General features: G+C 47.0%; 1 protein-coding gene across 1 annotated transcript; it reads left to right on the top strand.

Annotated features, from left to right (window-relative positions):
* The first annotated feature begins 32,902 nt into the window (after positions 1 to 32,902).
* On the top strand, positions 32,903 to 66,573 carry LOC100274261 (uncharacterized). The gene is made up of 2 exons (NM_001148625.2): positions 32,903 to 35,706; positions 65,425 to 66,573. Exons 1-2 carry the CDS (start codon positions 32,953 to 32,955, stop codon positions 66,292 to 66,294), a joined length of 3,624 nt encoding a protein of 1,207 aa, NP_001142097.2. The 5' UTR covers positions 32,903 to 32,952; the 3' UTR covers positions 66,295 to 66,573.
* The last annotated feature ends 5,516 nt before the right edge of the window (positions 66,574 to 72,089 follow it).

The raw sequence follows: 72,089 nt of genomic DNA, 5'->3' as shown, positions 1-72,089 counted from the left end.
GCAAAATTATCCCACTCATGACCTTGAGTTAGCAGCAGTGGTTCATGCATTGAAGATGTGGAGGCACTATCTGATGGGAACCCACTGCAACATCTTCACTGATCATAAGAGCCTTAAGTACATTTTTACTCAGGCTGATCTCAACATGAGGCAGAGAAGATGGCTAGAGCTGATCAAGGATTATGACCTGGAGGTACATTATCACCCAGGGAAAGCTAATGTGGTAGCTGATGCCTTGAGTCGGAAGTTGCAATGCAACTGTATTCTGATGGATTCTCATGATAACACCTTGTGTGATGAGTTGAGCAAGATGCAGATTGAAGTGATTCCTTCTGGTTCTTTGTCTCACATTTCTGTTGAGCCAGCTTTGCAAGACCAGATCATCATGGCCCAGCTCAGTGACAAGGGAGTGCAGATTATCAAGAAGAATCTCCATCAGAAGGTTGAGAAGTATAATTGTTTCCGCCAGGATGAGAAGGGTGTGTTATGGTTCAAAAGCAGATTGGTAATTCCTAAGGACCAGGATCTCAAGAAGAAAATTTTGGATGAGGCCCATCTCTCCAAATTCTCTATGCATCCGGGAAGCACCAAGATGTACCATGATTTGAAGCTTTTATACTGGTGGACCAGAATGAAGAGGGAAATAGCCCAGTATGTATCAGAATGTGACACCTGTCAGAGGGTTAAGGCAAGCCACTTGAAGTCCGCTGGAGCTTTGCAACCACTGTCCGTACCTTCGTGGAAGTGGGATGACATCAGCATGGATTTCATTGTGGGTCTGCCCAACACCTCTCGTCATCATGATTCAATTTGGGTTATTGTGGACCGATTGACGAAAGTGGCACATTTTCTTCCTGTGCACACCACTGATAAGGCTCAAAGGTATGCAGAATTGTATATCGACCGGATCGTGTGTTTGCATGGATTACCTCGGACCATTGTTTCTGACCGAGGAGCCCAATTTGTTGCCAGATTTTGGGAACAATTGCAAGAGTCTTTGGGAACCAAGCTAATCAGGAGTTCAGCTTACCACCCACAGACTGATGGTCAGACGGAAAGGGTAAACCAGATTCTGGAGGATATGCTGAGAGCTTGTGCGATCGATTGTGGCAAGAACTGGGATAAGCACCTCTCCTTGGCAGAGTTTGCTTATAACAATAGTTATCAGTCCAGCCTAAAGATGGCACCTTTTGAAGCTCTCTACGGAAGAAGGTGCAGGACACCACTCAATTGGTCTCAGCCTGGTGAAAGAGAAGTTTTTGGACCTGATTTGGTGACTGAAGCCGAAAGGAAGGTCAAGCTGATCAGGAAAAATCTAGAAGCTGCTCAGGCCAGGCAGAAGAGCTATCATGACAGAAGAAGGAAACCTCTCCAGTTCGAGGTGGGAAGTTTTGTATACCTCAAGGTATCACCCACCAAGGGAGTGCAGAGGTTTGGAATCAAAGGCAAGCTAGCCCCTCGTTACATTGGACCTTATGAGATCATTGAAGCATGTGGACCCGTGGCATACAAGCTGAAGTTACCTTCAAAGATGTCTGCCATCCACAGCGTATTCCATGTATCTCAGCTAAAGAAGTGTGTTCGATTGCCGACTGAGATTCTAGCAGAGCCAGAATTGGAGATAGAGCCAGATCTCTCGTACCAAGAGTACCCCTCCAAGATTCTGGATTGCAAGGAAAGATCAACTCGGGCTAAATCAATCAAGATGTTCAAGGTCCAGTGGAGTAATCACTCAGAGGAGGAAGCTACTTGGGAAACCGAGGAATTCTTAAGATCCAACTTCCCCGATTGCCTACCTAAGGAAGCTGGTATGTAATCACCCCCAACCCCTCCTCCTGCCTTTCGAATCTAATTTCCAAAAATATGATCTTAATTCAGAATGGAGTAACTATAAAGTAAAACTTAAAAGGACTTCCTTCTGAAGTTGCAAAGAGAATGACATTCGAAGAGCAGTTTTGCCCTGATAATAATAATCATCACCCCTTTTTCCTGTAAGTCTCACCCTTCGCTTCACCCCGGGAGGACTCTGGCCCGAATCTCGGGACGAGATTCCTTTAAGGGGGGAAGGCTGTGACACCCCAGTGTCACTCAGGGTTTTTCTCAAATGCCAAACCAAGAACCATCATTTTATGTGAACCAAAGTAAGCATAAACCACAAAACAATTTAAGTGAGAAAGAATTCACCAAGTATATACTTAAAAGTGTCATGATCAAAACAATTGAGACTTTTGAAAAATAAGAATGTGCAACCCTAATTCAAAACCCTAAGTAAGCCCCATGAACAAAATTCAAAGAAGATATGAAAAGAGGATGAAAAGTTCAAAATTTTGAGTTGAGCCAATTATAAAATTTAAAGTATGTTTATTAAGCAACAAGAAAGATTAAGAAGGCTTAGCCAAAATAACTCAAATAAATCCCCAAATCAGCCCTTGATCAATGAACCCTTAGAGAAATTCAGATTTCTGAATTTCTGAATTTCAGACCTCTTCTCAAAAACCATCTGTGTTCTCTGTTTTTCAAAACTCAAAGCCAGAAGATCCAAATATCAAAGTCGTGCCAAATTACCTTGCACACATTCTGGGAAAGTTTGAACTCAAACCAAATTTATTTGACATAGTTTTGGCGCAGTTTTACCTCGGGACTCACCTTGTGACACTGCCACCTTTGTGACACGACAACTCTCTGTACACTGCCCCAAACCGCTCGACTTCCACACACAAACGACAAAGCTCTGTCGGGGGAGAAGATCTTGTGCAGCGATCATGGCCAAATTCGCGAAGATCTTCAACCTATGGGCGCTTGAACTCGGGCAGAAGCAAAAGGCCACGTGTTCGATCGCTTGCCTGACCGGCCGAGCGCGGACTGGCCGCGGCAGCGCGCGCCCCGCGCGTGGTCGCCTCGCCCCGCGCCCCCGTGCCGTGCCCTCGCCTATAAATGTGTCCAAAAGGCCTCAGCCGTTGGAACCGCACACCCCGAGCCCCGCCCAAGCCAAAGATCACCGGAGTTCGCCGTGAGAAGCGAGCACCACCGCCCGCCATCCCTGCCCAGGCTCGGCCATCGTGGCCACCCCCTGTCTGTTGAATTCTAGCCTCGCCCAAGCCCCTGGATCGCTCCCCAGTGAAGCCGTGAAGCTTCTCCAAGCTTGCGCCGAGGCATTGCCTCACCGGAGAAGCGATTTCACCCTCACCGGACTTCGGTCTTCCGCCGCCGCGCGTGGACCGGACTAACCAGTGAGTCTCCGACCAATTCCTTGCGCTCATAGCTTCTCTGGCATCCCGTGGACCTCCCTGACCTATTTGATTGAACTATCTCGCCGTGACCAGGCCGGTCTCCTCGCCGCCGACGAGCATCCCCGCCTGCGCACGTGGACCGACCGACTCCGGCCATCTCCGTCGACGTTCCGCACACCGTTGTGATCCCCGCGACCTCCCCTTCACCCTCGACCACTTCACCGGAACAGTCTCGCCGCCGGTAAGCCCCTCCGCCCTTTTCTTCGCCGCGGCTACTGTTTAAGGTAGAAGAAGGACCTCGGGTTAGGTTTTGTAGAACCTGAGGGGTTTTCTGTAATGTCAGCGACCCATGTGAATAGTAACCTGAGGACTGATTCGCGAAGGAAAACTTAGAAAAACCGCCAGGGACCCCAGTGCAAAGTGGTTTTCCATTTAATCAATTCTGTTATTCTTTTAAAATAACCAGAGAACTTAGAAAATCCATAACTTGATGAAATCTTAATGAAAAGTTGTCAAACCAATTTTGCTAGCTCTGGAATATTATGATCTATCATTTAAAAATAGTGAACCATATGCTTTCTGTTCTAAATTTTAGAGTTTAAAATTAAAAACAGAAACCCCCTAAACCTTGTTTAATTAAGGAAAATTAGTTTTTCTTCTGTACTGAGCTTAAGAAAATTTGTAGATGCCTATACCCTAATTAGACATTGTTTAAAAATAGTAGGACCCCCAGCATTAGAGATTATGATGTAGTTATTCATTTAAAGCCATTTTGTCCACAACTTAGAGAAAATCAGAAAAGCATTAGGAATTATTGAACAGTGATTAAGATTATTTTTCCTAGTTTACTTATGTAACAGAGAACCTAGGAAAAATACAGAGACCATTAATTTGGACCAGTTTTAAATTAAAATGATTTGTTTAGCCTTATATGGACTGAAAACCAATTATTAGAGTTGCAAAACTATAACCAAAGTGGTTAACAAAAATCCAGTGAACTTATAACCACCAGAGCCCCACTACAAAAATACAAAACACCCCAGCCTAACTTTTTAAGTAGGGAAAATAAATACAGAAGGATAATAAGGCATTTTTCCAATAAATCATAAGCAACCCCTTTTTATGAGATAATGGGCAACCAAAAATTTGCTAAGTCCATGATGAGATAAACCACCAGAGAAAAATGCAAACCCATGAAAAAGAAGTGAACCCATACCTTTTGCTAGTAATTTGAGAGAAAGGCCATTTAATTCAAATAATGCAAACCACCCCTTCCCTTAAGCAAAAAGAAACCAAACTCCAGAATGATTGCTCTTGCACAAAACACTAGCTAAGAAAAATAAGAACTCTGTTGTTTGATGTTTTTCAAATATAGTGGTAGTAGAAAGCACCTATTTGGCTAGAAACTTGAGAAAACCATAAGAAAATAATTAAAAAGTATTAATGACTAGAAATTTGTATCAAGTCATGTTATAACACCTAAAAGCCAGCAAAAATAAGTTTTAAAGAATTACCCACTGTTAAATAATAGTTGTAGTTCAAAGTACCCCTTCTGCCCTAAAATTTGGTAATTTTGTCCAGAGAAAACCATTTACTTTCTGAACCCCAAATTTTGAGACAGAGAATCATACACCAGTAGCAAGCCACTGTAATTTTTGCAGAATTTTTGGAATTTTATAAAAGCAACTTGTAGTTCAAACCTACTCCAAAACATTAAAGAGAATAAAAGAAAAGAGAAGAAGGAATAAACCTCATCCCATTAAAACTAACCCAATTTACCAAGTATGCCACTAAAAGGTTTTACATAAATAAGGTTAACCTGTTTAAATTCAAAAAGACCATACATCTTCAAAGTTGTAAATTCGAAAGCACATATCCTATCATGCATATATCTTACGCATTGCATTCATTAGATTGTAATCTTGCCGACGGAGAGTACGTGCTCATTCCCGAGCAAGGATCTGTCCAAGAGGAGGACCAGGAGCAGGCTTCAGAGGCTGCTATTGAGGATCTCCCCGCAGCCCCAGCAATTGAAGGCAAGCCCCGGTTTTATGCATAACCATGTTATTATATGCTACTTTACTACACTTAATGCTTGTAGGACTGTAATGTGCACTTAAGTGTAGGAGTTGCTTGAAACCTCTAGTTGCATGAACTTAGGACTCCTTTTTGAGATGAATACTAGTATGCTAGGTCGAGTAGCTGCTTGCTAATCAGGATCTCGGTAGAAGTCGAGTGATTTTTCTAGCACTCGCGCGAGGTCAGGAATTGATTGTATTCATCTTGATAATGGGATATATGTTGGTCTATGGACTTGGATCCAGGGAGGATGCCTTGTCCATGAGACGGGAAAAATGAATTAAGGATTAATGTGTGGATACCTGAGTCAAGCTTTTGAACGTACTAAGCACATGCCGGGAAAAATGGTAACCGGTAAACCTAGTACCTGATTGAAGCCGGGCGCGGACTTTATCCCTCATGCGACCTGAGACAGGGTCTCCCATGCTAGCTATGGTGGGTACAAGTGCGGTCACTACACGGCGGCAGCCGGGGTCAGTGGAGCATTGTATGCCAAGGCGGTGAGGCCTGGACGCGAACGGGGAATCGATGGGGACGGTTGTCTTGTGTGGGGTCGGAGTACCCTGACTTGACGTGTGTTTAGGTTTACCTTGCAAGGTTAAAACTCGATTCGAATCGTCTGCTTCTCGCAGCTAATGAGACTGCTTGATTCCTTGTACTGCATCGAGTAAGAAGTGAAATGTGGATTATGAGATAACTTGTTGGTTGAACTAATTGATTGTTACCATGTATGCTTAGAAGGAGCAAATTTAGCTAAGTCAATGATGGTAGAATTTGAAAAGCTAAAAGTTGATTTTAGAAACAGCTAGTGCTTTTGGCAAACCAAACCCCTCAGCCAAACAGCCGCATAGTCTAGAGGTAGAGGAGTAGACTCCTCACACCGGTTAAGTCTAGCTGAGTATTAGTATACTCAGCCTTGCTTGTGGCACCATTTTTGCAGGTACCATGCAGGATGTAGTTGATGGTGTGACTTGGCCTACCACCCTGCCACCGGGTTGGACGGTCGAGTGGGATGTTGCTCCGGCAGGAGAGGAGCATGAGGAGTAGTGGGCTAGGCCTTGCCCATTTCCTTGTTACCGACGACATCGATTATCCGCTGCACTTTAATTTGTGAACTTTATTTGCTACTCCAAAAACTCCGATTTATGTAATAACTCCGTACTTAATTTGAGGTTTCCTGTTTTATTGTAATTCTTCTGTGACTCACCTTCGAGTGAGATTGTGGAATTTGATCCTGGTTAAGTGGCTCTATCAGACTAGATCTGAGGGACTGACGGGTTATTCCGATTTAAGTGTGTTACGGCCCTGAGGCGTGACTTAGGCACTTAAGCTGGAATAATTCGGGTGGTTCTGCCACAGGGCAGGCGAGCGGGCGAGCGGTTTCAAAAATTAGGGTTTTCCGGCGCACGCAAGGGTGAGAGTCAGCCCGCGCCGCGCCGCCCCTTTTTATACACACGGCGCGACGCTTCGGGAAACCCGCAGTCCAACAGTGCCACGTCCCCTCAACGGTCACCTCAAAAACCCCCGTGGGACCACTTCGAGCGAGGGCAGCGTCTCCACCATCTAGCGACGTCTTCGACACCAGATGACTGAGTCGAACTGGTCCCTCGGAGGGCAAATGTTGGGGCAAAGGTGAAGACGCTACCCTTCGCTCGAAGCCTTCGCTGCGTCGCTACGTCAACGAACGCGGGACGACTGGCGCAGTTGCCCTTCGTCCTCTACATTGCAAGACAAAGGCTAGACCCCGACGAAGTTTGCTGGTCCCGCACCCCTCATCTCGCTCGGAGGCCCAAGTGGAATTCGGCCCACTGCATCGGTCCCCGCGTGGATAGGCAGGTTACAGGCCTCATCTGTAATAGCTTTTCTGTAATGACGGTCTGTAACCCCCCTTTATGAGAATATTCTGGGGATAATCTGGGTACCTGATGTAACACCCCAAGTGTTACTTAGGGTTTTCACTCAAGACTACACTATTGAACCCATCATCACATGTGGTTTAGTTTGAGCAAAAGACACCAAACTTGGGGATCAAAATCCTAAGTAGGTGTAACCCATCTTAGAAGTCATGCCTTAGCCTTATCATGCACTAAAGAGAAGGGAATGACCCAAACCCTAATTCAAATCCCTTATAGGCAAATGGAGCCCTAGAGGGGATTATGGCAAAAAGTCTATGTAAATCACATTGTCATGACTTGGACTAATTATAAAAGTTGTAGTACACTTAATACCCTACAAAACATAGAAGAGAGTGACCCCAAAAAGGATTTAGAAAAAACCCAAAAAAGCCACCAAAGAGAAAGACATAAAAGAAAAATCAGGTTTTTCTCAAGTTCAAAACCGACCCTCTTTCAAAGATCAAACATGTTCACCTTGTTCCCAAACTCAAAATCTTATAGCTCAATTGACAAAATGGCGCCCAAAGACCCCTAGAACACCCTGGAAAAGTTTGAACCCAACTTTAAGCCATTTGACATGACTTGGTATGGCTTTTGTCTCGGTGTGGATAGCTCGGACAGAGCCAACTTCTCACCCCCATATCTCTCTACCCCGATCATATCTTTGCTTGGAACTCACATCGAAAAGGTAGGATTTGGTGCAGAGAAGAGACCGTACACGGGGGTTTTGCTAAGATCTGCATGCTAAGTCGACCAAATCGGCTGTTGAACCCTGGCAGAAGTAAACCCCCACGTGTTCGACGTGGGCTGACACTCGAGGGCGCGCCCAGAGCACGCCCACACGCGAACCCCCACGCGCCCTCGGCCGCCCCGTGCCCACACTCGCGCCACGGCTATAAAGCCCACCCTAGTACACGACCATCGTCCCTGTTGCCTCCTCTATACCACGCCTAACCCTCTTGAGCTCGCCCGCAGCTTCAGCGACCTCCCCGCGACCCGCCAGAGCCGCCCGAGGGCAACCACCGTGGCCAAACCCTTTCCCGCCCACCTCCGCTCGATCCAAGCCCTCGGATAGCTTCCCCAGAAGGCCGTGGAGCTTGCCCGAGCTTGAGCCGATAACCAGCCCCACCGGAATAGTGTAATCGCGCTCGCTGGAGTTCGTGAACCCGCCGGAGCACGTGGACCGGGTAACCCTGTGCACCATTTCTCAATTCGTTGTGCGCATGGCCTCTACATCACCCCGTGGAGCTCCTCGTGCACTTTAATTGAACCCTACCGTCGTGGTTTGGCCGGAGCAGGAGCCGCCGACGACCTCTGCCGCCTGCGCTCGTGGCCAGGGCAGCTTCGACCACCTCTGACGCCGACCCGCACACCGAAGTGACCGCCGTGACCTCCCCGGCACCACTAACCACCCCGCCGGAGCTCTACTGCTGCCGGTAAGCCTCGCCGCCCTGATCTTTGCCACGATTACTGTTTCAGCCAGCCAGGGATCGCGGGTTAGGTTTAGGTTAAGTCTAGGGGTTTTGTGCAAGGTCAGTGACTCATGCAAATAGTAGACCGAGGGCTGTTTTGTGAGAGAAAAGGGGGAGAAAACCCAGGGACTTCAGCGCAAATCTGTATTTCTTTTCCATTTCAAATTTACTTTTCTTTTAAATATTATAGAGAACTTAATAAATGCATAACTTGAAAAATAATCATCCAAAATTAGTCAAACTAATTTTGCCAGACTTTGTGAAATATAAACTATTAGGCAAAAATGATAAACCCCATAGTTTTTGTAATATTTTCTAGAGTTTTGAATTAAATAAGAAAACTGCCCAAAACTTAATATTAGACGGAAAAATAGAAATATTGTTAGACCAGGGTTAAGAAAAATAGTGGAGGCACTAACCTAGTAGTTACACTGTTTAAAATTAATAAACACTCCAGTATACAAGGTTAAGGAAGGTTTATTCACTGAAACTTGTTTATGCTCAAACTTAGAAAAATTAAAAAAGGGGATTAAAAAGGGAAACCACAGGGCAACCATATTTTTCCTAGCATGCCTAAGTTATGTAGTTCACAAGAAAAATCTATTGGACCATAGTCCAGTGAAAGGAAATTGCACTCACAATTCTTCATGAAAAACAGAGAAAATTTTGAAAAGTCATAAGAAAATAATCCTAAGGAGAAAACACCCCTACCTTAGGAATGACTATTCTTGTGCTAAGAAGAACATAGGAAAAATACAAGTTCTGTTGTTTGATATTTTTCAAATAGCAAGTTAGTTATAAGTGTCTTTTTGGCATTAAAATTTAGAAAATCATAACTGAATAATCACTAAGTAACCCTTTATGATTTTTTGCACAGAAACATGTTATTACCCATAGATTCCAGCAAAAATAACTCTTAGTACAGAACCCACACCTAGATCAGAGTTGTAGTGCAAAGTGACCCCTCTGCCCCAACTTTTGTTATTTTTGTCCAGGGCATGTTCTGTTTAATGTTTACCTCAAATTTATAGGACAGACTTCAGAGACCAATATTGACCCACTGTAATTTTTACAGAATTTTCGGAAAATTTGAAACCACTGTTGTAGTTCAAACCCCCTTAAGAGCATAAAAAGACAATAAAAAGAGAAATTAGTAGTGGAGATTAATGTTGCCATAACCAAAACAACAAAACCTTTGAATACCTAATAGAACCTTTAAAGGCCAATCCAAATCTTAATCCACTATGTTTACCTCTAAGCAAAACCTCAGACCTAAATTGATAAGCATAAACCACTAAGAGCTTCTGATAACAAGGAAACCCTAAGTTATCAACTAACTTAGATTTTCTTCACTAAGCATAATGGTTACTAAATCCTGCATATCATAGCATACATATTTCTTATTCATTTCATTCGATAGATTGCAACCTCGTTGACGGAGAGTATATCCTCGTGCCGGAGCAAGGAGTTGCTCAGGAGGTAGCCCAGGATCGAGCACCAGAACCTGCCATCGAGGATCTGCCTGCCCCAGCTTTGGAAGGCAAGCCCCGGTTTTATGCATGACCAGTTCTATATATTATTTTACTGCACTTAATGGTTGTAGGCTTATACTGTGCACTTAAGTGTAGGAGTGGATTGAAACCCTAGTTGCATGATCTCAGGAATCCTTTTGAGATGGATACTAGTATGCTAGGTCGAGTAGCTGCTTTATTAATTAGGGATCTCGGTAGAAGTCGAGTGATTTTCTAGCACTCGCGCGAGGTTAGGAAATTGGTTGTATCCACTTTCATATCATACTGATGTCGGTCTGTGGACACGGATCCATGGGGATGCGTGGTCTACGAGATGAAATTGGAATAAGGATTAACGTGCGGATACCTGTGTCAAGTGTTTGAACGTACTAAGCACATGCTGAGAAATATGGTAAATCGGTAAGCCTAGTACCTGATTGAACCTGGCAGTAGACTTTGCCCCTCACGCGACCTGAGACGTGATCTCCCATTCCGGTTATGGTGGGTACAAGTGCGGTCACTGCACGACGGCAGTCGGGGTCAGTGAGGCATTGTACGCCAAGGCGGTGAGCCCTGATCTGCTGACGGGGAATCGATGGGGACGATTGATGTGTGTGGGGATGGAGTTCCTTGCCACGTCGTGTGTTTAGGTTTACCTTGCAAGGATAAAAACTCGGTTCGAATCGTCTGCTTCTCGCAGCTAATGAGACTGCTTGATCCATTGTACTGCATTGAGTAACAAGTGGAAATATGATGCTATGGCAAAAGTTGTTGATTGCTAAATGTTTGATACCATGTATGATTAGATAGGTACACATTTAGTCTTAAGAGAGTCACACTAAAACTTGAAAAAGCTAAAACTTGATTTTTAGACTCAGCTAGTGCTTTTGGCAAGCAAACCCCCATCCAAACAGTTGCATGTCTAGAGGTAGAGGAGTAGACTCCTCACACCGGGTAAGTCTAGTTGAGTATTAGTATACTCAGCCTTACTTGTGGCATAATTTTACAGGTTCTCTGGAGGACATGGTTGCTGGAGTGACTTGGCCGTCCATCTTGCCATCAGGTTGGACAGTCGAGTGGGACCCTACCTCGGCTGAGGAGGAGCATGAGGAGTGATGGGACAGGCTTCCCCATCCCTCCATTTATCGTTAGTTTATTTCCGCTGTATTCCGAACAATGATTACTACTTTTGCTAAAACTCCGATGATGATGTAATAAATTTAATACTCCTTAATGTATGGTTTTATGCTTTATTGTATTTGCTCTGTGTCTCAGCATCGAGTGAGTACGTGATACTTGATCCTGTTAGTGGCCTTGTCGGACTAGATCCGAGGGACTGACGTGTTATTCCCATTTAAGTGTGGCCTAGCCTCTAAGGCGGGACTTAGGCACTTAAGTTGGAATAATTCGGGCGGTTCCGCCACAGCTGGTATCGGAGCTCGTACCACCATAGAGGAATCAATAAACTATAAATACCATCCTTTTCAAAGTAAAAACTTGATAGAAACAAATGTTGGGTAGATCGTAGGACGATCAGGATAGACCTAGGACGTGAAGCCTTAGGATGATAGACGGGTAGCTAGGTGGCTATTTGAGTAAGCCCTACAGGCTACTATAAGGGATGGGAGTTCTTTCCTATCCCCCTAAGTTGAAATGAAGTCGTTTAGGACGAGCAGGCATGCATCCTTACTTAAACTATTAATAATTAAGTGAGAACTTCTAATACCTGATGATGACAGATTAAGTACACTCTGTAACATTGTTGTAGCCAGAGAGAGGCCGAGTTTTGATCCCCTTTTTATTTTATACTTCTTTTTTCTTTTTCACTTACACTTAACCCTACACAAATGACTTCTCAAGGATCCTCAGACGAAGGGAACGCACAGTCCCACACGGACGGACTTGCACGAGAGGGTTTTCCCCGTATCTTATGGGAGGTGCTTCAGGGAGCCGGTTACACGACGCCTCCCCAGTACGCGGTGCAGCTATTTGAGAAGCACCGAGTGCCCCGCTGTAGGGTGAGGATGACCCTAGAGCCTCATCCCTTACAGCCAGGCTGGCGTTCGTTGGACTCCGAGTCTTTCAGATACCGGGCTGAGGATACTATCGAGGTGATTGCTCTCCACGGGCTGACCACCTTCTGTGGTTTTCACCCCTTGGAGCTATCTACTCATCCCATTGGCTTATTCCCTGCTGAAAAGGAGGACGACCCAATGTGGAAGGACCAAGTGGAGCATGCCAAGGACATATGGGCTCTTTACCCAGGGCAGACTGCGCACTTGACGGTGCGATGCATGGATGCTCTGTATCGTCTGTAGGTGAGGCGAGGAGAGGCAATGTCTCATCTGATGGCATTATTGGAGGCTACCAAGATTACCTTGGATAACAGAGAGGAACTTGTGGTACACCTGTCCACTGAGATGGTGGAAAAGGACCTACAAGTGGAACAGATGTCCAATGAGATTCAGGAGCTTGAGGAACTAGTGGGAACCAGGGAGAATACCATTGAGGTTCTCGAGGATCAGCTCATCAACACTCAGCAACAACTTGCGGAAGCTAACCAACATTTGGATATGCACCACCAGGAGATCCAGGATATGGAGGCCAACGAGGATGTCGACATCGAGGGAGGAGAGGAGCCGGAGCCTGCCTCCAGCTTGGACACTGCTGGCTCAGGGAGACCACCTTCCCCCGAGTCGAGCATTGCCTCGTTCGCTCACTAGGTCACCAGGATAGAGTTAGAAGTGTGTGGCGGTAGAACTCCTCGAAGCTAGCTTAGCTTTTGCACCCTTGGGGTACTAGGCTAGACAGAGTTGAGTCCTTTTGGTCACTGATGTAATCTTAGCAAACTCTTTTGGGAGTATGGATGATGAATGATGTCAGTTTTAATTTATGAAGGAAAGTTTTATGCCATGTGGAATCTTTTTATGATCTATGCAAAAAATGTGGTTTTACCCTTGCAAATCTTTCACCGCGTATGAACCTTGACATCGGAAATGTGACATTGAGAGCATTCTTGGTTTTTCAGATGGCAGGAAGAGCGCGTCGTGGATAGAATGAACGCATTCCTCCGCCACCGCCTCCTACCCTGCAAGAACTGATGGCTCAGTAGAATGAGATTCTGTGACAGTTGGCTCAGCGCCAGCCGCCACCCCAGCATTATGGTGGTGGTGATCATCAGCGTCACCCAGCGGCAGCCACTTATCAGGAGTTCCTCAGTACCCAGCCACCGTTGTTCACTCGGGTAGAGGATCCGTTGGATGCTGACGTATGGCTTAGGGTAGTGGAATCCAAATTCCCACTACTCAACGGAGTTTGTTCAGATGTAACCAAGGTCAGGTTCGCCACCCAGCAACTTCGCGGATCCGTGCGGACATGGTGGGACCACTTCCTTGCTATGCAGCCAGTTGACCATGAGGTGGAGTGGAGAGAGTTCAAGGCAGCTTTCAGGGGGTATCATATACCAGCAAACATTATGGACCGCAAGCTCAATGAGTTTTTGGCACTTACTCAGGGGAATCGGACAGTGTTACAATATGCTCAGGCCTTCAATGACCTATGCCAGTATGCCGGATATCACGCAGACACCGATGAGAAGAAAAGGGACCGGTTTAGGAGGGGGCTCAGCACTAAGCTCCGCAACCGTCTCAACACCGTCAAGGCCAACAGTTATAATGAATTGGTCAACATGGCCATTTCTCAGGAGGACTGCATCACAGCCTGTCAGGCAGAAAAGAAGAGGAAGACCCCCGTGGCAGGATCATCAGCTCAGCCACAGCGCTTCAGGATTGTATCTGCCACTCAGAACAGGGAACTGCAGTAGCAGCAAGGACGTTGGGTGATCCAACCACAGCAGCAGCAGCAGGCACCCAACCGCTCTCAGCCCCCAGTTCAGAGGAACACTCAGCCACAGCAGCAGCAGTACCGTCAGAGCAATGACAACAGGTGTTTCACTTGTGGTAACACTAGACACTATGCCAAGAATTGCCCTAGGCACCAGCAGAGGCAGGGGCAGAATTCCAACCAGAATCAAGGCAAGAGGCAAAAGGTGCAAGTGAGGCAAGGCAGGCTGAACTTCACCACCATGGCTGATATTCTAGAGGGAGCACCCGTCTTGACTGGTATCTTTTCAGTTTTAAATTATCCTGCAATTATTATTTTTGATTCTGGTGCATCACACAGTTTTATCAGTACCAAATTTAGTGCCAAGTGTCAGTTACCTTTTCACCACACCAATGGGGGTATTACAATTTCTACACCCGGAGGCAGGGTTGCCACCTATCAGATCAATAGACATGTACCGATAAGGTTTGGTAGCTTCATATTTAAAACCACTCTCCTGATCATGGGATTGGATAGTGTGGATAACATCCTAGGGACTGATTGGTTATCGCGACACCATGCGGTAATTGATGTCGCAGCCAGAGCCATAGAGATTCACTCCCCACTGGATGGCGAGATCACCTTGTACTTACCCGACCAGGGATGTACCCGTTCCTGTGCCTTCACTATGACAGAGTCGCCTGTTGAGAAAATCCCAGTGGTCTGTGACTACCCAGATGTTTTTCCGGATGAATTACCAGGAATGCCACCCGACAGGGACATAGAGTTCGCGATTGAATTACAACCCGAGACTGCACCTATATCTAAAAGACCCTATAGAATGCCTCCAGCAGAGTTGGCAGAATTGAAAAAGCAGTTGCAAGATTTGTTAGACAAGGGGTTCATTCGCCCAAGTACTTCACCATGGGGATGTCCAGCCTTATTTGTGAAGAAGAAGGATGAGAGTCTGAGATTGTGTATCGATTACCGCCCTCTCAATGCGGTGACCATCAAGAACAAGTACCCATTGCCTCGCATTGATGTATTGTTTGATCAGTTGGTGGGAGCCAAAGTATTCTCCAAGATAGACCTTCGCTCGGGCTACCATCAAATCAAGATCAGGGCTAGTGATATTCCGAAGACGGCTTTCTCTACCAGACATGGGCTGTATGAGTACCTGGTGATGTCCTTCGGGCTAACCAATGCCCCGGCTTATTTCATGTATTTGATGAACTCGGTATTCATGCCAGAGCTGGACAAATTTGTGGTGGTTTTTATTGATGATATTCTGGTCTATTCCAAGAATGAAGACGAGCATACTGAGCATCTACACATCGCACTTCAGCGACTGCGCGATCATCGTCTATATGCTAAGTTGTCCAAATGTGATTTCTGGCTGAGGGAAATCAAGTTTTTGGGTCACACCATTTCTCAGGATGGGGTATCAGTTGATCCTGAAAAAGTACAAGAAGTGATGAATTGGAAACCTCCTACCACAGTATGGCAGATCCGTAGTTTTCTGGGATTTGGCAGGGTATTATCGACGATTTATTCCAGATTTCTCCAGGATTGCCAAGCCAATGACTGAATTGTTGAAGAAAGGAGTCAAGTATGAATGGAGCCAGAAGTGTGAGGATGCCTTTCATGCATTAAGGCAGCATTTGACAACAGCACCCGTGTTAGCTCAGCCTGACAACACCAAACCCTTTGAGGTTTATTGCGATGCTTCCGGTACTGGATTGGGATGTGTCTTGATGCAAGACAACAGAGTCATTGCTTATGCCTCACGAGCACTCAGACCCCATGAGCAGAACTACCCCACGCATGATCTGGAGTTAGCAGTCGTGGTTCACGCCCTCAAGATTTGGAGACATTACTTAATGGGAGCTCACTGTAATATTTACACTGATCATAAGAGCCTCAAATATATCTTTACCCAGGCTGATCTTAATATGAGGCAGAGAAGATGGTTAGAATTAATCAAGGACTATGATTTGGAGGTGCATTACCATCCTGGCAAAGCCAATGTTGTGGCAGATGCCTTAAGCAGGAAAGCCAGTGCAATTGTATGAATATGGATGCAAGAATCACCACCCTATGTGATGAGTTGTGCAAGCTGAACCTAGAAGTCGTTTCCTCCGGTGCTTTAAGTTATATTTCAGTGGAGCCCACCTTACAGGAGCAAATAGTCATGGCACAGATTGGTGACAAGGGTGTTCAAGTTATTAAGGAAATGATCGAACAGAAGGCGGAAAAATACAAATGCTTCCGTCAGGACAACAAAGGGATTCTATGGTTTGGAGACCGATTGGTTGTTCCCAAGAACCCCGAGCTCAGAAAGAAAATATTGGATGAAGCTCACCTTTCAAAATTCTCCATGCACCCCAACAGTAACAAGATGTATCATGACCTCAGATCTTTGTACTGGTGGACCAGAATGAAGAGGGAAATTGCTAAGTATATATCTGAATGTGACACTTGCCAGAGAGTCAAGGCCAGCCATTTGAAAGTAGCAGGCACCTTACAGCCCCTTCCCATACCATCTTGGAAATGGGAGGATATTTGCATGGATTTCATCGTGGGATTGCCCAATACCTCCCGACGCCATGATTCTATTTGGGTCATCGTGGATAGGTTGACCAAGACAGCTCATTTCTTGCCAGTACATACCACCCACAAGACAGAGAAGTATGCAGAAATCTATATTGATCAAATAGTGCGTTTGCATGGAATTCCGAAGACCATTGTGTCTGACAGAGGAGCACTATTTGTGGCACGCTTTTGGGAGCAGCTCCAAGAGTCACTTGGGACCCGTGCAATAAGAAGCTCAACATACCATCCACAAACAGATGGTCAGACAGAAAGAGTGAATCAAATCCTCGAAGACATGTTGCGAGCCTGTGTGCTACACTATGGTAAAAATTGGGACAAGTGTCTTTCCTTGGCGGAGTTTTCATATAACAATAGCTACCAGTCCAGTCTAAAGATGGCACCTTTCGAGGTCTTGTATGGGAGAAGGTGTAGGACACCGCTAAATTGGTCTCAAGCGGGAGAGAGGGAAATATTTGGACATGACTTGGTACTTGAAGCGGAAGAGAAGGTCAGAGTGATTAAGAAGAACCTAGAAGCTGCTCAGGCCAGGCAAAAGAGCTACCATGACAAGAGGAGGAAGCCTCTACAGTTTGAAGTGGGAGATCATGTTTATCTTAAGGTGTCACCCACCAAAGGTGTTCAGAGGTTTGGAATCAAGGGCAAGTTAGCTCCTCGCTACATTGGTCCCTATGAGATCAAAGCAAATTATGGACCCGTAGCATATCAATTGGAGTTGCCACCCCACATGTCAGCAGTTCATGATGTGTTCCACGTATCTCAGCTACGGAAGTGTGTCCGCTTACCCACGGAAGTACTACCTGAACCAGAATTGGAGATAGAACCAGACTTGTCTTATCAGGAGCACCCCGTCAAGGTATTGGATCAAAAGGAGAGATCAACGCGGGCAAGGTCGATCAAAATGTATAAGGTTCAGTGGAGTCACCATTCAGTAGAAGAGGCTACGTGGGAGACTGAGGATTTTCTACGATCTCGCTTCCCCGACTTTCTACCCAAAGGAATCGGTACGTAACCCCAAAAACCCCACCCCCACCTGCCCTTTGAAACTAAATATAAGAAAAACTTAGATGTTAAAGGTATTGTAAACTTGGAAAATGGTTTAAAAAGGGCTTCCTTCTGAAGTTGCAAAGAGAATGACATTCGAAGAGCAGTAACTAGAGAAACTTGGATAGATGAAAATGCAACACCCTAGCACACCTTTTTGGTACCCCCTCTGAAGGGCCCTACAAAAAAATCTCGGGACGAGATTCCTTTAAGGGGGGAAGGCTGTAACACCCCAGGTGTTACGTAGGGTTTTCACTCAAGACTACACTATTGAACCCATCATCACATGTGGTTTAGTTTGAGCAAAAGACACCAAACTTGGGGATCAAAATCCTAAGTAGGTGTAACCCATCTTAGAAGTCATGCCTTGGCCTTATCATGCACTAAAGAGAAGGGAATGACCCAAACCCTAATTCAAATCCCTTATAGGCAAATGGAGCCCTAGAGGGGAATATGGCAAAAAGTATATGTAAATCACATTCTCATGACTTGGACTAATTATAAAAGTTGTAGTACACTTAATACCCTACAAAACATAGAAAGAGAGTGACCCCAAAAAGGATACAGAAAAACCCCAAAAAGGTCACCAAAGAGAAAGACATAAAAGAAAAATCAAGTTTTTCTCAAGTTCAAAACCGACCCTCTTTCCAAGATCAAACATGTTCACCTTGTTCCCAAACTCAAAACCTTATGGCCCAATTGACAAAATGGCGCCCAAAGACCCCTAGAACACCCTGGAAAAGTTTGAACCCAACCCTAAGCCATTTGACACGACTTGGCATGGCTTTTGTCTCGGTGTGGACAGCTCGGACAGAGCCAACTACTCACATCGAAAAGGTAGGATTTGGTGCAAAGAAGAGACCGTACACGGGGGTTTTCCTAAGATCTGCACACTAAGTCGACCAAATCGACCGTTGAAACCTGGCAGAAGTAAACCCCCACGTGTTCGACGTGGGCTGACACTCGGGGCGCGCCCAGAGCACGCCCGCACGCGAACCCCCACGCGCCCTCGGCCGCCCCGTGCCCACACCCGCGCCACGGCTATAAAGCCCACTCTAGTGCACGACCATCGTCCCTGTTGCCTCCTTTGTACCACGCCTAACCCTCCCGAGCTCGCCCCCAGCTCCGGCGACCTCCCAGCGACCCGCTAGAGCCGCCCGAGGGCAACCACCGTGGCCAAACCCTTTCCCGCCCACCTCCACTCGATCCAAGCCCTCGGATAGCTTCCCCAGAAGGCCGTGAAGCTTGCCCAAGCTTGAGCCAAGGACCAACCCCATCGGAATAGTGTAATCGCGCTCGCCGGAGTTCGTGAACCCGCCGGAGCACGTGGACCGGGTAACCCTCTGCACCATTTCTCAATTTGTTGCGAGCATGGCCTCTACATCACCCCGTGGAGCTCCTCGTGCACTTTAATTGAACCCTACCGCCGTGGTTTGGCCGGAGCAAGAGCCACCGACGACCTCCGCCGCCTGCGCTCGTGGCCAGGGCAGCTCCGACCACCTCTGACGCCGACCCGCACACCGACGTGACCGCCATGACCTCCCCGACACCACTGACCACCCCGCGCGGAACTCTACTGTCGCCGGTAAGCCTCGCCGCCGTGATCTTTGCCACAATTACTGTTTCAGCCAGCCAGGGATCGCGGGTTAGGTTTAGGTTAAGTCCAGGGGTTTTGTGCAAGGTCAGTGACTCATGCAAATAGTAGATCGAGGGCTGTTTTGTGAGAGAAAAGGGGGAGAAAACCCAAGGACTTCAGCACAAATCTGTATTTCTTTTCCATTTCGAATTTACTTTTCTTTTAAATATTACAAAGAACTTAATAAATGCATAACTTGAAAAATAATCATCCAAAATTAGTCAAACCAATTTTGCTAGACTTTGTGAAATATAAACTATCAGGCAAAAATGATAAACCCCATAGTTTCTGTAATATTTTCTAGAGTTTTGAATTAAATAAGAAAACTGCCCAAAACTTAATATTAGAAGGAAAAATAGAAATATTGTTAGACCAGGGTTAAGAAAAATAGTGGAGACACTAACCTAGTAGTCACACTATTTAAAATTAATAAACACCCCAGTATACAAGGTTAAGGAAGGTTTATTCACTGAAACTTGTTTATGCTCAAACTTAGAAAAAATAAAAAGGGGGATTAAAAAGGGAAACCAGGGGCAACCATATTTTTCCTAGCATGCCTAAGTTATGTAGTTCACAAAAAAAAATCTATTGAACCATAGTCCACTGAAAGAAAATTGCACTCACAATTCTTCATGAAAAATAGAGAAAACTTTGAAAATTCATAAGAAAATAATCCTAAGGAGAAAACACCCCTACCTTAGGAATGACTATTCTTGTGCTATGAAAAACCTAGGAGAAATACAAGTTCTGTTGTTTGAAATTTTTCAAATAGCAAGTTAGTTATAAGTGTCTTTTTGGCATTAAACTTTAGAAAATCATAACTGAATAATCACTAAGTAACCCTTTATGATTTTTTGCATAGAAACATGTTATTACCCATATATGCCAGCAAAAAAAACTCTTAGTACAGAACCCACACCTAGATCAGAGTTGTAGTGCAAAGTGACCCCTCTGCCCCAACTTTTGTTATTTTTGTCCAGGACATGTTCTGTTTATTTTTGACCTCAAATTTATAGGACAGACTTCAGAGACCAATATTCACCCACTGTAATGTTTACAAAATTTTTGGAAATTTTGAAATCACTGTTGTAGTTCAAACCCCCTTAAGAGCATAAAAAGACAATAAAAAGAGAAATTAGTAGGGGAGATTAATGTTGCCCTAACCAAAACAACAAAACCTTTGAATACCTAATAGAACCTTTAAAGGGCAATCCAAATCTTAATCCACTATGTTTACCTCTAAGCAAAACCTCAAACCTAAATTGATAAGCATAAACCACTAAGAGCTTCTGATAACAAGGAAACCCTAAGTTATCAACTAACTTAGATTTTCTTCACTAAGCATAATGGTTACTAAATCCTGCATATCATAGCATACATATTTCTTATCCATTGCATTCGATAGATTGCAACCTCGCTGACGGAGAGTACATCCTCGTGCCGGAGCAAAGATTTGCTCAGGAGGTAGCCCAGGATCCAGCACCAGAACCTGCCATCGAGGATCTGCCTGCCCCAGCTTTAGAAGGCAAGCCTCGGTTTTATGCATGACTAGTTCTATATATTTTTTTACTGCACTTAATGGTTGTAGGCTTGTACTGTGCACTTAAGTGTAGGAGTTGATTGAAACCCTAGTTGCATGATCTCATGAATCCTTTTGAGATGGATACTAGTATGCTAGGTCGAGTAGCTTCTTTATTAATTAGGGATCTCGGTAGAAGTCGAGTGATTTTCTAGCACTCACGCGAGGTTAGGAAATTGGTTGTATCCACTTTCATATCATACTGATGTCGGTCTGTGGACACGGATCCATGGGGATGCGTGGTCTACGAGATGAAATTGGAATAGGGATTAACGTGTGAATACCTGTGTCAAGCGTTTGAACGTACTAAGCACATGCCGAGAAATATGGTAAATCAGTAAGCCTAGTACCTGATTGAACCTGGCAGTAGACTTTGCCCCTCATGCGACCTGAGATGTGGTCTCCCATTCCAGTTATGGTGGGTACAAGTGCGGTCACTGCACGACGACAGTCAGGGGTCAGTGAGGCATTGTACGCCAAGGCAGTGAGCCCTGATCTGCTGACGGGGAATCGATGGGGACAGTTGATGTGTGTGGGGACGGAGTGCCTTGCCACGTCGTGTGTTTAGGTTTACCTTGCAAGGATAAAAACTCGGTTCGAATCGTCTGCTTCTCGCAGCTAATGAGACTGCTTGATCCATTGTACTGCATTGAGTAACAAGTGGAAATGTGATGCTATGGCAAAAGTTGTTGATTGCTAAATGTTTGATACCATGTATGATTAGATAGGTACACATTTAGTATTAAGAGAGTCACACTAAAACTTGAAAAAGCTAAAACTTGATTTTTAGACTCAGCTAGTGCTTTTGGCAAGCAAACCCCCAGCCAAACAACTGCATGTCTAGAGGTAGAGGAGTAGACTCCTCACACCGGGTAAGTCTAGCTGAGTATTAGTATACTCAGCCTTACTTGTGGCATAATTTTACAGGTTCTCTGGAGGACATGGTTGCTGGAGTGACTTGGCCGTCCATCTTGCCACCGGGTTGGACAGTCGAGTGGGACCCTACCTCGGCTGAGGAGGAGCATGAGGAGTGATGGGACAGGCTTCCCCATCCCTCCATTTATCGTTAGTTTATTTCCGCTGCATTCCGATCAATGATTACTACTTTTGCTAAAACTCCGATGATGATGTAATAAATTTAATACTCCTTAATGTATGGTTTTATGCTTTATTGTATTTGCTCTGTGCCTCACCATCGAGTGAGTACGTGGTACTTGATCCTGTTAGTGGTCTCGTCGGACTAGATCGGAGTGACTGACGTGTTATTCCCATTTAAGTGTGGCCTAGCCTCTAAGGCGGGACTTAGACACTTAAGTTGGAATAATTCGGGCGGTTCCGCCACACCCGAGGACATAACCGTCCTTGTCTTGGGACGCTCGACACTCGGGTACCTATAAATACCCCCGTACAGTGCCCTTGAGAGGCCAGATTAACAGAGCAATTGCCATCTCGCGTTAAACTTTGCTTGCACCCTTTCCACTTCCTCGTTTGATCAACTTGCCCAGGAGAGCAAGTTCCAACATTCGCTATTTTAGCGAAGGGAAGATATTTTTCGGACCTTCGGCATAAGGCCTTTATTTGTTTCTGAAAGGGAATTAGGCTTACACCTAGTTTCTAAATAATTTTGGTGGTTGAATTGCACAACACAAATAATTGGACTAACTAGTTTGCTCTAGATTATATGTTCTACAGGTGCCAAAGGTTCATCTATAACTATACTAAATCAACTGTCCGGAATACCGTAGATTATTCCGGACAGGAGAAGCTTTTTGGAAAAACAGGCCAAGCGCGGACCGTCCGGGCCCTTGCGGCGGACCGTCCGCGACACAAGGATGACCCTCGGACAGAACCAATGCAAAAACACAAGTTTCCACTACAGACTGTCCGGAGGAAAAGCAAAGACCGTCCGAGCCCTCGCGCGGACCGTCCGGCCTCAGGCGCGGACCGTCCGGTCGGTAAGAAACCGAAAAACCCGAAGGTGACGGGTTCGGAGAAATGAATTTTAGCGGCCTCGCGGACCGTCCGGGCCAGGCGGGCGGACCGTCCGCGACTGGCTCTGTCTGACATCTGACGTCGCATTAAATGCAATATAGCCGTTGATATAGCCGTTACTGCTGACCGTTGCATCTTCAGCCGTTGATCTACAGGGGCGGACCGTCCGCACCAGGAGGGCGGACCGTCCGCGCTCAGCAGAAAGGCCCAACGGCTAGGAAGTGGTTGGTGGCTATAAATACAACCCCAACCACCTCCATTCACTACATCCAAGCATTCCAACCTTCAACATTCAATACAAGAGCTAGCAATCCATTCCAAGACACATTCAAAGCCTCCATCTCTCCAAGTTTCACAATTGAGAAAAGAGATCATTAGTGATTAGTGACTTGAGAGAGAAAGTGATCCGTGTGTTATTTGTCGCTCTTGTCGCTTGGCTTTTTTCAATCGTGCTTTCTTGATTCTTTCATTGCAATCAAACTCACTTGTAATTGAGGCAAGAGACACCAAACTTGTGGTGGTCCTTGTGGGAACTTTGTGTTCCAAGTGATTGAGAAGAGAAAGCTCACTCGATCCGTGGATCGTTTGAGAGAGGGAAGGGTTGAAAGAGACCCGGCCTTTGTGGCCTCCTCAACGGGGAGTAGGTTTGAGAGAACCGAACCTCGGTAAAACAAATCTCCGTGTCTCACTTGCTTATTTGCTTGGGATTTGTTTTTCACCCTCTCTCGCGGACTCGTTTCTATATTACTAACGCTAACCCGGCTTGAAGTTGTGTTTATATTTGTGAATTTCAGTTTCGCCCTATTCACCCCCCCCCTCTAGGCGACTTTCAATTGGTATCAGAGCCACGGTGCTTCATTAGAGCCTAACCGCTCGAAGTGATGTCGGGAGATCACGCCAAGAAGGAGATGGAGACCGGCGAAAAGCCCACTACAAGCTACGGGAGCACCTCATCGGAAGAGTCCCGCACCAAAAGGAGGGAGAAGAAGAAGAGCTCCTCCAACAAAGGGAAGGAGAAGAAATCTTCTTCTCACCACAAAGAGAAGAAGGAAAAATCTTCTTCCCACAAGCCGCATCGGAAAGGCGACAAGCACAAGAGGATGAGGAAGGTGGTCTACTACGAGACCGACACTTCATCAACATCGACCTCCGACTCCGATGCGCCCTCCGTCACTTCTAAGCGCCAAGAGCGCAAGAAGTATAGTAAGATCCCTCTACGCTATCCTCGTGTTCCTAAACATACACCTCTACTTTCCGTCCCATTAGGTAAACCACCAACTTTTAATGGTGAAGATTATGCTATGTGGAGTAATTTAATGCGATTTCATCTAACCTCTCTCCACAAGAGTATATGGGATGTTGTTGAGTATGGTGTACAGGTACCATCTATAGGGGATGAGGACTATGACACAGACGAAGTGGCCCAAATCGAGCACTTCAACTCCCAAGCCGCAACCATCCTCCTTGCCTCCCTAAGCAAGGAGGAATACAACAAAGTACAAGGGTTGAAGAACGCCAAAGAGATTTGGGATCTTCTCAAGACGGCGCACGAAGGTGATGAACTCACCAAGATCACCAAGCGGGAAACGATCGAGGGGGAGCTCGGTCGCTTCCGTCTTCGCCAAGGGGAGGAGCCACAAGACATGTACAACCGGCTCAAGACCTTGGTGAACCAAGTGCGCAACCTCGGGAGTACAAAGTGGGATGACCACGAAGTGGTTAAGGTTATTCTAAGAGCTCTTATTTTCCTTAACCCCACACAAGTTCAATTAATTCGTGGTAATCCAAGATATCCACTAATGACCCCCGAGGAAGTTATCGGGAATTTTGTGAGTTTTGAATGCATGATTAAGGGCTCCAAAAAGATCAACGAGCTTGACGAGCCTTCCACCTCCGAGGCGCAACCGGTGGCCTTCAAGGCAACGGAGGAGAAGAAGGAGGAGTCTACACCAAGTAGACAACCAATTGACGCCTCCAAGCTCGACAACGAGGAGATGGCCCTAATCATCAAAAGCTTTCGGCAAATTCTCAAGCAACGGAAGGGGAAGGACTACAAACCCCGTTCCAAGAAGGTTTGCTACAAGTGTGGTAAGCCCGGTCACTTTATTGCAAAATGTCCTATGTCTAGTGACAGTGACAGGGGCGACGACAAGAAGGGAAGAAGAAAGGAGAAGAAGAAGTATTACAAGAAGAAGGGCGGCGATGCCCATGTTTGTCGGGAGTGGGACTCCGACGAAAGCTCAAGCGACTCCTCCTCCGACGAGGACGCCGCCAACATCGCCGTCACCAAGGGCCTTCTCTTCCCCAACGTCGGCCACAAGTGTCTCATGGCCAAGGACGGCAAAAAGAAGGTAAAATCAAGGTCCTCCACTAAATATGAAACATCTAGTGATGAGGATGATGATAAAAATGAGGAGGATAACTTACGTATTCTTTTTGCTAACCTTAACATGGAACAAAAGGAAAAATTAAATGAACTAATTAGTGCCATCCATGAAAAGGATGATCTCTTGGACTCCCAAGAGGACTTCCTAATTAAAGAGAACAAGAAACATGTTAAGGTTAAAAATGCTTATGCTCTAGAAGTAGAAAAATGTAACAAATTATCTAGTGAAGTAAGCATGTGCCATGACACTATTGCCAACCTTAGAAATGAAAATGCTAAATTAATTGCTAAGGTAGATTCTCATGTTTGCATTGATCCTAGAAATGATAATGTTGATTTGCTTGCTAGGATTGATGAGTTAAACGTTTCCATTGCTAGCCTTAGAAATGAGAATGAGAAACTAATTGCTAAGGCTAAGGATTTTGATGTTTGCAATGCTACTATTTCCGACCTTAGAACTAAAAATGATATGTTGCATGCTAAGGTTGTTGAACTAAAATCTTGCAAACCCTCTACATCTAATGTTGAGCATATTTCCATTTGTACTAGATGTAGAGATATTAATGTTGATGCTATCCATGATCACCTAGCCTTAATTAAAAAACAAAATGATCACATAGCTCAACTAAATGCTAAGATTAGAGAGCATGACTTAGAAAATGAAAAATTTAAATTGGCTAGAAGCATGCTCTACAATGGGAGACGCCCTGGCATCAAGGATGGCATTGGCTTCCAAAGGGGAGACAATGTCAAACTTAATGCCCCACCTAAAAATTTGTCTAACTTTGTTAAGGGCAAGGCTCCCATGCCTCAGGATAACGAAGGTTACATTTTGTACCCTGCCGGTTATCCCGAGAGCAAAATTAGGAGAATTCACTCTAGGAAGTCTCACTCTGGCCCTAACCATGCTTTTATGTATAAGGGTGAGACATCTAGCTCTAGGCAACCAACCCGTGCCAAGTTGCCTAGAAAGAAAACTCCTGATGCATCAAATGATCATGCCATTTCATTTAAAACTTGTGATGCATCTTATGTGCTTACTAGCAAATCCGGCAAGGTAGTTGCCAAATTTGTTGGGGGCAAACACAAGGGTTCCAAGACTTGTGTTTGGGTACCCAAAGTTCTTGTTTCTAATGCCAAAGGACCCAAAACCGTTTGGGTACCTAAAGTCAAGAACTAAAATTGTTTTGTAGGTTTATGCATCCGGGGGCTCAAGTTGGATACTCGATAGCGGGTGCACAAACCACATGACCGGGGAGAAAAGAATGTTCTCCTCATATGAGAAAAACAAAGATCCCCAACGAGCTATCACATTCGGGGATGGAAATCAAGGGTTGGTCAAAGGTTTGGGTAAAATTGCTATTTCACCTGACCATTCCATTTCCAATGTTTTTCTTGTTGATTCATTAGATTACAACTTGCTTTCTGTTTCCCAATTATGTCAAATGGGCTACAACTGTCTTTTTACTGATATAGGTGTCACTGTCTTTAGAAGAAGTGATGATTCAATAGCATTTAAGGGAGTGTTGGAGGGTCAGCTATACCTGGTAGATTTTGATAGAGCTGAACTCGACACTTGCTTAATTGCTAAGACTAACATGGGTTGGCTCTGGCACCGCCGACTAGCCCATGTTGGGATGAAGAATCTTCACAAGCTTCTAAAGGGAGAGCACATTTTAGGATTAACAAATGTTCATTTTGAGAAAGACAGGATTTGCAGCGCATGCCAGGCGGGGAAGCAAGTTGGAGTCCATCATCCACACAAGAACATCATGACGACCGACAGGCCGCTTGAGCTACTCCACATGGATCTATTCGGCCCGATTGCTTACATAAGCATCGGCGGGAGTAAGTATTGTCTTGTAATAGTGGATGATTATTCTCGCTTCACTTGGGTACTCTTTTTGCAGGAAAAATCTCAAACCCAAGAGACCTTAAAGGGATTCTTGAGACGGGCTCAAAATGAGTTCGGCTTGAGGATCAAGAAAATTAGAAGCGACAACGGGACGGAGTTCAAGAACTCTCAAATTGAAGGCTTCCTTGAGGAGGAGGGCATCAAGCATGAGTTCTCCTCTCCCTACACGCCACAACAAAATGGTGTAGTGGAGAGGAAGAATCGAACTCTATTGGACATGGCAAGAACCATGCTTGATGAGTACAAGACACCGGACCGGTTTTGGGCCGAAGCGGTCAACACCGCCTGCTACGCCATCAACCGGTTATATCTTCACCGAATCCTCAAGAAGACATCATATGAACTCCTAACCGGTAAAAAGCCCAACATTTCATATTTTAGAGTTTTTGGTAGCAAATGCTTCATTCTTATTAAAAGAGGTAGAAAATCTAAATTTGCTCCTAAAACTGTAGAAGGCTTTTTACTTGGTTATGACTCAAACACAAGGGCATATAGGGTCTTTAACAAGTCCACTGGACTAGTTGAAGTCTCTTGTGACGTTGTGTTTGATGAAACTAACGGCTCTCAAGTAGAGCAAGTTGATCTTGATGAGATAGGTGAAGAACAGGCTCCATGCATCGCGCTAAGGAACATGTCCATCGGGGATGTGTGTCCTAAGGAATCCGAAGAGCCTCCAAGTACACAAGATCAACCATCCTCCTCCACGCAAGCATCTCCACCAACTCAAAATGAGGATGAGGCTCAAAATGATGAAGAGCAAAATCAAGAAGACGAGCCACCTCAAGATGATAGCAATGATCAAGGGGGAGATACAAATGATCAAGAAAAGGAGGATAAGGCAGAACCAAGACCGCCACACCCAAGAGTCCACCAAGCAATCCAACGAGATCACCCCGTCGACACCATCCTCGGCGACATTCATAAGGGGGTAACTACTCGATCTCGGGTTGCACATTTTTGTGAACATTACTCGTTTGTTTCCTCTATTGAGCCACACAGGGTAGAGGAAGCTCTCCAAGATTCGGATTGGGTGGTGGCGATGCAAGAGGAGCTCAACAATTTCACGAGGAACGAGGTATGGCATTTAGTTCCACGTCCTAACCAAAATGTTGTAGGAACCAAATGGGTCTTCCGCAACAAGCAAGATGAGCATGGTGTGGTGACAAGGAACAAAGCTCGACTCGTGGCCAAAGGGTATTCACAAGTCGAAGGTTTGGATTTTGGTGAAACCTATGCACCCGTAGCTAGGCTTGAGTCAATTCGCATATTATTAGCCTATGCTACTTACCATGGCTTCAAGCTTTATCAAATGGACGTGAAGAGTGCCTTCCTCAATGGACCAATCAAGGAAGAGGTCTATGTTGAGCAACCTCCCGGCTTTGAAGACAGTGAGTATCCTAACCATGTTTATAGGCTCTCTAAGGCGCTTTATGGGCTCAAGCAAGCCCCAAGAGCATGGTATGAATGCCTTAGAGATTTCCTTATTGCAAATGGCTTCAAAGTCGGCAAGGCCGATCCTACACTCTTTACTAAAACTCTTAAAAATGACTTGTTTGTATGCCAAATTTATGTTGATGATATTATATTTGGGTCTACTAACGAGTCTACATGTGAAGAGTTTAGTAGGATCATGACACAGAAATTCGAGATGTCGATGATGGGGGAGTTGAAGTATTTTCTAGGATTCCAAGTCAAGCAACTCCAAGAGGGCACCTTCATTAGCCAAACGAAGTACACTCAAGACATTCTTGCTAAGTTTGGGATGAAGGATGCCAAACCCATCAAGACACCCATGGGAACTAATGGGCATCTCGACCTCGACACGGGAGGTAAGTCCGTGGATCAAAAGGTATACCGGTCGATGATTGGTTCATTGCTTTATTTATGTGCATCTCGACCGGACATCATGCTTTCCGTTTGCATGTGTGCAAGATTCCAATCCGACCCTAAGGAATCCCACCTTACGGCCGTAAAACGAATCTTGAGATATTTGGCTTATACCCCTAAGTTTGGGCTTTGGTACCCTCGGGGATCCACATTTGATTTACTTGGTTATTCGGATGCCGATTGGGCGGGGTGCAAAATCAATAGGAAGAGCACATCGGGGACTTGCCAGTTCTTGGGAAGATCCTTGGTGTCTTGGGGCTCAAAGAAGCAAAATTCGGTCGCTCTTTCCACCGCCGAAGCCGAGTACATTGCCGCAGGACATTGTTGCGCGCAATTGCTTTGGATGAGGCAAACCCTGCGGGACTACGGTTACAAATTAACCAAAGTCCCTTTGCTATGTGATAATGAGAGTGCAATTAAAATGGCCGACAATCCCGTCGAGCATAGCCGCACTAAGCACATAGCCATTCGGTATCATTTTCTTAGGGATCACCAACAAAAGGGGGATATCGAGATTTCTTACATTAATACTAAAGATCAATTAGCCGATATCTTTACCAAGCCACTTGATGAACAATCTTTTACCAGACTTAGGCATGAGCTCAATATTCTTGATTCTAGAAATTTCTTTTGCTAAGCTTGCACACATAGCTCTTTTGAATACCTTTGATCATATCTCTTTTATATGCTATGACTAATGTGTTTTCAAGTTTATTTCAAACCAAGTCATAGGTATATTGAAAGGGAATTGGAGTCTTCGGCGAAGACAAAGGCTTCCACTCCGTAACTCATACTTCGCCAACACTCCGAGCAACTCTCTCTTCTTTGGGGGAGAAATGAGCATCAAAGAAAAGAACTTCATCCCTGGGGAAGAGAGTAAAAGCTCAAAAAACTTCGCTTTTTGGTATAATCTTAACTCATTTATTTTATGACCAAAGGGGAAGATAGCACTTAGAGGGCTCTAATGATTCCGTTTTTGGCGATTCATGCCAAAAAGGGGGAGAAATGAGCCCAAAGCAAAAGGACCGCACCACCACCACCAAATTCAAAAACTTAGTGCTTTCCAAAAGTCTTTATCATTTGGTATCCTATTGTGTTCAAAAGGGGGAGAAAGTAGTATTTCAGAAATGGTATATCAAAACCCTCTTGAACACTAAGAGGTGGATTTCTTTTAGGGGGAGTTTCGTTTAGTCAAAGGAAAAGCATTTGAAATAGGGGGAGACAATTTCAAATCTTGAAAATGCTTTGCAAACTCTTATTCATGTACCTTTGACTATTTGCAAAAGATCTTTGAAATGGATTTACAAAAAGAATTTGCAAAAACAAAACATGTGGTGCAAACGTGGTCCAAAATGTTATATAAGAAAGAAACATTCCTTGCATATCTTGTAAGTAGTTATATTGGCTCAATTCCAAGTAACCTTTTCACTTACATTATGCAAACTAGTTCAATTATGCACTTCTACATTTGCTTTGGTTTGTGTTGGCATCAATCACCAAAAAGGGGGAGATTGAAAGGGAATTAGGCTTACACCTAGTTTCTAAATAATTTTGGTGGTTGAATTGCACAACACAAATAATTGGACTAACTAGTTTGCTCTAGATTATATGTTCTACAGGTGCCAAAGGTTCATCTATAACTATACTAAATCAACTGTCCGGAATACCGTAGATTATTCCGGACAGGAGAAGCTTTTTGGAAAAACAGGCCAAGCGCGGACCGTCCGGGCCCTTGCGGCGGACCGTCCGCGACACAAGGATGACCCTCGGACAGAACCAATGCAAAAACACAAGTTTCCACTACAGACTGTCCGGAGGAAAAGCAAAGACCGTCCGAGCCCTCGCGCGGACCGTCCGGCCTCAGGCGCGGACCGTCCGGTCGGTAAGAAACCGAAAAACCCGAAGGTGACGGGTTCGGAGAAATGAATTTTAGCGGCCTCGCGGACCGTCCGGGCCAGGCGGGCGGACCGTCCGCGACTGGCTCTGTCTGACATCTGACGTCGCATTAAATGCAATATAGCCGTTGATATAGCCGTTACTGCTGACCGTTGCATCTTCAGCCGTTGATCTACAGGGGCGGACCGTCCGCACCAGGAGGGCGGACCGTCCGCGCTCAGCAGAAAGGCCCAACGGCTAGGAAGTGGTTGGTGGCTATAAATACAACCCCAACCACCTCCATTCACTACATCCAAGCATTCCAACCTTCAACATTCAATACAAGAGCTAGCAATCCATTCCAAGACACATTCAAAGCCTCCATCTCTCCAAGTTTCACAATTGAGAAAAGAGATCATTAGTGATTAGTGACTTGAGAGAGAAAGTGATCCGTGTGTTATTTGTCGCTCTTGTCGCTTGGCTTTTTTCAATCGTGCTTTCTTGATTCTTTCATTGCAATCAAACTCACTTGTAATTGAGGCAAGAGACACCAAACTTGTGGTGGTCCTTGTGGGAACTTTGTGTTCCAAGTGATTGAGAAGAGAAAGCTCACTCGATCCGTGGATCGTTTGAGAGAGGGAAGGGTTGAAAGAGACCCGGCCTTTGTGGCCTCCTCAACGGGGAGTAGGTTTGAGAGAACCGAACCTCGGTAAAACAAATCTCCGTGTCTCACTTGCTTATTTGCTTGGGATTTGTTTTTCACCCTCTCTCGCGGACTCGTTTCTATATTACTAACGCTAACCCGGCTTGAAGTTGTGTTTATATTTGTGAATTTCAGTTTCGCCCTATTCACCCCCCCCCTCTAGGCGACTTTCAGTTTCGCAGTCTGAGTTTGTTACAAAGAAACAAACTAATACTGAGAGGGGCTACTATTGGGGGCCTTCGTCTTTTGAAGGTCATCAAAAACACGTTTAACCATTGGTGGCCAAGTATTGCAGGAGCTTCGACACCAGAATACCTTCGATACAGGACATTGGAGGGGCGACGAAGCTAACTTCATCATAGCGACACATGGAGACGATATAAAGAGTCATCATGGATGCTCAAAGCAAAGGACAATGTGCCCTTGTATTATTTGTAAATTCTCTGTGTAACCCTTGTGGGTGTAAATATAATTTCGTACAAAGCTGTACGATTCTCTATAAATAGATGAGCAGTGCCCTTGCATAAAGTACCTTTTGAAGGCTCGGACAATTGCTGTGTGTAATCTTTTCTCTAAAGCACATTCACTTTAATTCATTCTCTAGAGTCGAAGGTACGATCGTAAATTCATTATACGAAAGAGGAAATATGATATTGATACATCTGAGATGAGTCGTTATGTTAAAATTCTTTTACATTCTTCACCTATTTATGCAATTAAGTCATGACTTATTCGGACAGCTTAATGATGAAGGTTGATCATCTTTCTAATATTGTGTTGCCTTATTGATTGTACATACCAATCGGGAACAAGTGACCAACAGCTGCGACTGTTACGCTAACAACCAACGAGGAGGAGACGATCATGATCCTCTAATTTCTCTTCATCGATGCGTGCCCATGTTAGATCGGCGCTCCAACTAGTCTTCCACTGTACTGCGTGTAATGGTAACGATTCATGATTTCTTAAGATTTGTATGTAATGTGATAGATATGTCGAGCACCGTAGCACGTTTCCTAACACAGGCATCAATACAATCAAACTTTTCATCCTCTTTTTGCTGGATGCCTATACTTTCTTCAGCGAAAAAAGATAAATGACTGGATAAAAAGAGAGAGGCCACTGACCGACCAACCCCAACCACATGCAACACACACTTCGCATTTGCATCCATCCCTCGCTCGGTTATGAAATTTTTTAAACCCCTTCCGATCCTAAATAAAACGGAAATCAACCCCACAAAACCCCTGCGTAAAGAGACCCAATTGCTATCTCCTCCAGCATCCACCCAACGGATCCGCGGCAACCGACCACCCATGGGATCGCTCCGGGGCGCGGCAGCCTCCTCCGCGGCGCCGCGCGCGGGCGACCTGGTGACCACGCAGGTTAGCCTTGGTGGATTTGATGCCACCGTCAAGGCGCTCGATCTCGCCGACTTCCTCGAGTTGAATGCGGGCTCGGTCTGGCGCTGCCGCCTCAAGACCTCCTGGACTCCGCCGGACGCCTATCCCGACTTCCTTCTCCCCACCGTCACCTCCGCCGCCGCGCCGCCGCCACAGTACGATCGCGTGCCTCCGCACGCCTTCGTCCACTTTGCGCGCCCGGAGGGCGCGCGCGCCGCCGCCGACGCAGCGGGCCGATCCGAGCTCATCCTCTCCGGCAAACCCCTGCGCGCCGCCTCCGCACAGGACAGCTCCCTTCGGGCATCCCGCCGCCGTAGTGTCTCGCCATTCCGCTTCCCTGGCTCGCGCCTCGAGGTCGGGGATCTCCCGGCCTCGGACGCCTTCATCGCCGCCTGGCGCGGCCCGGCCTCTGGGCTCGAGTTCTCCGTCGACCCGTTCGACGGGTCTTGCCACTTCATCTTCGCCCGCGACACCGCTTTCAAAGTCCGGGAGTTCCGCGAGTCTGTGGTGATGCGCTGCGACGTCAAGCTCCAGTTCCCCGTCCGCGATGTTGCGGAAGTCAGGGTGTTCCGGCTCGACTGCTCGCTGCTGATCCGGCTATCGGCCGCACCGCTGGTCTGTTACCGCACGGCGGATGACGACATCCACGTGTCCGTGCCGTTCGACCTGCTCGACGACGATGACCCGTGGATACGGACCACGGACATCACTCCAAGTGGTGCGATTGGGCGGTGCGGTGCGTATAGAATCACATTCTCGCCGCGGTTCTGGCCAAAGATGGAACGCGCGCTGACGTACATGAGGGATAGGAGGGTGGCGATCCTTGATTGCGTTGGAGGGTGGGGGGCCAGGAGGGGGCTCACCGTGCGTGATGAGCCTGAGTTTGGGGAGCGGATGCAGGACCTGTTCTTCTGCGTGCAGCACGCCGAGGGTCTCAAGTTTCCGGTGTTGTTCCTCGTGAATGCTCTGGTGCACAAGGGAGTAATAAGTCAACACCACCTCACGCCTGAATTCTTCGGTTTGCTCCAGAGGAAGGAGGATGATGTGAATGTGGCTGCCTTGAGGGAATTTTGGGGGGACAAATTTCCAGTTTTTGATGCATGTGGGAGGCTGAAGAATCTGCAGGATAGGGTTGCCAGGTACCTGAAACATCTTCGCAACAAGATTGGGGATGTCAATTCTGAGGTGAGGAGGCTGGTAATCACGCCCACCAAGGCTTATTGCATGCCACCAGAAGTGGAGCGCTCTAATCGCGTCATCCGGCATTATAGTGAAGTCTCAGACCGGTTTCTGAGGGTTACTTTTATGGATGAGAGAATGCAGATGCTCAACAGTAATGTGCTGAATTTCTCTGCTGCACAAATCGTCAAAGATTTGATGTCAAACTCGTTCCTGCATAAGACAACAGTGTACAAGCGTGTTAAAACGTTTTTGACAGAGGGATTCCACATGTGTGGCAGGAAGTACTCGTTTCTTGCATTCTCATCTAACCAGCTGAGGGACAGGTCAGCATGGTTCTTCGCAGAGGACAGAACGACAACAGTGGAAACCATTAGGAAATGGATGGGGCGGTTCACAAGTAAGAATGTAGCAAAGCATGCCGCTCGGATGGGGCAGTGCTTCTCCTCTACATATGCTACGGTGGTGCTGCAGCCGCATGAGGTAAATGAGTGTCTTGATGAAGTTGAACATAACGGGTACATTTTCTCTGATGGAATTGGCAAGATTACGTGCGACCTTGCACTCGAAGTTGCTCAGAAGCTGCAATTGACAGATAATCCCCCATCTGCTTACCAGATTAGGTATGCAGGCTTCAAGGGTGTTATATCTGTCTGGGAAGGAAAAAATGATGGGATACGACTTTCCCTGAGGCCGAGCATGCACAAGTTTGAGTCTAACCATACTGTGTTAGAGGTGGTCTCGTGGACAAAGTTTCAGCCAGGATTCTTAAATCGTCAGATTATTACATTACTGTCCTCCTTGAATGTCCCGGATGCTATCTTTGCTCAAATGCAGGAAGCCATGTTATCTAATCTCAACAATATTTTGTCAGACTCTGATGTTGCTTTTGACATTGTAACCGCCTCTTGTGCTGAGCAAGGAACCACTGCAGCACTGATGTTGAGTGCTGGCATTTCACCTGGAACTGAGCCACACCTGAAAGCAATGCTGTTAGCTATAAGGTCCTCACAGCTGCTAGGTCTTTTGGAGAAGACAAGGATTTTTGTGCCCAAGGGAAGGTGGTTGATGGGCTGCCTTGATGAACTTGGGATCCTTGAGCAAGGGCAGTGCTTTATCCGGGCATCATCTCCATCACTCAATAATTGTCTGGTGAAGTATGGATCAAGATTGTCTGCAGCAAACACAAATGCAGAGACCATTCTGGGTACTATCGTAATGGCAAAGAATCCATGCCTTCATCCAGGGGATGTCCGAATCCTTGAAGCTGTTGATGTGCCTGAACTGCATCACCTTGTTGATTGCTTGGTCTTCCCCAAGAAAGGTGAGAGGCCGCACGCGAATGAAGCATCTGGGAGTGATCTTGATGGGGATCTATACTTCGTAACATGGGATGAAAACCTTATACCACCTGGTAAAAAGAGTTGGAACCCTATGGACTACTCCCCAGCTGAAGCAAAACAACTGCCACGCGCAGTATCCCAACATGTGAGTCCAACTATTCTTGGAATTTCTTCCCTTGAAAGTTCAATATATGTATGCATTCCCTCAAACATTAGTTTAATGTTATGATGCCATCCCATTACTAAATTCTGCTTGACAGTTAGTGTTTTTACTGAGCAAACTCTGCTGTAGCTAATATTGAAGTTGAGCATATAGTTCCATGGAATTTGTATCATAGGTTCAACTCTGAATCAGGGATTGTATTTCTTCCTAGTTCCTACTAATTCCATACCTGTTAATTAACTTAATTGGCATGTCACATGTGAAATCCTATAGTTTTGGACTATGTCTTTATATGGTTATATCGTCTTCTACTCCCTCCAGTCTGGTTTCTAAGCTATCCTTGTATCTTAGAGAAAGTCTGTAATATTAGGCGTCACTCGTATGTCGAGACAGGATTTAACTCATAGACAGAACCGAACAGGCATTTGCATGGGTATTTTCCCTTTTTCTTTCAGCTTAATTAATAATGATCTAATAAAAAATTGGTAGCCAACATTTGATTAATATTGAGGCGATTATTGTGCTGCAATCACATGCATGCAACAAAAAACGATCCAATAAACAAAGCGCTGGATTAATACGATGTTACAAACACCCCGTTGCTCCTTGGCATTTGTGATTTCACCATATGCGCCTTAGCCGACTCCTGATTGTAAGGATCTTTGCAGCCTATCTTTTAGTCTATCTATTATGACCAGCAAAGTATATAGCCGGAGGCCTAAAAGGCCAGCTGATCGGCCCACAGTAGGGGATGCTGCAGATAAGGGATTAGAGAAAGATTAGATAGATTCTGTTTCAGGGTTGTTGCAAACAGATTAAATCCTTAAGATAAGGAGTTTGTTAAATGAGTTTGTTAGGATCTGGAGTCTGTTGGGTCCAGGACTATATAGTCCTATTTCTGTAATCATTATGGTCAGCAAGAGATTAATCTAAAGATGAGATTGTTCCTTGCTTCCCCGTGTTTTCCCCACTGTGCGACACGGTAGGGAGTAGGGACTGACGGATCCCTGCCGCGGCAGCCCACCCACTGCCGGCGCATACACCACCACCACGCCGCTTCCGCACCCTACCCAAAACCCGGTAGCCGCATACACCACCACCACCACACCCCTGCTGCTCCACCTACTACCCTTGCCACACTCGTCATCACCTCTACCACCATTGTCGAACATCCCACATCCCGTGTCCATCAACCCATTTCCGTCGTCCATGGTCGATGTTCCCGTTTTCACCGACTGGAATTTGCCACGTTCAATGGCAAGGAGGACCCCATCCAATGGTTAAACCGGTGCAAGCAGTTCTTTGACAGCCAACGCACATTGGAAGAGCTGAAGGTCTGCCTGGCCTCCTATCACATGATAGGGGTCGCCCAAACCTGGTATGGAGTTGGACGCTCCAGCGTGATGCATCACCGTTGTCGTGGAATCACTTCAAACAACTCAGGCAGCAAAGGTTTGGACCGCCATTTCGCATCAATCCCTTGGGTGAACTGGCACGACTACCCTTTTGCCCAACATTGGATGATTATCAGGAAAGATTTTGGGATCTACTAGCCCAAACAACACCACTCTCCCAGGAGCAACAAGTGCTGCTGTTCACTGTAGGACTTCCGGATCATATCAAGATTGATGTGGAGCTCATGGCGCCACAGGACTTTAATCAAGCACTGAATTTAGCGCGGGCATATGAAAGGAGGTCCCAGGCACTTGACAACCTCCACACCAACACCTAGAATGTCCCTGAGGCAGCCCCAGCGCCCATCAGTCACTGTCCCATCACCATAGCCAACACTTCTAACATCAGCTAACACAACGCCACAGTGACCATTCAAGCAACTTCCCCCGGTCGAGATGGTCGAGCGCCGACGTTAGGGGCTGTGTTACAATCGTGACGAGAAGTATGTCCGAGTACACTGATGCCCTCAACTATTTTATCTAGAGGTCACTGATTTTTAGGAGGACGAATCCGTGGAGACCGATGTTGAGTACCCAGAACCAGTGATCTCGCTGACATTCAATCTGAGGGCACAATGCAGATTGAGGTATCTATCATGGGTCAGGCTCTTACAACACTACTGGACACTGGTTCTACTCACAACTTCATCAACCTAGGCACCGCGAGAGCTCTGAAACTTGAGTACAGCCCCAACCAATGTCTCCAGGCCATGGTGGCCAACGGTGGCAAGGTCACATGCTCCAGGTTCCCCAACAACATCGGCGTAGAAGAGTTTATAATGGACGCATATGCCATTCCACTTGACTTCTTCGATATTATCCTCGGAGTCCAGTTTCTGCGCACCCTGGGGCCAACTCTTTGGGACCTGGAGGACTTGTGTCTCGCATTCTGGCGAAGAGGACAACAAATTCTGTGGAAAGGTCTGGTCTCATCACGGGATGACTTTCACATGCACCTTGCAGTCAGGATAGTCAAGACAGCAAGTGCCGACACAAAACCTATGATGGATCGCTTGCTCCAGCAGTTCCAGGAGGTGTTTGGAACACCCAGTGGCCTTTCCCTAACAAGGTGTGATCACAGGATCCACCTTTTGCCAGGAACAACACCAGTAGCAGTTGGGCCATATAGGTACCCACAACTTCAAAAGGATGAGCGTGAGGCACAATGCCCAGTCATGTTACAACAAGGCATTATCAGATATAGCACCTCAACATTTTTGACACCTGTCCTTCTAGTGAAGAAACAAGATAATTCATGGCATTTCTGCATCGACTACAAGGCACTGAATGAGAAAACAGTCAAGGATAATACCCTATACCAGTGGTCGATGAGCTTCAAGGGCACGTTTCTTCACAAAATTGGACCTCTGTTCTAGTTATCATCGTCTGGGTTCACCCAGATGACGTGCACAAAACAACCTTCCGGACGCACCATGGGCACTTTGAATTTTTGGTTATGCCATTTTACCTCTCAAATGCTCCAACAACATTTCAGGCTTTAATGAATGAAGTATTGGGTCAGTTCCTTCATTGTTTTGTCCTCGTATTTTTTGAAGACATCCTCATATACATTGCAACAAGGTTATTAAAACGACGAAACGTTGAAACGCTCATGGGTGAGTTTTAACTTTTAAACGGTTTAAACAAAGTTTAAACGTAGTTTTAAACAACATAGGGAAATTTTAGTATATCATAATTTCAGGCAATTATATCAAGTCAAATACCAAACAACCAACATAAGTTCACATAATAATATTGTGCAAAATGACATGTCCACAACCACATTACCACAATAACACAAGTTCAACTAAAGCAACTAAAGTAGAATGCCATGTCCACAACCACAAGCACACAAGAGTTACTCAAACACTCAATAACCATCATCCAAATCATCTAAACCAACATCATCCTTGTCTTGCTCATCACCACAGCCACCACTGTTGTTTGTTTCTTCATCATCCATGTCAAGGTCGTCAAGCACAAAATTGTCATCGTCTTCATTCTCATCACCCTCATCAACATCATCTTCATCATCCTCAAGAATTGGCACTTGAGTACCATGAGCTCTCCTAGGAAAGTAGCGGCCATGAAGTTGTCTAGATGCACCGATGGCATGATCAACATGCTCCCATGTGAAAAGAGGGTCATCCCCAACAATAGATGAATTAGCTAATCGATCAACCCACTCATTGTCCCAATCAAAATCTTCAAGAACCAAAGGATCAAAGTTCTTCCCTTCTTCACGCAATTTTTGGAACCTAGCGGCCATCTTTATATTGTATGAAACATACACTAAATCATTCAGTCTTTTGTGCTCTAGCCTGTTCCTTTTCTTGGTATGCATCTACAAGTTGCAAACAACAATAAATAAAGGAGTAACAACTACAAATTGCATAGTGTAATATGATCATGTTAGTTAACTTACAAATTCAAACTTGCTCCAATTTCGCTCACAACCGGATGATGAAGCACAAAGACTAACAATTCGTCTTGCAAACTTATATAACTCAATCCTTCTTCCTTCAGCAAATTAAGATGGTAGATTTGGATTAATCAGGCTGAACAGCTAGAGGACGGTCTCTGCCATTACTCACCAGTCACCAGTGAAGCAAAGCTAGAGGCATGGCTGTCTCTGTAGTGGCCGACGAACAGCGGGAGCGGCCTGGAGCGGTGGCCTGGAGGAGGCTGCACGGGGAGGAGCGGCGGCCTGGGGGCAGAGCGGTGGACTTGAGCGCGGCTCTGGTAGTCTGGTGAAAACCCTAAACGTGAGCGCGACTCTGGGTCTGGTGAAATTGGGCTGGGCCGCCGTAAAACGCTCGAAACGTGGCGCTATACAGCGTTTAAACGCCAAAACGTGGCGTTTAAATGTCGTTAAACGACGTTTTACGACGAAAAGTAAAACGTTTCACCGTTTCGGTTTTCTCCAGCGTTTTATAGTTTAAACGTCGTTTAAACGACGTTTAAACGTCGTTTTAATAAGCATGCATTGCAACATGGTCAGAACACCTAATGCATGTCAAGGCCGTCCTAGAAACTCTACACACCAACAAGCTCTTTGTCAAACAGTCAAAATGTGACTTCAGGGCTACATCTGTTGTTTATTTAGGAAACATAATATCAGCCAAGGGGGTGACCATGGACAACAACAAGGTTGAGGCAGTAACATCATGGCCAATTCCAAAATCACCACGAGGTATGCGGGGATTTTTTGGTTAGCAGGCTACTCCTGGAAATTTATCAAGGATTTTAGATTAATCGCTGCTCCATTAACCAAGCTCCTCAAGAAAGAAGGCCTCAAGTGGTCCCTAGACGCAGACTTAGCATTTCAAACACTCAATCAGGCCCTCTCATCAGCGCCCGTATTGTAGCTTCTAGATTTTGAGTGTTCCTTTGTGGTGGACTGCGACGCGTCGGGCTTTGGATTAGGTGCTGTCCTACACCAAGACTAGGGACCTATGGCCTTCTGTTGGGGCCTTCATCTTTCGAAGGTCCTCAAAAACACATAACTATTGGTTACTAGCATGTTTTTAAGTATTGCAGGAGCTTCGACATTGAGTACCTTCAGAACAAGATAAGGATAAAGATGTTAGCTTCGTCACAACAACATATGGAAACGAAGGTGGACAGAGCCGGGAGAAGGTGCCCACGATTCCGTATCCAAGATGAAATAGGCAGAAGTCAACTTTGCCCTCGCATCATTTGTAAATCATATGTACTGGTCTTAGGGATATATTTGTAATTTTATACAAGGCTGTACGATCCTTTATAAATAGATGAACAGTGCTCTTCATAAAGTACCTTTTGAAAGACTGGATAATTGCCTCGTGTAATCTCTTCCCTAGAGCACATTCGCTCTAATTCATTTTGTAGAGCCGAACATGTTAGACTGTGTGTGAGTGTGTGTGGATCGGCACCACTGTTGGGCTGCCGGCCCATTAGAGTTAGGGTTGACTCTATATATTGTACCCCATCTTCTATCAATACATCATCCATTACACTATTCTACATGGTATCAGACTAGGTTAGGGTTTCTTCTTCCTCCTACAGCCGCCAGCCGCCACACATCTCAGCCGCCGCCAGCCCTAGGACCAGCCGCCGCCCCCCGGGAGGCTCATCCTTCCCTCCCGGGGGCGGCCTCCTCCCAGCAGCCGCTCAACCTCCCTGCAGCTCTCTCTCCCTCAGGGCCGCGCGAATGGAGGTTGCTACAGCGAAGCAACTCCTCCCCATGGCGCGGTGCCCCAACTCCTCGTTGTCCTCCACCTCCTCCTCTCCCTCGTCCGCGGCCGCCGCCTCCCCGTAACGCCGCTGCTGCTCGACCTCCTCAACCGGTTGCAGGGCACGGAGGAGGACGAGGCCACCGAACGCGCGACCATCGCGTGGACCGGCTTCTTCGTGCACCCCTCGCCCAGGGGCGCTGAGCCGCCGCCACGCCTGCTGCCGACACCCCGCGCTCGCGGCCCGGCGGCGCCCGCGCCTCCACACCGGCTGCGCTCGCCCCTCCCTCCCTGGCGGCCGCACCTGCTCCCCTTCGCCGCCACTGCTCCCTCAAGCGCACGCACAGGAAGCCCCATGGGCAGGAGCCTAGCGCCCAGTAGCCCTTCTCCATGGACGCGTCGATGCCCTCCTCCCTCACCTCCCCTTGGTGCTCGGCCTCCACCAGGTCGTGGGCTTCCCCACCTCGCCATCCTGGCCCCTTACCCCCATGCCATCTTCTCCCTCCACATCTTCTCTGTTCTAGCGCAGGGGAGTAGCGGCAACAGCTTTCCCATGGCGCCACCCCTTCCCCAACTCCCTCTATTTCCCATGGTGGCGCTTAGCCAGGCCTGCGCCCCTCCCCTGGCGGCCACTCCCCGCCACTGTCGACCGTGCCCGGCGGCCCCTTTTCGGCGTACGCGCCCCCAGTGCAACACCCTTCCCGGCGTCCGCGCCCCAAGTGTCTTCTTTTCGCGCGTGCTATGCAGCCACCGCAGTGCTGCCATCGCCGGGACTAGTGCAACCTCGAGCCTTCGAGCTTCTTCCGTCACCGGTGCCGTCAACACCCCTTGTCAGGTCCGGCGCAGGCCCCTGCCCGGCTAGACCCGCCCTGCCGCCCACCCCCTTCATCGTCTTCGCTGGATCCGTCGCTGCCGCGGCCTTCCCGACCGGATCCACGTTGCTGCGACTTTTCAGGCTCGATCCGCCGTCCCTTTTGGCTGGATCGCGTCTTCCCGGCTATATTTGTCGCTGCCGTGGCCTTCCCGGTCGGATCTGCTGTTTCCCCTTCTCTTCTGCCGCGGGCGTGGACACCATGACCGGCGCAGACGCGTGCGCTGCTGTCGGCCTCCCTGGCGGGGCTCCTTGAAGCCCGGACGATCGAAGAAGCAGCAAGGTCGCCCTGCCGATGCCCTTTTTTGTTGTGTCGCCCTGCTGATCGTTGACGCTCAAACGTCGACCCCTCCCAAAGATCAGGCTTCTGCTGCGTGTCTCCCGATCGCGACCACCTCGACTTCAGCTACTTCGGCGTCTAGGGGCTATCGTCTTCTTGGAGCACACACCGGTCTCTACTCCAGCCGCAACATTCACCATCACGACGCTGCGATTGCGGGAGGATTTCAACCCGTCGACTCCTACCTTCGGCCTCTACTCCAGTCTCATCGTGTGTGGTACCACCGTTGCGACTGCGGGGGGATGTTAGATTGTGTGTGTGTGTGGGCTGGCACCACTGTTGGGCTGTCGACCCATTAGGGTTAGGGTTGAGTCTATATATTGTACCCCATCTCCTATCAATACATCATCCATTACTCTACAGAAGGTATGATCGTAAATTTATTATAAGAAAGGGGAAAATGGAATGTTAAGATATTGAAGATGAGTTAGCATGTTTAACCTTTTCATATTCCTTGCTCATTCACTTTTATATTTGAAAGTCGCCTAGAGGGGGGGGGGGTGAATAGAAGAAACCTGAAATTTATAAACTTAAACACACACTAGGACCGGGGTTAGCGTTAGAATTAAATTCAAGTCTGAAAGATTGTTTCTCTTGCTAAGAGTTGCTCAAAGGATGCGGATGACGTATGGGAGCCAACTCAAATTAATACTAGTAAGGAAACGTTAGAGAGGAAAGAGTGCAAACAAATCAAGCGAGAATCAAAGCGAGTAGACACGATGATTTGTTTTACCGAGGTTCAGTTCCAAAGAACCTAATCCCCGTTGAGGAGGCCACAAAGGCCGTGTCTATTTCAACCCTTTCGCTCTCTCTCAAACGGTCACTTAGACCGAGTGAGCCTTCCCTTAATCACATGGGTCACTTAGACTCCACAAGGATCACCACACACTTAGTGTCTCTTTCTTAGCTTTACAAATCACTTGAGAAAAGAAATGAGAAAGGAAGAAAGCAATCCAAGCGACAAGAGCAACAAAAGAACACAAAACACCCTCTCTCATGTCCCTAATGGAATTGAGTTGATTTGGAGGTTTAGAGAGGATTTGATCTATTGAAGACAGTAGTGAAGTCTTTTGCTCTTGCAATGAATGAGATGTTCAGAATGCTTGAGTGCCAATGAATGTGGTGGTTGGGGGGTATTTATAGCCCCCAACCACTTCCTAGCCGTTGGCAAGGGCTGCTGGCGATGGGCGCACCGGACAGTCACTGTGCACTGTCCGGTGCGCGCCACATCAGCGCAACCGTTAGGGTTCGGAGCAGTTTACTGTTGGAGTTGCTTGTCGTCTTGCTGCACCAGACAGTTCGGTGCCAACTAACTTCTGCGCTATGACTTCTGCCAGGACACTGTTCACCGCAGAACGCTTTTGTAGTCGACCGTTGGCTCCAGTTAGCCGTTGCTCCGCTGGCTAATCGGATAGTCCGGTGAATTATAGCGGAGCGCGCCCCTGAAATTCCCGAGAGTGGCTGGTTCGGGGGTTGGTTGGCCTGGCGCACCGGACAGTGTCCGGTGTGCCAAAAATCAGCACACTTAAGTCATTTGCTCCATTTTTGATTGAGTCCCCAACTTGAATTCTTTCTTGGTTTATGCTGAACCTTATGCACCTGAGATACATGACATTTAGAGAAACTAGTTAGTCTATATGGTTTGTGTTGGACGTCAACCACCAAAATGTATTTATAGGAAATGGTTAACCCTATTTCCCTTTCAATCTTTCCCTTTTTGGTGACTGATGCCAACACTAACCAAAGCAAATATGAAGTGTAGAAATGTAACTAGTTTGCAATTGAGATAGACGTGCATAGGTTACTTGAAATTAAACCAATTGAAAGACTTTAAACATATGACTAAGAATGAATGAATTGCTTTTCTTTTATTTAACATTTTGGACCACATTTGCACCCCTTGTTTGTTTTTGCAAATCTTTTTGGAAAAATCGTTTCAAAATCTTTTGCAAATAGTTAAAGGTATAGGAATAAGATTGCGAGAAGCATTTTTTAAGATTTGAAATTTCTACTCTTATTTCAAATGCTTTTGCTTTGACTAAATAAAAGCTCCTCCTGAATGAATTCTCCCCTTAGCTTTCAAGAGGGTTTTGAAGTATATACCAATTTGAAAAACAAATTTGAAATACTAAATGAGATACCAATTGATATCTTACTTTTACATACCAATTGAAAATTCATCAATGAAAAATTCATTTCGAGGCTAACTCAAATCCCAATTGAAATAAACATTTGTGAATTTTTTTGAAATGGTGGTACGGTCCTTTTGCTTTGGGCTAATCCTTTCTCCCCCTTTGGCATTAATCGCCAAAAACGGAGATCTTTAGAGCCCTTTTGACATTTTCTCCCAAATGGTAAAATGAATATGAGTGAAGGATTATACCAATTGAGAGTTGTAGGAGTAACGACAAAGGTAAATGATACCGTCAGAGTTGGAATGGAAGCCTTGTCTTTGCCGAAAAACTCTATTTCCCTTTCAATCTAAGACTAATTATATAAATACACTTGAAAGCACATTAGTCTTAGCCTTGACACAAGAAAAATAAGAAATATGCATTTGTATTAAATGAAAGAGATATGAACAAAGGTATATATTTGAGCTATGTGTGCAATGTTTCAATCAAAATTCCGAGAATCAAGTATATTTTGCTCATTCCTAAGTTTGCTAAAAGTTTTCTCATCTAATGGCTTGGTGAAGATATCGGCTAATTGGTTGTGGGTATTGACATAAGCAATTTCGATATCCCCTTTTGTTGGTGATCTCTTAGAAAGTGATTCCGGATGTCTATGTGCTTAGTGCGGCTGTGTTCAATGGTATTATCCGCCATGCGGATTGCACTCTCATTATCACATAGCAGAGAGACTTTGCTGAACTTGTAGCCATAGTCACTAAGAGTTTGCCTCATCCAAAGTAATTGCGCACAACAGCGGCCTGCGGCAATATACTCGGCTTCAGCGATGGAAAGAGCTACTGAATTTTTTCTTTGAAGCCCATGACACTAGGGATCTTCGCAGAAACTGACAAGTCCCTGATGTGCTATTCCTATCAATTTTACATCCGGCATAATCGACATCGGAATACCCAATTAGATCAAAGGTAAATCCCTTGGGGTACCAAAGCCCAAACTTAGGAGTGTAAACTAAATATCGCATGATTTTTTTCACGACCCTAAGGTGAACTTTCTTAAGATTTGCCTGGAACCTTGCACACATGCATACGGAAAGCATAATGTCCGGTCGTGAAGCACATAAATAAAGTAAAGATCCTATCATCGACCGATATACCTTTTGATCTACAGACTTACCTCCCGTGTCGAGGTCGAGATGCCCGTTGGTTCCAATGAGTGTCTTGATGGATTTGCCATTCTTCATTCCAATCTTATTAAATATGTCTTGAATGTATTTTGTTTGGCTGATGAATGTGCCCTATTGGAGTTGTTTGATTTGAAATCCAAGGAAATACTTCAACTCCCCCATCATATAGACATTTCGAATTTCTGTATCATGATCCTACTAAACTTTTCACAAGTTAATTTGTTATTAGACCCAAATATAATATCATCAACATAAATTTGACATATAAACAAATCTTTTGCAACAGTTTTAGTGAAGAGAGTAGGATCGACTTTTCCGACTTTGAAGCCATTAGTGATAAGAAAGTCTCTTAGGCATTCATACCATGCTCTTGTGGCTTGCTTGAGCCCATAAAGCGCCTTTGGGAGCTTATATACATAGTTAGGGTACTCACTATCTTCAAAGCCAAGAGATTGCTCAACATAGACCTCTTCCTTGATAGGTCCATTGAGGAAGACACTCTTCACGTCCATTTGATAAAGCTTGAGGACATGATAAGTAGCATAGGCAAGTAATATGCGAATTGATGCAAGCCTAGCTATGGGTGCATAGGTTTCATCGAAATCCAAACCTTCGACTTGTGAATATACTTTTGCCACAAGTCGTGTTTTGTTCCTTGTCACCACACCATGCTCATCTTTCTTGTTGCGGAATACCCACTTGGTACCTACAACATTTTGATTAGGACGTGAAACTAAATGTCATAACTCATTCCTTGTGAAGTTGTTGAGCTCCTCTTGCATTGCCACCACTCAATCTAGATCTCTTAATGCATCCTTTATCCTGTATGGCTCAATAGAAGACACAAGAGTAATGTTCACAAAAATGTGCAACTCGAGATCTAGTGGTTACCCCCTTATGAATGTCACCAAGAATGGAGTTGACGGGGTGATCTCTTTGAATTGCTTGGTGAACTCTTGAGTGTGGCGGTCTTTGATCCCTAATTTCTTGCTCATCTTCCTTGTCTTCATTGTCTTCATCTCCCCCTTGATCAATGTCCTCCTCTTGAGGTGTCTCATCCTCTTAATCTTCATCTTCATCAATTTAAGCCTGGTCCTCATCTTAAGTTGGTGGAGATGTTTGCATAGAAGATGATGGTTGATATTGTGTTTGTGGAGGCTCTTCGGATTCCTTAGGACACACATCCCCAATGGACATGTTCCTTAGTGCGACGCACGGAGCCTCTTCATCATCTAGTTCATCAAGATCAACTTGCTCCATATGGAAGCCATTAGTCTCATCAAACACAATGTCACAAGAAACTTCAACTAATCCAGTGTATTTGTTGAAGACTCTATATGTCCTTGTATTTGAGTCATAACCTAATAAAAAACCTTCTACTGTTTTAGGAGCAAATTTAGAACTTCTACCCTTTTTAATAAGAATAAAGGATTTGCTCCCAAAGACTATAAAATATGAAACATTGGACTTTTTACCAGTGAGTAGTTCATATGATGTCTTCTTGAGGATTCGATGAAGATATAACCGGTTGATGGAGTAGCAGGCAGTGTTAATCGCCTCAGCCTAAAACCGGTCCGATGTCTTATATTCATCAAGCATAGTCCTTGCCATGTCCACTAGAGTTCTATTCTTACTCTTCACTACACCATTTTGTTGAGGTGTGTAGGGAGAAGAGAACCCATGCTTAATGCCCTCCTTAAGAAAACCTTCGATTTGAGAGTTCTTGAACTCCGTCCTATTATCGCTTCTAATCTTCTTGATTCTCAATCCAAACTCATTTTGAGCCCGTCTCAAGAATCTCTTTAGGGTCTCTTGGGTTTGAGATTTTTCCTGCAAAAAGAATACCAAAGTGAAGCGAGAATAGTCATCCACAATAACTAGACAGTGCTTACTCCCGCCGATGTTTATGTAAGCTATCACGCCGAATAGATCCATGTGGAGTAGCTCGAGTGACCTGTCAGTCGTCGTAATGTTCTTATGTGGATGATGGACTCCAACCTGCTTTCCTGCTTGACATGCGCTACAAATCCTGTCTTTCTCAAAATGAACATTTGTTAGTCCTAAAATTTGCTCTTCCTTTAGAAGCTTGTGAAGATTCTTAATTCCAACATGAGCAAGTCGGCGATGCCAGAGCCAACCCATGTTAGTCTTAGCAATTAAGCAAGTGTCTAGTTCAGCTTGGTTATCATTAAAATCAACTAAGTATAGCTAACCATCAAGCACTCCCTTAAAAGCTATTGAATCATCACTTCTTCTAAAAACAGCAACACCTATATCAGTAAAAAGACAGTTGTAGCCCATTTTGCATAATTGAGAAACAGAAAGAAAATTGTAATCTAAAGAATATACAAGAAAAACATTAGAAATAGAGTGGTCAGGGGAAATAGCAATTTTATCTAGGCCTTTGACCAAACCTTGATTTCCATCCTCGAATGTGATAGCTCTTTTGGAATCTTCATTTTTCTCGTATGAGGAGAATATTCTTTTCTCCCCTGTCATGTGGTTTGTACACTTGCTATCGATTATCAAACTTGATCCACCGGATGCATAAAGCTACAAAACAAGTTTAGGCCTTTTTTTAGGTACCCAAACGGTCTTAGGTCCTTTCATATTAGAAACAAGCACCTTGGATACCCAAACACAAGTTTTGGGACTCTTGTGTTTGCCCCCAACATATTTGACAACTAATTTGCCTGATTTGTTAGTTAACACATAGGAAACATCAAAAGTCTTAAATGAAATATTATGCTTATTTGATGCAGTAGGAATTTTCTTTTTAGGCATTTTAATGTGAGTGGTATGCCTAGAGTTAGAAGCCTCATTTTTATACATAAAAGCATGGTGAGAAATAGTATGAGATTTTCTAGCATGAATTTTTCTAATCTTGCGCTCAGGATAGTTTGCAGGATATAAAATATAACCCTCATTATCCTGAACCATGGGAGCCTTGCCCTTTACAAAGTTAGACAATTTCTTAGGGGCATTAAACTTGGTGTTGTTTTGATTCCCTTGTTGGAAACCAATACCATCCTTAATGTCAGGGCGTCTCCCATTGTAGAGCATGCTTCTAGCAAATTTAAACTTTTTATTTTCATGTTCATGCTCGGCAATTTTAGCATTTAAAGTAGTTATGTGATCATTTTGTTGTTTAATCATAACAAGGTGATAATCAATAGCTTCAACATTAATACCTTTACATCTAGTACAAATGGTAACATTTTTCAACAGTAGATGTAGATGTTCTGCAAGTACTCAATTCCTCAATCTTAGCATTTAAATTATCATTCTCAATTCTAAGACTAGAAATTGAATTATTGCAAACATTCAAATTTTCAATCTTAGAAACTAAACTAGCATTTTCATCTCTAAGACAGGAAATTGAATTATTGCAAATGCTAAGCTCTTTAGACAAGTTTTCATATTTTTTATATATTGGAGGTAACCACGACAAATATGGACATACTAGCCAGTTGCCCATGCTTTGCTACATTTTTTATATATCGTATAAATAGGTACTGAGATATTTATTTAAATATAATTATTGTTTATTTCTAAACACTAATATACGTGTTGTCTGATAGTTAGCCACAAATTCTGGAGCAGGGGGACGTGGGTTCGAGTGCTCGCTCTGCAGTATTTTTTATATAATTATTGTTTATTTCTAAACACTAAGGTACGTGTGATCTGATGGTAGCTGCGCGGGTGGGGGTCGGGTGCTAGGCAGGCGCCGAGGTGGGGCACGTGGTACGGGCCTAGAGTGTCAGCGTGGAGGGTGAAGCCGTGGTAGCCCGCATTATGTTCTTAGTAGATTAAGTATAGATATAGATATTGCAATGGATTTCATTGAGGGTCTGTCAAAGGTCCATGGAAAGTATATAGATATTGCAACGGTGACACCTAGGAAGTGGTGGAGGGCCCCGAGGTCCTTCATCGCAAACTCCTGCTGGAGGCAGGAGATGATGTGACGCAGGAGCCCAGGGGAGGAGGCGGTGAGCACGATATCGTCGACGTAGAGGAGGAGGTACACAGTGTCTGGACCGCGACGGAGGATGAATAGGGACGTGTCCGACTTGGCCTCGACGAAACCCTGCGAACACAAGAAAGTGGCGAAGCGACTGTACCAAGCTCGGGGGGCCTGCTTGAGTCCGTAGAGGGACTTGTTGAGCTTGCAGACCATGTCGGGGTGAGCAGGGTCGACAAACCCAACGGGCTGAGTGCAGTAGACTGTCTCCGTCAGGGTGCCGTGGAGGAAGGCGTTCGTCACGTCGAGTTGGTGGACCGACCAGTCCCTGGATAGAGCCAGAGCCAGAACAGTCCGGACGGTGGCAGGCTTGACCACCGGACTGAAGGTCTCGTCGTAGTCGACTCCGGGGCGCTGGGTGAAGCTCTGGAGCACATAACGGGCCTTGTACCGCTCCAGGGACCCGTCGCCGTGTAGTTTCAGCTTGAAGATCCACTTCCCGGTGACCACGTTGGCGCCCGAGGGAGGGGGCACCAGGTCCCATGTGTGGTTAGCTTGGAGAGCCGCGTACTCTGCTTCCATGGCACGTCGCCACTATGGGTCGGCAAGCGCACCACGGACAGTCTTGGGCACCGGCGGAAGAGCCGGAGAAGAGGTCGCGGAGAGAATTAGGCAATCAGGTGCCCGGAGGACACCGGCCGCGCGCTGGGTGACCATCGGGTGGATGTGTCGAGGATCCCGGTGGACGACGACGGGGTGATAGGCCGGGGGCTCGGCGCGAGAGCGAGTCGGGGCACCACGTCGACCACGACGCTGGTACGTCTGGATGGGGTCGGTGTAGCGAGACGACGGGGCAGTGTGCGGTGGTGCGGGAGGCACCGGAGCCGCACGGGGCTGGGCGGGAGACGGCGGAGCCGCACGAGGCGACGGAGGGGACGCCAAGGTCGCACGTGGCTGTGCGAGGGAGGGAGGCGCCGGTGGGGCCGCACAGGGCGACTCAAGAGGCGTCGAGGCCGTATGTGGCTGTGCGGGGGAGGGCATCACAAGCGGGGCCTCACGAGGCGGAGCAGTGGACGGACCTGCAGGGAAGGGGGGCATGACAGTGGGGGACACAGAGTAGGGGTCGAGGAACACGTCGAGCTCGTGGAGAGAGGCAGCGGAAGAGGAGGAAAAGGGGAAATCCGACTCGTCGAAAACGACGTGACGAGAGATGAGGACTCTGTGGGAGGTGAGGTCGAGACACCGATACTGTTAGCTGATATATCAGACATGTGTCTCCTGCCATATAGGCGCAGGATACCCTACCATACATGTGCAGGCATTCTTGCCTTTCTAGCTACAGCCGCATATAGGAAGCTACAGCAGCATATAGGAAGATATGGATTCAATCCTCCCATTTAGGGGCAGAGATAGTTTCCTTCCATTCCAGGAGATCTCAGGGTACTGTTTCTATAAACCTGAGATCTCCTACCCCTCTGTCCCTCTATAAATATGTGCGCCTGTACTCCCTCCTTCATCAATCAACATAGGCAACAATTATATTGCTATCATGGTATCACGAGTTCAAGTTATATCCTCCTTCCGCTGCCCTCGCGCGCAGTCCTCTAGCTGTGCCGCTTCCCTCCCCCTGCCCGCCACCTCTTGGTTGCGCCCTTTTCTCCCCTCTGCGCGCCATCCAGGAAGCGCCCTCCCCTGGCCATGGCTGGTCTGGAACAACCACCCCTCCTCGACGACGCTGCGACCCAGGTCGCAGCCGAGCATGAAGCTCGCCTCCAAGCTGCTGCCAGGCGTGATGCTGCACTCGCCCAAGCCCTTCAGGCAGAGCAGGAGGCGGCCACCGCGACCCAGGAGCACGATGTTGCCGCCGAACGTGTTCGCGCTGCTCTCGAGTGCGCAGCCCATGCGCGCGCCCTCGCTGCTCAGACTGTCGCCGATGGCAGCCCTGTCGACGATAATCAGTCCCACCTCTCTGATCCAGCGGGTGGTGCTGACAAGGGCCTCCACGACGCCATCCTCCTTCACGAGGCTGCTGCGATCGTCAACCTCCACTCCCAGGCCGTCGCTGTGCAAAACATCCGGAGTCTCGTTCACGTCGTCCTCGACCTCGCCAACAACAACTACACCCGCTGGCGCGATGAGTTCCTTCTCGTCACTGGCAAATACTCCCTGGACAGCCACATCCTCGACGACACTCCCGCGCCTCACTTCCCCGACTGGGCACGCATGGACTGCGTTGTCAAGTCCTGGATCTCCGGCTCCATCTCCCCGGACCTTGCTGAAATGGCCATGGAACGCGGCGCCACTGCCCGCACCACTTGGCTGACTCTCGAGAATCAGTTTCTCGGGAATCGGGAAACTCGCGCCCTCCACCTCGACGCTCAGTTCCGGCACTTCGTCCAAGGTGATCTACCTGTCTCCGATTACTGTCGCCGTTTCAAAACCATGGCAGATGCCCTCGGTGATCTTGGTGAACCAGTCACCGACCGGACGTTGGTCCTCAACGTTCTGCGCGGCCTCAACGACCGGTTCTCTGACATCGGCCGTCATCTTCGCCTCGGTCGCCCCTTTCCGACGTTCCACGACGTCCGGGCCACTCTCCTGTTGGAGGAACTCACGATGGCCCATCGTGCGTCTTCTCCATCCGCCGCCCTGCTTACCTCCACCAAACCTCCACAAGGCGGGACTTCGACGACCTCCAACAAGGCTCCTGCTGCTTCCAACAAGGCGCATTCGGCTCCACGTTCCGGCCACCCCAACCGTCGCAGCAAGAGGGGTGGCCAAGGCCGCCAGGGTATTCTTCCATTCCCTGGCACTGGTCCCGGCAGCCAGCACGGGAGTGCCTCCGGCCTGTGGCCCTCCCTCCAAAATCCTTGGACTGGGGCCATCCAGATGTGGCCCGGCCCACGGGCGCCGACCCCACAGCAGCAGCAAGGTCTCCTGGCGCAGCACCAGGCCCTGCTGCCTCCGACGGCCCAGCAACAACAGGCTTTCTACGCTGCTCCTGTCTCCATTGCTCCTCACCAGGCGCTGCTGGCCTACCAGACCCAGCAATACGTTCATGGTGCTCTTCAAGGACAGGGAGGCGCCCCTCTGCAGCACACTCTGCAGACCGGCCCTTTGCAGGGAAGCACTACCCACGACATGCTGGCTCAGCCGACTACTCCATCTTGGGACGCTCAGTCCCTTGCATCCGCCTTCAGCACTGTGTCCCTGACTCCGCCCCAGCAGACTGACTGGTACTTCGACACCGGTGCTACCTCCCACATGACCTCCAACGCCGGTACCCTATCCAATACTTCAACTCCCTCCCTTACTGCACCTTCTTCCCTTATTGTCGGTGACGGCTCGCTTCTTCCTGTCATTTCCACTGGCTCCACTACTTTAAATGGTTCTTTACATCTCAACAATGTTCTTGTGTCACCTAAACTTATTAAGAACCTCATTTCCGTTCGCCAGTTTACTACTGATAATAACTGTTCCATTGAATTTGATCCCTCTGGTTGCTCTGTGAAGGATCTACTATCTCGGAACGTGATCGTCAGGTGCAATAGCTCTGGGCCCCTATACCCCCTGTGCCTCCCTGCTGCACACAGCTTCATCGCCAGCTCCACTCTGTCACTTTGGCATCGCCGTCTTGGTCACCCTGGCCACGAGTCCCTCTCCAAGCTCGCATCAATCGTTTCCATGTGTAATAAAGATGCTAGCTCTCCTTTATGCCATGCTTGTCAGTTGAGTCGTCATGTTCGCCTTCCGTTCCGTACGTCCACTTCTCGTGCGGTTAACAATTTTGATCTTATTCACTGTGACTTGTGGACATCTCCCATTTTAAGTGTCTCGGGCTTCAAATATTACTTAGTCGTTCTTGATGATTGCTCACATTACTTATGAACTTTCCCTTTACGACTAAAGTCTGATGCTTTTCCAACTCTCACTCAGTTTTTCGCCTATGTGAAAACACAGTTTGGTGTCACGATTAAAGCTGTGCAATGTGACAACGAGCGTGAGTTTGACAACTCCAGCTCCCGAACGTTCTTCCTCACCCACGGTGTCCTCCTCCGCATGTCCTGCCCCTACACCTCATCTCGGACTGGTAAAGCTGAGCGCATCATCCGTACTACCAATAACACCATTCGCTCTCTTCTCTTTCAGGCCAACATCCCACCAACCTTCTGGGTTGAAGCACTCCACACAGCAACACTTCTTCTCAATATTCTACCCACCAAAACCCTTCATTTTTCCACTCCTCATTTCGCCCTCTTCAAAACTGTACCCTCCTATGAACATCTTCGCGTGTTCGGTTGCACCTGCTATCCCAACCTATCTGCCACCACTAGCCACAAACTTGATCCCCGTTCCGCTAAGTGTGTTTTTCTTGGCTACTCGTCGCACCACAAAGGGTACCGGTGCCTCGACCTCCTATCCAACCGTGTCATTCTTTCCCGTCACGTTGTTTTCGATGAGTCCACTTTCCCCTTTGCCGAACAGCAACCCACTGCCTCCTCCCAAGATTTTGACTTCCTGGATACAATTACCACTAACCCGGTGCCGCCACCTATAGGCCCACCACCTCTATTTTTTTCAGGACTCCTACCGGACACTGCTGCTGCTCCCAGCACACCTACAGGCGCCACTGGTCCTAGCGCCCCTGCAGCTCCCGGCGCTGCTGTTCCCAGCACCCCAGCCGCAGGCGCTACTCCCCTCATTGTTGCTAGTGGTGCACACGACGCCACTACAACACACCGGTTTGGCCAAGTCTTCACGCGTCGTCCACACCCCCTAGTGTAGGACCTAGCCACTACAACCACCCCGACCTGTCTGGACGGCCCTGCCATCTCGACTGGCAGTGTCGCTGCTTCATCGCATCGTCGTCCCCCACCCGGAGCGGTGGCTGTCTCCCCAGTGATTAACCACCATCGCATGGTCACGCGCGCCAAGGCTGGCTTCCGGGTGCCAACATTGTTCCAAGCCGCCCCTCTATCTCCAATTCCGAAGACCTTTCGTGGCGCTCTTGCTGATCCTAATTGGCGAGCTGCCATGGAAGATGAGTATGCTGCACTATTGCAGAATCACACATGGGATCTGGTACCTCGACCCCATGGGGCAAACATTGTGACCGGCAAGTGGATTTTCAAGCACAAATTTAATGCTGATGGCTCTCTTGAAAGGTACAAGGCTCGCTGGGTTCTCCGTGGATTTATGCAACGACCCGACATTGATTTTGATGAGACCTTCAGCCCTGTCGTGAAGCCTGCTACTGTGCGGACTGTCTTATCATTGGCTGTCTCTAGCAGTTGGCCGATTCATCAACTTGATGTCAAGAATGCTTTTCTTCACGGGACTCTTTCTGAGACTGTTTATTGCAGCCAACCCTCAGGCTTTGAGGATACAACCAGTCCACAACATGTTTGCAGACTCAATAAGTCCCTCTACGGACTGAAACAGGCACCACATGCCTGACATAGTCGTTTTGCCACTCATCTGCTTTCCCTGGGATTCATCGAGGCCAAGAGTGATACATCTCTGTTTGTTTACCATAAAGGCACTGACACAACTTATTTGTTACTCTATGTCGACGACATTATACTCACAGCATCCTCCATTGTTCTCCTCCGACACATCATTCAGGCCTTACAGTTGGAGTTTGCTATGAAAGATTTGGGTGACCTACATCACTTTCTGGGGATGCATGTTCAGCGACGAGATGGCGGCCTCTTTCTTTCGCAACGTCAATATATGCTGGATATTTTGGATCGGGCTGGTATGGCAGATTGCAAGCCCTGTTCTACGCCTGTCGACACAAACCCAAAGGTTTCTGCAACTACTGGTACTCCTGTTTCTAATCCATCGGATTTTCGCAGCTTAGCTGGAGCACTTCAGTACCTCACTTTTACCCGACCAGACATAGCATATGCTGTGCAACAGATTTGCCTTCACATGCATGATCCTCGCGAGCCTCACCTTGCCGCCTTGAAGCGCATTCTTCGTTATGTTCGTGGCACTCTGCATTTGGGCCTTCAGTTGCGCCCTTCTTCTTAGGCTGAGTTAATTGCATACTCTGATGCCGACTGGGCTGGATGTCCGGACACACGTCGATCCACTTCAGGCTTTGCAGTTTTTCTTGGTGATAACCTTGTTTCTTGGTCCTCCAAACGACAGATGACTGTGTCTCGCTCCAGTGCTGAAGCCGAGTACCGGGCCGTCGCCAACACTGTTGCTGAATCCACTTGGCTGCGTCAGCTTCTGGCCGAGCTTCGTCACCCGTTACGTCGTGCCACATTGGTCTATTGTGACAACATCAGTGCGGTCTACATGTCTTCAAACCCCGTCCAGCATCAGCGCACCAAGCACATTGAGATTGATTTGCACTTTGTTCGGGATCGGGTGGCTCTTGGTGATGTCCGCGTTCTCCATGTGCCTACTACCTCCCAGTATGCAGACATCTTCACCAAAGGGCTTCCCTCTACAGTCTTCACGGAGTTCAGATCCAACCTGAACATCTGTGGTACCGATGATCAGACTGCGGGGGCGTGTTAGCTGATATATCAGACATGTGTCTCCTGCCATATAGGCGCAGGATACCCTACCATACATGTGCAGACATTCTTGCCTTTCTAGCTACAGCCGCATATAGGAAGCTACAGCCGCATATAGGAAGATATGGATTCAATCCTCCTATTTAGGGGCAGAGATAGTTTCCTTCCATTCCAGGAGATCTCAGGGTACTGTTTCTATAAACCTGAGATCTCCTACCCCTCTGTCCCTCTATAAATATGTGCACCTGTACTCCCTCCTTCATCAATCAACATAGACAGCAATTATATTGCTATCAGATACCCCTTATGGTCGGGGGAGTATCCGAGGAAGACACAACGAGTGGAGCGGGGGGCTAGCTTATGAGGAGCAGTGGAGGCGAGATTAGGGTAGCAAGCGAGTGGAGCGGGGGCTAGCTTATGAGGAGCAGTGGAGGCGAGATTAGGGTAGCAAGCGCACCCGAAAACACGAAGATGGTTATAGGAGGGGTGTATGCCGAAAAGAGCGAAGTAAAGAGTGGGGTGGGCAACTGCCTTGGTGGGGAGACGGTTGAGGAGGTAGGTGGCAGTGGCGAGGGCCTCAGCCCAGTAGTGAGCAGGAAGGGAAGCCTGAAAGAGGAGAGAGTGCACGACATCGTTCGTCGTGCGAATCATACGTTCAGCCCTGCCGTTTTGAGGAGACGTGTAGGGGCATGACATGCGGAGGTGGATGCCACGAGAGAGGAAGAAGTCACGGGACGCATTGTTATAGAACTCGTGCCCGTTGTCACACTGGAGGCTCCGGATGGTGCGACCGAACTGAGTAGAGACCCAGGCGAAGAAGTGAGACATGGTGGGAAAAGTGTCCAACTTCTGACGTAAAGGAAAAGTCCACAAATAATGCGAGAAGTCATCGAGAATGAGTAAATAATACTTATAGCCAGAAATGCTGATTACAGGGGATGTCCATACATCACAGTGTATCAGATAAAAAATGCCTGCTGCTCTAGAGGAGGAGGTGGGGAATGGGAGCCTAACATGGCGACCTAACTGACAAGCATGACAGAGGTGCTCAAAAGATCCCCTACAACCAGAAACAGAAGTACTACTGGAGAGCTTGGACATCACATCACGCTCGGGGTGGCCGAGACGACGATGCCAAGTCGCAGAAGAGGCGGCCGCTGCAAGGACATGTGGGGCAGAGGTTGAAGTAGTGGGAGCAGGCAGGCAAAGCGTGTAGAGGGGGCCAGGGCTGTCACACCGAGCGAGAAGGGTCCTGGTCGCAAGATCCTTCACAGAAAGACCAAACGGGTCAAACTCCATGGAACAAGAGTTGTCAGTAGTGAACTGACGAACGGAGAGAAGATTTTGAATAATGTGGGGGGCAACAAGGACGTTGGTTAAGCGGAAAGGACCGGGAAGGACCGCGTCACCTACTGAGGTGACGGGAAGGGCGGACCCGTTTTCGACAATGATGGAAGAGGGAAGAGAGGGGTGGGCGGGGGAGGTGGAAGATAGAATACCTGCGTCCGGGGTGGTGTGGTAGGAGGCGCCAGAATCCACCACCCAGTTAGAGACTGAGGTGGGCGGGGCCAACGTCATCGTGGAGAAGGAGCTGGCGAGGGACTGCGCGTCCCACCCGTTAGTCCAGGGCCCCCACATGGGCTGGGCCGGAGACCCCGGGAGAGGCAAAAGACCTTGCTGAGGCTGGGGAGGAGCCGAGGGTGCTGCCGGGGGTGCAGCGGCAAAGAAGACCTGCTGAGAGGCGGTGGGGCGAGGGGCCGAGGCACCCGCGGACGGCCCGAGCCACATGTGAATGGTGCCAGTCCACGGGTTGTAGAAGGATGGCCACTGAGAGCCACCCGATGAGCCACCACGGCCTCCCGACGGGCCACCGCCACTTCGTCCGCCCTTGCGACCGCGGCCGCGACTGTGGCTGCGAGCCCCCCCGAAGCCAGCAGACTGTCGTGGAGCTCCAGAGGGCAGCGGGGCCTGAGTGCGGTGAGCAGGACCCCCCCTAGAGTCGGAGGGGGCAGCTCGTGGTGCGCTGTAGAGGGCCGTGGCGGGAGCGGTGGTTGCAGCGGCGGAGAGGTGAAGCTCCTCGAGAAGCAGGTCGTTCTTGGCCTCCGCAAAGGTGGGAAACGGCTTCATGCGGGTGAGGATGGGCGCCACGCGATCGAAGCGAGGACTCAGACCACGGAGGAGGTTGAGCACGAGGCTCTCATCGGTCATGGGGGCCCCGAGGGTGCGGAGAGTGTCCGCCATCGTCTTCATCTGACGGCAGTACTCGCCCACAGAGAGATCGCCCTGAACAAGCTGGCGGAAGGCGGTCTCAAGGTATAGAATCCGAGTCTGGCGGTTGCCGAGGAACTGAGCCTCAAAGGCACCCCAGATACGGTGAGCAGTATCGTCCGACACTCGAACAATGTCCTGAAGCTCGGCCGTGAGGGTGCCATGGATCCAAGAGAGCACCACTTCGTCCATCAGGAGCCAATCCTCCGTCGGTGCAGCGACCGCGGGGAGGACGTGGTCGGCGAGGGCGTAGCGGCAGAGGGTCTGCAGGACCTGGTCGCGCCACCGAGGATACTGGGTGGAGTCCGGCGCGAGAACGTCGGTGACAGTGGCTCGGATGCTGGTGAGGGCCGCCGCCTGGGCGTGAAGAGAAGCGCGAAGGGTCAAGGCTAGGACGGGCGCGGGCTCGAAAGTGTCGGCGCTGTGATGAGCGGACATGGGAGAACCATCCGACACGCCCTTGCCAGCGAGGCGACGGTAGGTCTCGGCGTACTGGCGCTCGATGGCGTCGACAACCGCCTGTTCCTGCTCAAGGGCACGGGCGGCGTCCTGGGCCTGCTGGCGAGCCGCCGTAACGGCAGCACGGGTGGCAGCGAGGATGGCTGCAGCGTCATCCGAAGGGGAAGGAGCACGCAGTGTAGAGGTGATAGCGGACGGCTGGCTGTAGACGGTCGTGCCAATGGCGCCACCGGGAAAAACCAGGGGCAAGAGCAGGGCGTTGTCGTGGCCGAGCACGGTGGTCTGGGACGCGGGAGGAAGAGAGATCGGCGCGGGCGAAGGATGCGGCAGCGGCGCAGGGGGCACTGGAGGGGGGCCAGCGGCGCAGGGGCCGAGGGCATCGGCCGCGGGCCGGATTTGTGGCCGACGCAGGCCGAGCGGCGGCGGGGCCAGAACCGTCTGAGAGAGGCGGCGGCGCGGGGCTCCCCCGCGGGTGGCGCAGCTGGCGCGGGCCCGCCGGGTCCGGCGTTGGGAGGCGGCGGCGCGGGAGACCCGGCCATGTGGGCCATCCCCTGAGGTGCGCCGCGCGCGGGAGGACTGGGCGCGGCCAACACAGCCCTGTAGGAGAGAGGGAGAGGAGGGAGAGGAGGGAAGAGCTCGCCGGAGGAGGGGAGAGGGGGCCGGCCAGCCATGGGGGCAGCGGCGGCTGTGCTGGGAGGGGTGGCGGGCGGCGGCGGCTTGTCAAGGTTCTGGTACCATGTTGGATCACAGAATACAACAGCAAACCCTAGCTACAGTAACGGGTACAAAATATAGAACCCTAATGGGCCAGCACACATACGGCCCATATACTCTAACAAACACTTACCCCCTAATATAAAACAACTCGTTCTCGAGTTGAAAAGAGGGGAAAACCTTCTTGAACTTAGGAACCATTTCCCAAGTAGCATCTGAAGCAGTTTGACGAGGATCTCCCATAGGCTACGGTTATGGGGCACACCAAACTGTGTGCGGCTGAAGCAGCATGCAACCATGCTTAGTATTGGGGAGTGTTGGCGCAACCATGGATGGGGAGCTGTCGAACTTCTTGAGGAACACCACGTGAAACACATTATGTAGATGACACTTAGGAGTTAGTACCAACTTGTAGGCGACATAACCCACGTGAGCCAGCACCTGAAACGACCCATAAAACTTAGATGCCAACTTGCTCGTAGCTCTACTTGTCAGGGAGGCAGAAAGACGGTGATGGAGACGCAACCAAACCCAGTTAACCTCCTGAAATTCTAGCTCATGGTGGTGCTGGTCATAGTTGCCTTTCATCAAGTCTTGGGCATGCTGCAGTCGTTCGCGGATTTCAGTCATGAACTCGTCGCGGTCGTGCAACTGTTAGTCCACTGTAGGAATCTTGAATTCACCAACTTCATAGGATATAAGTATCGGCCAATTGCGACCATATACCACCTTGAAGCGCATTGTCCGGAGTGCGGTCTGGTAGGTGTAGTATAGTTCAACCCATGGCAGCCAATGAAATCAACTGCATGGATGATTACCAACGTGGTAGCGAAGGTAGATGCCAAAAATGCGATCTGTCACCTCAGACTGGCTGTCAGTCTACGGGTGGAAGGCGGTTCTCAGCCGCAGCTTGACACCTGAGAGATGATAGAGGTTTGTCTAGAAGGCGCTAGTGCCTAGTGATGATGTTGTCCCGATCATTGACGATAGAACACGACATGCCGTGGAGTATGACAATGTTGAAGAACACTAACATGAAACGCCAGAGCCAGAGATGGCAACGGGTACCCGAAACCCAAAAACTTGGTGGGTTTTGGCGGGTATGGGATGATTTCTCTACCCGCGGGTACGTTAGTGGGCAAGAATCTCTACCAGTTGGGTATACGGGTATGGGTACAGGTGGGCACTACCCATACCTGTGTACCCGTGGGTGAAATATACCCACATCATAGTTATTAAAGCGTTAAGGAAACATAAGGCGATCGACCCCCTTTTGAATTTTTAAGCGGTAAAGCATAAGGCGATGCAACGCCTTAATTATATTGATAAATATAAAAATAGACCAAATATTAGTTATATATCACTAAAGCTAATAAACAAGTAGCACAACTGTAAGGCCTCTTTGTAGGCCCATTCTAGCCTAGTAGAAAATAAAAACAGGAAAAAGAAAAAGAAAAAAGCCCATTACCATGTAGCCCAACCCAACCCAACACCACCCTTTTAGGTTATCCTCTCATAGCCGACTCCCAGCAGTCGTCGCCTGCCAGTTCTCACGCACAGCTGCTTCTTCGTCATTGCTCTCCCTCCCCATAGTTCTTCGGTTCTCTCTCCCACAGCTACCCTATGTCGCCGCGACCACCAGGACTAGCGCTGCCTCCGGGACCAGCAATGCTGCAACGACCCCCGACGCCACCTCTTCCCCACGCGCAACCGCTTCCTCTTCCGCGTGTTCTCGTTGCCTCTTCCCCTTGCCTTGCCACAAGGCAATAGGACGCCTTGCTGGCTCCAACTCGCCTTACCGCTTAGGCGTCGCTAAGCGATGCCTAAGCGACGCCTTAATAACCATGACTCACATTATACCATTATTATCAATATTAAAGCACATCTTAGCTAAAAGAGCGAAAGGGCCTTTAGCTGAGTTGGTTAGGTGGTCTGAGTAGCACTCCTCAGGTCCTGGGTTCGACTCCCCGTGGGAGCGAATTTCAGGCTGTGGTTAAAAAAATCCTCTCGTCTGTCCCACGCCAAAGCACAGGTCTAAGGCTCAGCCCCGGTCGTGGTCGTTCTCAGATGGGCTTCGATGCCGCTGTGTATGGGTGGTGCAGGGGTTCGGGGGTTTTCTCGACCTGCGTGAGAAGGCCTTCTTCTTATTAAAATGCCCGGGGGCCGTCTTACCCCCCGCAGGTCGAGTTTTTTTTAGCTAAAAGAAAATTCTTTTTTGGTTGTTATTTGTTTAACTATTAAGTTATGTAAGCTTATGATTTGCTATATTTTAAGTTGAACTTATATTTGTGTGTTTATTTGACATTTTGATTAATTGGAGTATTAGAATTTGAGACCTTCATGGCGGGTATGGGTAAGATTCTATACACGCGAGCGTATATGGGTAACCCGACGGGTATAATTTTTGGTGATGGGTATGGGTATGGAATGGGGCTACCTGACGGGTATATACCCGTTGCCATGGGTGGCCAGAGGTAGGCATGCAACATGTCGTTCATCATCGCCAGGAAGGTGGAGGGGGCATTCGTGAGCCTGAATGCCATGGCCAAAAACTCAAAGTGGCCATGATGCGTTCATAACGCTGTCTTGGCGATGTCCTCCGCGTGCATCAGCACCTCATTGCTGCTGCAGAGGTCCAACTTGGTGAAGTGCGCCCCCTTGAGCTCATCCAGCAGTTCGACGATGATTGGAGTTGGGAACTTGTTCATGGTTTTGGTGTTGAGGGAGCAGTAGTCGACGTAGAACTACCATGATTTGTCCTTGCACATGAGTAGGGCAGGTATAGAAAACGACGCCGTATTGGGCCCGCTTTGTGATGCCTTGCAGAAGCATGTCGTCGCACTGCCGCTTTACCTCATCCTTCAACAACTGTGGGTTGCGGTACGGTCTGATGGCGATAGGCGGCGCGCTCCGATGGGAGGGGTATGCGGTAGTCGAAGGGCCGTGATGGAGGCAGACCTGTTGGCTCAGCGAAGATGTCCGCGAACTTTGCGATAAGTTGCCGGAGATTGTCGGTGGAGAGAGCGAATGCCGGCGGGCGAGACACGCCCAATCCTGTCCATGTGACCCAGTTGTTGAGCCTTTAGAACGCCATGGTGAGTGCGTAAGAATTCCTAGATGATTGGCTTGAGAGTGTGCAACCAGTTGCACTCGAGTATCGGCTCAACCTTCCAAGGCGATGACGAGGAAGTCGATGTGGAACGACTCGTCGTCGATGGAGAACGTGAGCGCGGAGCATACCCTGAGGTAAGACAGATGCTTGCCGTTGGCACCTCCACCGTTGTGCCATCCTTGGTCGTGGGAGTCAGGTGGAGCCGGCGTGCCACCTGAGCCGCCATGAAGCATGGCGTGGAGCCAGAGTAGACGAGGGTGGTGAGCATATGGTCCTGTTAGGGTATCCAAATTGTTAGGACAAAGTGGGTATCCCAATCTTGTCAATTTGCTTCTACAACAAATCAGCCAACATATTGGCCTTTGCTACCTCACTTGATGCATCAACAGAACCTAGAAAGTAGGTCCCTATTGGACTATTAAAAAGAAAATTGATCAAATGACGTTGTCTAGTATCGGTCCACCCATCTAACATAAGTGTGCATACATGTTTTTTCCAAGCTTCTTCATGCTTCTACCTCAATGTTGATGTCCTCTTGATATCTCTCTCAAGACAAAGTACCCTAGCGTCATGGTATGATAGGCCGCGGTATCTAGGACCATACTGATACTGCCCATTGGAATCCAACATAACCTCCCAACTCCTTGAGTTGACGTGCATTGGAATCTTGTTCTCAAAGAAAATCATCAACATGGTCGTCAACAATTTGTTTGGCTTCCTTTTCCTTTCTTTGTGCAGTGCTCTAGTGTAGACTAAGAGGTTTTGTTTTTATGCCTCTCTACAACTACTTCTGGAGACTTGCGAAGCTTGGTATTCACTGACTTGCTTGCCTTTTGGGTAGTTGGCTTTGGAGGAGCAGAAACAACAAATGAACTCATGGCGGTTTGAGCAACTGTCTTCTTTGCTGGCGGCAGCTGTTCATATGGAATTGTAGCTAGGTCAAAAAACAGGAGGTCAAAAAAAACCTAACATGCATGGTTGGTTTCTAGTCCAAAATGGATGATTAATCGAGATTAATCGGACGACTGAACGATTAGCACACCTAATCGGGTCGATACTCCTAATCGCCCCTTAATAACTGACCTAGTCGACTAATCGCGACTAATGTCAAAAAGACCTAACATGCATGGTTGGTTTCTAGTCCAAAATGGACGATTAATCGAGATTAATTGCTGATTAATCGGACGACTGAACGATTAGCACACCTAATCGGGTCGTTACTCCTAATCGCCCCTTAATAATTGACCTATTCGACTAATCGCGACTAATCACGATTAGTCGAACGACTTGAAAACAGAGGCCTTCGACACTAGGTTTGCCCCCGTTAAATTAACTTTGGTGACCTAGAAATTAAAACTCTGTATCCCTAGTGTTGTGTGTATTTGGTATATTATAGGCTAAAGGCTTGATCATTATTCCCTTCCCGGCCGATTTTTTTAAAGCTTGATCATTCTGAAGGTAGTAAGCTGCGAAGTCTAATGTGTACAGCTGGATTAAATATAGTTTTGATTTAGTTCTTGGAGAACTATAGCTATAGAGTAGTAGAGTACTGTCATAGATTTTACCTATCAAAACTGGTCTTGTAATTGTGGATCAATATCACTTTTGCTTCATTCTGTGTAATCCATGTGCAAAAGGGCCTCTAGCCGAGTTTGCTAGGTAGTCTAAGTAGCCTTCTTAGGTTCTGGGTTCGACTCCTCGTAGGAGCAAATTTCAAGCTGTGGTTAAAACTCTCCTCGTCTATCCCACACCAAAGCATAGGTCTAAGACTCGGTCCCGGTCACAGACATTCTCACATGGGCTTTGGTGCTGCTGTGTATGGGTGGGATAGGGGTTCTAGTGTTTTCTCGACCTGCGTAAGATCTTCTTAATATAATGCCATGGGGGTGATCTTATTCCCGCAGGTCGAGTTTTCTTTGTGTAACCCGTGTTGCTAACAGATAAGGACCTGTTTGGATGCTTGTGGTTTTGAGAAACTGTATTATCAAGAAACTTCTGTTTTACAACAAGAGATGTGCAAAACAACGGTTTATAAAAAAAGAGGTCTGGAATGGTGTTTTGAGAAATCAGAAAGGACTATTTTTAGTATTACCATGTTTTTCAAGACTACAAAGCTCGTTGCATCCAAACACCTTATAGTTTGTCAAAACTAATGTATTTTACAAATCCATGGTATTTTTCTAAAAAAGAAACAAAATACTCCAACTAATACCTAAGGTACATAGGTTGCAATTAAAGTCAAGAACTCATGAACATTAGTACATATAACGCATAAATACTTTTCAGGGCTTTTGAGACTAAACATTTGCACTTTTTATCCAATTGATCTGATTGTATTGCTAATATACAAAAATGATGATCATTTCACAGGGTTTCTTCAAATTGCTTTGTCTTTGGTTTGTGATAAATATTACTTTTTTTTCAATACACTTTTATTAATAAGATCTTACTGTTCACAGGATATTGTTGGTTTCTTCTTGAAGAACATGGTAAATGAGAAACTGGGTCCAATAAGCAATGCTCATGTTGTTCACGCTGATATGAGCGAGTATGGAGCAATGGATGAGAAGTGTATTCAGTTGGCAGAACTAGCAGCAACTGCTGTGGACTTCCCCAAGACAGGCAAAATTGTGTCAATGCCAGCATCCCTTCGACCAAAATTATATCCTGACTTCATGGGAAAGGAGGATGCTATCTCCTATAGATCAGAGAAGATCCTTGGAAGGCTTTATCGGTCAATCCAAGAAGCCTCCAGCGATGATTTGGTTCCAGAAGAAACTTGCACATCTAACAATCTGCCTTATGATGCAGATATGGAAGTTGCTGGTGCAGCTGATTTTCTCTCGAGTGCTTGGCAGTGCAAGTGCTCATATGAAACACAACTGAACGCACTGCTCAACCAATATGGCGTGCGCACTGAAGCAGAGCTTGTGACAGAGCATATATGGTCGCTTCCCAAGTACAGCAGCAGAAGGCAGGGGGACATAAAGGAGAGGTTGAAGAATGCATACTATGCTCTTCACAAGGAGTTTAGGAGCATTTTCGAAAGCATTGTGACAGATCAAACAGAGATCTCTGATGATGAGAAAAGTCGGTTTTACGAGATGAAGGCCTCCGCTTGGTACCAGGTAACCTACCATCCTGAATGGGTCCAGAAGTCAAGGGAAATGTTCAAGTCTGACTGTGAGGACATGCCAGCAAGGCTTAGCTTTGCATGGATCGCGGTTGAGCACCTGGCACGGATTAAGATAAGGTGCCGTGGAGAAGTGAAAGTGGACAGCCCAAGGCCTGTTGAGAGGCTCGCAGCCTACATATCTGGGAGCATGTGAGTTGACGTGAAGCTCCAAGCAATTGTGAAGCAAGACCACTCTGCCCTCTTTGCCATGCCATCTGAACTCTGATGCATGGCTCTGTCTAGTCACTTCTTTTTACGAATTATTACATAGTTGAGACACAGCCACTCTATAAGCGGCTAAAGCGTACGCACATTTCTACGAACGATAATGCTTTTAAGTCTGAACTGTTCAATCTCTATTACTACCAGAATGTTTGTGGACATAAATATTAGTTCGTGGTGTCTCAATTCCAAAACGGTTTTCTTGGTTGTGAAGGGTGTTGGTCACTTATTTTTTTATTGCTGTGAATAAAAAACAACGCAACACAATTGTTTAGTATAAGGACCTTTGTCCTGTTAAGCATTATCACCTTTCGGGTATAGTGAGCCTCGGACAAAGGTATTGAAGAACAAGTTTTTATCATTCACATATATAAAGACTTAATTATAGATGTAATATTAAGTCATTTGGTCATTTCCCATCATATATTAAACAATATTACAATTCATCTCATATATTAACAAAGTGATAAAATGTACATTACATTGATACCTTTGGCTTACTCGAAGATAAAAGCGTGAAGGCAATTCTCATCCAGCGTGAACAGTATGAGAATACTGTTCATCTATTTATAGTCAGTCATACAACTTCGTAAGGTATTACATTTATGCCCTCATAGATTACATACAATTACAAGTATCACAAGGATAATATTGTCATATGCTCCTAGCAACTTAACACCTTTCGTTGTGTTCCTGCGTCGTGATGATGAAGCTTACTTTGTTGCACTTTCATTATTCTGCGCCGAAGCTTTTCTGATTACGAAGCTCCTATAACACTTAGTAACATGTTGATAACAAATGGTTAGCTGTGTTTTTGAGGATCTTCGGAAGACGAAGACCCCCAACAATAGCTCCTCGCAGTATTAGTTTGTTTCTTTGTAACAAATTCAGACTGCAAAATGAACGAAGACCTTTAGCCGAAGGTCCGAAAAAACACATTCCCTTCGCTAGAATAACAAAACCTTCTGAATCGTGGGGGCCACTTTGCAGTAGTGCTTTGCATATATATATATATATATATATATATATATATATATATATATATATATATATATATATATATAAGGGTTGTGATAAAAATATTTTTCATGCTATTAAGCTTGTGTTGGCTTTGTTGTTTAGCTTGCTGATACTGTAACCGCGGCTGTTTTCGAGCTTCGACTTTTTGTTTCAACAAAAGTTGAGATGGCCGAAGATAAGAGTAGTGAGGATCCCGCACTGGCTGTGTTTTATGAAACTATGGAGAGGACTAATGTTGAAAAAATAACTGATGAGATTTTAGCTGGGCTGTCTAAAGATTCTAGTGACAGCGAAGATTTTGATATTGAGAGTGATAATGATAATGCTGAAGATTGGCCGTGGAGGCTGAGTCACGTGGTCTTCGGTAAATCAACTGTGAAGAAATGTCATGTTGAGGCTATGAAAGGTAGATATTTCCATGATGTATCTTTAGTGAGAATCGGTGTGAGAATATTCTTCCTCTTCCTGAGAAAAATGATGTACTGGTTTTTCGAAGCTTTATGAAGGCTGGGCTACGGTTCCCCTTACACAAGTTGTTGCTCGAAGTCTTGAAAAAGTTTAAAATATTTCTTCATCAGCTTACTCTTGATGCATTAATCAAGGTTAGGATCTTCATTTGGGCAATAAGGAGCCAGGGATTGGAACCAGATGCTGATTGCTTTTGCAATATTCATGAGTTGTCTTACCAGACTAAGGTCACTGGGAAAGAGCAGTATCATAATAACTTCGGATGTTATACCTTCGTGTACCTGTCAGATGCTAGGCATCCCGTGCCAACCTTTCAGAAAAATGGTCGGGTTCATGGATGAAGCAGTGGTTTTATGTGAAGATTAACCTGAGTCAAAGGAGGGATATTAAGGATGTAATCTAGTGGCCTTTCCGATCCTGCTTCGGATTGAGAAGGCATGATGTCGTGAATACAAAAAGATCTCAAGGCTTCCTAGCAGCGTTTAATGCTGTGTGCAACTACATCAGCACTAGGGACTTAGTGCAGGAGCATATAGCCTTTAAGGTGTGGTCCTTGGCTGCCGAATGGGAAATGCCGAAGGATGCTGAAGCTGATGCTAATGCAGGAAAAACAGTCTGGTTCACTTGAAGTATACTTATCGATTCAGGAATCAATTTGGTGAGCCATACAATGATTTGACTTGATGCCATTGAAGCAACAAGAGATGAATTGCTAGGGAGTATATGAAGGCCGCAGGGAAGTGATGAATTGCTAGGGAGCTATACGAAGGTCGAGGACGAAGCCATGTATGTTGCCTTCGGTGCTCGGGGAAAACGAAGATTGAACATGGTTTTTGATGCTATTGGATTCGTTTACCCTAATTAGTGATTCCTTGCTCGAAAGAGAGGGTCAAAAAGGAAAAGTGCACCGAAAGCTTATTCTGTTGTGCCGAAGCCAAAGAGAGCAAAGATTCTAACCCACCGACCGAAGTCGTACTTTGTAGAAAGGGCTGCACATTTGCCTGATACAGGGACTTCAGAAACAGAGAGTGCCAAAAAGCTGAAGGGCCCTCCTGGCCTCGGATTTAAAAATACCTCAAGAGCTGCTGAAGGTGATGAAAGAAATCGAGGAAACTGCAGTGGATGCCCCGACTCCCATTCATTTGGAATTGGCTACAGAAAAGAGCTATAGGCTAGAACAGTCGAAGGTTCAAGAGCTGCCGAAGGCACAAGCGAAACCATAGATTACCACTGCTCCAGCAGGAACTCCTAAAAAAGGAAGGAGAATGGCTAATGTGCTTGAGGCTGTTTTGAGGCCTTCGAAGATGGCGACACCTGCATCGCCGAAGGTTTCCAAAGACAAGGTCGATGAACCGATGGCTGTTATTGTAGGTAGTTCTCCTGATTGAGATAAGGCTAGACCTTCGGAGCCCACACAATCGAAGGAAAAATTTGAGAGCCTACCAGAGGGAATGACAACACCATCCATCGAGACGGCACCGCCTGGAAATGTTAACTTTATTATCCGTCATGCTTCGGGAAAGCATCTGACGAAGGAACAAATTGCCAAAGTTCAACATTATGCCGAAGATCTGAGGTTTCCTAGAGGGTCCTTAGTTTATGGAGGCAGCAACGAAGATGATTACTTGTACTGCCTTCCTGATAACAAAGAGATTGATGTTTGCCGGGAAATGATGGACAACATGGGTTACTCAAAGCTTGAGCTTGGGCTATCCTTAATTTCGAAGGATCATCTGGCAGATTGCTTGGCATATAATAGCTTAAAGGTTTGTGTTTACTTTTGTCTTCTGGCTCTTGATAATAATTATTTTAGATAAAATATTTACTTTGTTTTCTTTTTTCTGTCATTAGGGACTTATTTTGAGCAAAGCTTTGAAAGCACAAAAGGAATGCGAAGATGAAAGCACTCAAATAGCCTTCGGAAATCTGCGCTTAGAAGTTATAACGCTTCGAAATGAGGCCCTTGAGAAAGGCAAGATTCTTCTTTCTTTAGTCGAGAGGCTAAAGACTAATGAAGCAAATTTGGCTAAATTCTCTATAGCAGATCAAAAGATTTCGAAGTTTGAAAGGAAAAATAAACTGACGCAAGACGCATAGCCGATCTAGAATATGCGTTATCTGCTCAAATAAAATTGCACAAATCTGAAGTGACAAGACTGGAGAAGAAACTTGATGAAGTCACTGAGTCACTGAAAACTTTAATGTTGAGCAAGCGAAGCGTGAGATATTTGACACTGAACGGTCTAGGGTGCAAAAGAATGTTGAAGAGCTTCGTTAAGCGAAGGAAGAATGCTACTCTGTTGCTATGCAATGCTCTGACAAATTGAAAAATGTTTTTTTCTATGGTTGGCGCATTCTCAACTGAGCGGAATTTTATTCGTGGAGATCCCGAAGGTGTGATCAAATAGATTGAGGGTGAGATTGAAGCTTTTGACAAAGTCTTGATCGGCAGAGGGGACTTTTGTGCCTATGTGGGTGCTCGAGGGGCCATGTCATTACTTGAAAAAGCTGGCTGTGAACATGCGAAGGCTGTAATTCAGCTAGAATTCTTAGTTTCAGTGAATGACATTAGAGAACCTTTAGCCGAAGCTACCGTCCTTGGCGGGAAATTTTATTCTGAAGTGTGGATGAACGGCGGAAGGGAAATAGCAGACGAAGCTACCAAACAAAGCGAAGAAGAATCCCATCTAACTTCAGAGTGTCACACCCAGCCCATTGCCTCACCAAAAATGTCAATGAAGAGCAAAAAGGCAATGAGAGCATAAGTATGAACTTGGAAGTAAGTACAATAATACCAGAGTGCAGTGGAAGTCTTTTCATTGTCCAAGTTCACCTTTCCCTTTCAATGCACCTTTCAAACAAACAGGTTAGTCTCGAAGGGTCAAGTTGTAGCACATCTCCCCCTAAATATGTGCACCATTTGCATATGGACTTGTGAGGTCCGAGGAGGTCTTGTACAACTTGAGCACCACAAATGTTGTAAATGCATAAAGTAACATGATCAAAGGCATAGAATACATGTATGCTATAGATTAATCCAAGTTACGTGAATCTAAGACATTTAGCTCACTACGCAACCTGCAAAAAGTTTTCTCATCCAACGGCTTGGTGAAGATATCGGCTAGCTGGTTCTCGGTGCTAATATGAAAAATATCGATATCTCCCTTTTGCTAGTGATCCCTCAGGAAGTGATGCCAGATGTCTATGTGCTTAGTGCGGCTGTGTTCAATAGGATTATCCGCCAAGCGGATTGCACTCTCATTGTCACATAGGAGTGGGACTTTGCTCAGATTGTAGCCAAAGTCCTAGAGGGTTTGCCTCATCCAGAGTAGTTGCGCGCAACACTGTCCTGCGACAACATACTCGGCCTCAGCGGTGGATAGGGCAACCGATGTCTGTTTCTTGGAACTCCAGGACACCAGGGACCTTCATAGAAACTGGCACGTCCCTGATGTAATCTTTCTATCTACCTTGCACCCGGCATAATCGGAGTCTGTGTATCCAATTAAGTCAAAGGTAGACCCCTTTGGATACCAGATCCCGAAGCACGACGTAGCAACTAAATATCGAAGAATTCGCTTAACGACCACAAGGTGACACTCCCTGGGGTCGGATTGATATCTAGCACACATGCATACACTTAACATAATATCCGGACTTCTAGCACATAAATAAAGTAATGAACCTATCATGGACCGATATGCCTTTTGATCAACGGACTTACCTCCTTTGTTGAGGTCGACATGCCCGTCGGTTCCCATCGGTGTCTTTGCGGGCTTGGCGTCCTTCATCCCAAACCTCTTGAGAAGATCTTGAGTGTACTTCATTTGGGAGATGAAGGTACTGTCCTTGAGTTGCTTCACTTGGAACCCAAGGAAGTATGTTAACTCGCTCATCATCAATATTTCGAATTTCTGCATCATCACCCTGCTAAACTCCTCACAAGACTTTTGGTTAGTAGAACCAAATATTATGTCATCAACATAAATTTGGCATACAAAGAGATTACCATCACAAGTCTTGGTAAAAAGAGTGGGATCGGCTTTCCCAACCTTGAAAGCATTAGCAATTAAGAAATCTCTAAGGCATTCATACCATGCTCTTGGGGCTTGCTTAAGTCCATAGAGCGCCTTAGAGAGCTTATACACGTGGTCGGGATACCTGTCATCCTCAAAGCCAGGGGGTTGTTCCACGTATACCTCCTCCTTTATTGGCCCATTGAGGAAAGTGCTCTTCACG

This window comes from Zea mays, chromosome 3, assembly GCF_902167145.1.
Source record: "Zea mays cultivar B73 chromosome 3, Zm-B73-REFERENCE-NAM-5.0, whole genome shotgun sequence".
NCBI lineage: Eukaryota > Viridiplantae > Streptophyta > Magnoliopsida > Poales > Poaceae > Zea > Zea mays.
The sequence above is the reverse complement of the archived record's forward strand: the minus strand, read 5'-3'. Positions and strand labels throughout refer to the sequence as shown.

What these genes read in the sequence shown, in the direction of transcription:
- LOC100274261 (NM_001148625.2), top strand. Translation starts at nt 32,953, where the DNA reads ATGGGATCGCTCCGGGGCGCGGCAGCCTCCTCCGCGGCGCCGCGCGCG. An exon ending in CACGCGCAGTATCCCAACAT is followed by an intron (nt 35,707 to 65,424) that starts GTGAGTCCAACT and finishes TACTGTTCACAG; the next exon opens with GATATTGTTGGTTTCTTCTT.